This window comes from Bufo bufo, chromosome 2, assembly GCF_905171765.1.
Source record: "Bufo bufo chromosome 2, aBufBuf1.1, whole genome shotgun sequence".
Taxonomy (NCBI): Eukaryota; Metazoa; Chordata; class Amphibia; order Anura; family Bufonidae; genus Bufo; species Bufo bufo.
In genome coordinates, this window is record NC_053390.1 from 401,977,681 (window position 1) to 402,049,769 (window position 72,089).

Genomic DNA, 72,089 nt, shown 5'->3' on the forward strand with positions numbered 1-72,089 from the left:
AGTCAGGCAATGGCCGTGAGCATGAGGCTTTATGTTGTGCTTCCTAGTTTTCCCTACATGTGGCCCTAATATTTTACCTGGACGTACAGCAGGGTTCAGGAGTAAAAGAGCACCGTACGCTAGAGGCTCTGGGGTGAAATAATAATGCTACCCACAAGAAGTGACTTGGAGTGTGCATTTTGACCCCACAGGTGTTTTTCAGAAATTAAAAGAAACCTGTCACTAGTTTTGGACATAATGATCTACATGAAAAAAAAAGAAAATCAGTAATGCAGAATTAAATCTTGCTTACGATTTAACCCTTGTGGAACACAAGAGCCCACACAAAAAATCCAATAGTATTCCCTATTCAGTCACTTACGTTTGTAGTCACCACCCCTGCAGGAGGGGTTAACTCTTTCCAGGCCTTGTGAACAACAGCGTAATGAAGGCTAACTGCTGAGACATTCCTTTTTTTAGTGAAAGGTATGTCTGACAGCCCCAGGTGTCTGCGAATTCAGATTTTCAAGCTATTGGTAGTACAGCCCACATATTGGAGATGACAGATTGAGCACGTGACGCAATAAACAACATAACTGGTTTAGCTCATATGATGGTTGCATGGCAAAAGAGAAAATAGAAGAACCAGTCAGTATGTAATAGCAACATGTGCAGATACGATGTCCACATTTGTATGTGCCTTTATGTCTCATCCAAGTAGAAAAGCTTCGGTTATTTTCAATATATAAACTTGGATTGATCCTCTGTGCCAAGGTTGGTGCTCGTCGTGCAATGCATTTAATACCAGCTTGGGCTATATTTTTCCACTGTCCGTCAAGGTTCAGAACCGCGATATGCCTCTTTATGATCCTACCTATTTGGGGATATTCTGGACTGTAACTGGTGACAAAGGCCGGAGAGGACTCTGTTTTTCGGTCACCATATTTTTTCTTTCCTTTTTTAGATTGCAAGGTATCAGAAAGGACCAAATCGGCTCTGGACCTTGACGACACAAACTTTTTAGCCTGATCTAAAGTCCAAGGTGGATATTTTCGCAAGGATAACCTGGCAGCAACAACCCCACCTCTTTGTTGAAAGCTTGATCGCTAGAGCAGTTACATCTTGCTCTGATGAGTTCACCTTTTGGAACATTATGAATAACGTGAGGAGGATGGCAAGAAGTAGCTAGAAGGGTTGTGTTACCAGCCTTATCCTTGCGAAAAGTGGAGGTGGACACAGTATTATCCGTAGTGTTACCAGTGAGGATTAAGTCCAAAAATGGAATGGTGGAGACATTTCCAACAATCGAAAAATTAAGATGGCATTTATTGTTGAGGAAGTCCCCGAAAAGCGGGAAGGCCGCCACATCGCCCAACCAGACAAAAAGCAGGTCGTCGATGTAGCGACTGCACCACCTCATGGAAGTCCCCTCTATGGGTTGCCATCCGAAAATAAATGATGTTCCCACCATGCCATATATACTGTATATTTGCCATGGAGGGCGAAAATTTCGCCCCCCATGGACACTCCGGTTCGCTGTAGAAACCATACTACCTGACAGACATAATCCTGAAATTCCAAAGAGAAATCTGTATAGATATTTAGGAATCATTTCAAAGACACAAGAGCCAAATCATGAGGGATAACCCTGTAGAGTGACATGACATCTGCTGTAATCCAGGAATAACCCGGTTGTGTGGGCTCTTGTGTTCCACAAGGGTTAAATCGTAAGCAAGATTTAATTCTGCATTACTGATTTTTCTTTTTTCTCATGTAGATCATTATGTCCAAAACTAGTGACAGGTTTCTTTTAATTTCTGCAAAACACCTGTGGGGTCAAAATGCACAGTCCAAGTCTTAATAAAGTGAGGGGTGTAGTGTGTAATATAAGGTCACTTCTTGTGGGTAGCATTTATTATTTCACCCCAGAGCCTCTACAGTTGTCAGCACAAAATGCAGAAATCACCACATTGAGCCTCTCGTGTGTACGGTGCTCTTTTACTCCTGAACCCTGCTGTACGTCCAGGTAAAATATTAGGGCCACATGTAGGGAAAACTAGGAAGCACAACATAAAGGCTCATGCTCACGGCCATTGCCCGACTGTGTCCGTATTGCAGCCCGCAAACAACAGTTCCGCAATATGCGGGCACCAACTGTGTGCGCGCTGTAGAATATATGTCTATAATATATTAAACTTTTATAGATTTTTAGTCCTTTTTATCCAACTGAATGAATGTGTGGGCGTATTTTATGCTAATTCTGTCCACCTGGTAATTAGTAGCTACTTAAACCCGAGTATGAGTATCCACTTTTGTCATGAGGAAGGATCAGTATTAGTTGATCTGAAACGCGTAGATGTGATTGTACTGCACAAGAAGAACAAAGGCTGTCACTATTTGGAAGCTGGACGTCTGCACCTTTTCTTTGTTATAATAAAAATCATACTGCACTAGCTTTTACCCACACTGTTATATATCTGGTTTCGTTTGTAAAGTAGCCCACAATACTTTAGTAATCCTCCGTTATAGAATCGCGGTGCTTTATTGTAAATATGATGATGCCGTCATCCGTGTTCCATTTCATCCCTAAGCCAGCCTCTAAGTGTGACGGCTCCTGTAACCCAACCCCGCTCCCCAGGTCACTGCCAAAATCCCGCGCATTCTCCTAGTCTTTCCCTCACTGTTCATTTTCAGCGCCCTTGCTGAAGTCGTCATGTCTGGGGCGAGTTTTTGAAGAGCAAGGGAAGAGAGGGCGGACCGAGGAGGCTGTCAGCACGTTTACATATAGGGCGGGAACACTTCAGGTAGGATTTATACATTAAATGTGCATCAGACAGAGGAAATTTTGGGCTTATCAGATAGCTGTTGAGAAATTTTTATAGAAATGCTCTTTCTTTAAGGCTTCTTTCACACGACCGTATGTATTTTGCTGTATTTTGGGGTCGGTTTTTCACGGATCTGTTGCTCCTTTGTTTGTTTCCATTGTGTTTCTGTTCTGTATTTCCGCAGAAACATTTCCGTATGGTTTCCGTATGCGATCCGTTTTTTGCGGATCGCAAACGTAAATAGAAAATTTGTAATCATTACTGTAATGTACTGTAATGTTTGTAAACAGTAAACACATGGGCAAAGTGGGCATAGATCCGCAAAATACAGATAACATACAGATGTGTTCCGTATGCATTCCGTATTTTTTGCGGACCTATTGGCTTGAATGGAGCGACTGAACATTATTTGCGGACAATAATAGAACAAGTTCTATCTTTTAGCGGAACGGTTATACGGAAATAGGGAAACGGAATGCACACGGAGTACATTGCGGTTTTTTTGCGGAACCATTGAAATGAATGGCTCCGCATATGGACCGCAAATGGAAACCGCAAAAGCGGAATGGATAAAAAATACGTTCGTGTGAAAGAGGCCTAAAGGGGAGGAAAACTAATGACCGGTTTCCCTTAACCCCTTAAGGACATAGGACGTACCGGTACGCCCTATTTCCCGAGTCCTTAAGGACACAGGACGTACCGGTACGTCCTGACTTAAAATCTGTATTCCGGCGCCCGAGGGGTTAAACGGAACGGGATTTCAGCTGAAATCCTTCAGCCGGCATCCTGTGACAACGCCAGGGGGGGTCATGTGACCCCCCCCCCGTGTCGGCGATCGCAGCAAACCGCAGGTCAATTCAGACCTGCGGTTTGCTGCGCTTTTTGCAGTTTCTGATCCCCGCGGTCCCTGACCGCGGCGATCAGAAACATTAGAGTGGCTAAAATCTATATTTTTCACCCCCCCCCTGCACCCCTGCATGATTTGATGCCGGCGGGTGGTGCGGGGGGGGGTGTCGCATGCGGTGGGGGCGTTGCGGGAGGCGGGCGGTGCGGCAGGCGGGATCGCGATCCCCCGCCCGCCTCCCCATGAATGATCGTTGGCTTCTAGTGGGTATACCAGGGTGCCAGCACATTGCTGGCACCCTGGTATAAACGGCTGACATCTGTGCAGATGTCAGCCGTTTAACCCTTTCCATACCGCGGTCCGTACGGACCGCTGTATGGAAAAAGTTAACTGTCATCGGTCAGGGAGCTCCCTCCCTCTCCATCGGGGGGCTGCTGTGCCTTTGCAGCCCCCCGATGGAGAGGGAGAGAGCCCCCAGAGAGCCCCCCTCAGCCCTGTGCTTACCCTTCCCCGTCTGCGAAGTTCTGAGCAGACGGGGAGGGTTCCCATGGCAACAGGACGCCTGCTCAGGCGTCCTGCTGTCCATGGTGCTGAACAGATCTATGCTGAAAGCATAGATCTGTTCAGTGTAAGTAAAATACAGTACAGAACAATATATATTGTACTGTACTGTATTATACAGACATCAGACCCACTGGATCTTCAAGAACCAAGTGGGTCTGGGTCAAAAAAATGTAAAAAAAAGTGAAAAAAGTTAAGATAAAAAAAAATAACATTTATCACTGAATAAAAATTAAAAAAATAAAATAAACTACACATATTAGGTATCGCCGCGTCCGTAACGACCTGATCTATAAAATGGTCATGTTACTTTCCCCGCACGGTGAACGCCATAAAAATAAAAAAATAAAAACTATGAGAAAATTGAAATTTTGCCCACCTTACTTCCCAAAAAAGGTAATAAAAGTGATCAAAAAAGTCGCATGTACGCCAAAATAGTACCAATCAAACCGTCATCTCATCCCACAAAAAATGAGACCCTACTCAAGATAATCGCCCAAAAGCTGAAAAAACTATGGCTCTTAGACTATGGAAACACTAAAACATGATTTTTTTGTTTCAAAAATGAAATCATTGTGTAAAACTTACATAAATAAAAAAAAAAAAGTATACATATTAGATATCGCCGCGTCCGTATCGACCGGCTCTATAAAAATATCACATGACCTAACCCCTCAGATGACCACCGTAAAAAAATAAAAATAAAAACAGTGTAAAAAAAAGCCATTTTTTGCCATCTTATGTCACAAAAAGTGTAATAGCAAGCGATCAAAAAGTCATATGCACCCCAAAATAGTGCCAATCAAACCGTCATCTCATCCCGCAAAAAATGAGACCCTACTCAAGATAATCGCCCAAAAACTGAAAAAACTATGGCTCTTAGACTATGGAGACACTAAAACATTTTTTTGGTTTTAAAAATGAAGTTATTGTATAAAACTTACATAAATAAAAAAAATGTATACATATTAGGTACCGCCGCATCCGTGACAACCTGCTCTATAAAATTACCACATGATCTAACCTGTCAGATGAATGTTGTAAATAACAAAAAAAAAAAACGTGCCAAAAAAGCTATTTCTTGTTACCTTGCTGCACAAAAAGTGTAATATAGAGCAACCAAAAATCATATGTACCCTAAACTAGTACCAACAAAACTGCCACCCTATCCCGTAGTTTCTAAAATTGAGTCACTTTTTTGGAGTTTCCACTCTAGGGGTGCATCAGGGGGGCTTCAAATGGGACATGGTGTCAAAAAAACAGTCCAGCAAAACCTGCCTTCCAAAAACCGTATGGCATTCCTTTCCTTCTGCGCCCTGCCGTGTGCCCGTACAGCGGTTTACGAACACATATGGGGTGTTTCTGTAAACTACAGAATCAGGGCCATAAATAATGAGTTTTGTTTGGCTGTTAACCCTTGCTTTGTAACTGGAAAAAAAATATTAAAATGGAAAATCTGCCAAAAATTTGAAATTTTGAAATTGTGTCTCTATTTTCCATTAAATCTTGTGCAACACCTAAAGGGTTAACAACGTTTGTAAAATCAGTTTTGAATACCTTGAAGGGTGTAGTTTCTTAGATGGGGTCACTTTTATGGAGTTTCTACTCTAGGGGTGCATCAGGGGGGCTTCAAATGGGACATGGTGTCAAAAAAACAGTCCAGCAAAATCAGCCTTCCAAAAACCAAACGGCGCACCTTTCACTCTGCGCCCCGCTGTGTGGCCGTACAGTAGTTTACGGCCACATATGGGGTGTTTATGTAAACAGCAGAGTCAGGGCAATAAAGATACAGTCTTGTTTGGCTGTTAACCCTTGCTTTGTTAGTGGAAAAAATGGGTTAAAATTGAAAATTAGGCAAAAAAATGAAATTCTCAAATTTCATCCCCATTTGCCAATAACTCTTGTGCAACACCTAAAGGGTTAACGACGTATGTAAAATCAGTTTTGAATACCTTGAGGGGTGTAGTTTCTTAGATGGGGTCACTTTTAGGGAGTTTCTCCTCTAGGGGTGCATCAGGGGGCTTCAAATGGGACATGGTGTCAAAAAACCAGTCCATAAAAATCAGCCCTCCAAAAACAAAACGGCGCACCTTTCACTCTACGCCCTACTGTGTGCCCGTACAGTAGTTTACGGCCACATATGGGGTGTTTCTGTAAACGGCAGAGTCAGGGCAATAAAGATACAATCTTGTTTGGCTGTTAACCCTTGCTTTGTTAGTGGAAAAAATGTGTTAAAATGAAAAATTTGACAAAAAAATTAAATTCTCAAATTTCCTCCCCATTTGCCAATAACTCTTGTGCAACACCTAAAGGGTTAATAATGTATGCAAAATCAGTTTTGAATACCTTGAGGGGTGTAGTTTTTTGGGTGGTTTCTATTATGTAAGCCTCGCAAATCGACTTCAGACCTGAACTGGTCCCTAAAAATTGAGTTTTTGAAAATTTCTGAAAAATTTCAAGATTTGCTTCTAAACTTCTAAGCCTTATAACATCCCCAAAAAATAAAATATCATTCCCAAAACAATTCAAACATGAAGTAGACATATGGGGATTGTAAAGTCATCACAATTTTTTGGGGTATTACTATGTATTACAGAAGTAGAGAAACTGAAACTTTGAAATTTGCAAATTTTTCCAAATTTTTGGTAAATTAGGTATTTTTTTGTGCAAAAAAAAATAATTTTTTTGACTTCATTTTACCAGTGTCATGAAGTACAATATGTGACGAAAAAACAATCTCAGAACGGCCTGGATAAGTCAAAGCGTTTTAAAGTTATTAGCACTTAAAGTGACAATGGTCAGATTTCCAAAAAATGGCCTGGTCCTTAAGGTGAAAATGAGCCCGGTCCTTAAGGGGTTAATGAACAGAGGACGTTGTGAAATTAAAATTTTAAAGTCTTCCACAGAAATGGCAGTTTAGTTCTGAAAATGTTGTGGTCAGCTCATGCCATCCAAGATACACCCTATCCTTTAGGCTGGGTTCAGACCTGAGCGTCTTTGATATGCGCGTTTGACGCGCGTTTTTGACGCGCGTTTTGTGCAATAGTAAACGCGCGTTTGACGCGCGTTTGTGTGATTGACTGCAATGTCCTATGGCCACAAACGCGCGTCAAAACGCCCCAAAGAAGCTCAAGTACTTGTTTGAGCGTAGGGCGTTTTACAGCGCGTTTTTCAGCGCTGTAAAACACTCAAGTGAGAACCAGGGCCATAGGGAAGCATTGGTTTTCATGTGTTGAGCGTTTTACAGCGCGTTTGAACGCACTGTAAAACGCTCAAGTGTGAACCCAGCCTTAGGGCTCGCTCACACAAACGTTTTTGCGTTCCGTATACGGGCCGCTTTTTGAGTTCCGTATACGGTCCGTATATGGAACCATTCATTTCAATGGTTCTGCAAAAAAAAAAACGGAATGTACTCCATATGCATTCCATTTCAGTTCAAAGCTAGAACATGTCCTATTATTGTCCGCAAATCACGTTCCGTGGCCCCATTCAAGTCAATGGGTCCGCAAAAAAAACGGAACACATACGGAATGTACTCCGTATGTCTTCCGTATCCGTTCAGTTTTTGTGGAACCAGCTATTGAAAATTTTGTGCCCAGACCAATTTTTTATATGAAATAACTGTATATGCCATACAGAAAAACGGAACAGAAAAACGGAACCGGAATCACTACTGAAACAAAAAACAGATCCGTTACAAACGGCCCACAAAACACTGAAAAAGCCATACGGTCGTGGGAACAAGATCTTAAATTGTAAGGCGGGTTCTACCAGTTACTGCTGTTTGGGTACACTGCTGGGGTCAAAATTGACAGCCTACCTTTTGGCTTTTGCAGAGCAGTTTTGATGGATTTGTGTACCGACACCAAGCTGATATAGAACAGCTTCTGGGGACCAGTACAGCCATTTTCTGACAACCATACGTTTTTTTCTCAATGAAGTTGTATGAGGGCTTATATGTGCCTATGCCTATATTGCTTTTAGTCATATGCTCGTCTTTGACCGCGCTAATACAATGCGCTCCCTTTATTTACTGGAATATCGTATGTACTGTTTTTGTATTACACTTACACCACCCATCTATGACCTTGTATATGTGTCCCACTTTGTGTGGGCACTAGCAAGTGAATTATGTTTGCTTTAGTGCCTATATCTGTATTTGATTGCATCCGCATCAGTCACTGCTGTACGCATGTTTTTAATATATGTCATTTCATCCTAGGGGCGCACAGCTGTGGCTGACGGCGTCGGCCGTCCCCTGTCCGCCTCTATAAAATGCACACTTGCGTCATGACGTATTGAGCGGCCTGAGGAAGCGTGATCCCACGCGCGAAACGGCCGTCGCCGCTTGCAACATTGTGTCCGCCCCTGGATCCCTAATGTATCAACTTCCAAGGAAGCTTCAATAAAGATACTTATCTACATCCTGGTGAGTGCCGCAACCTTGTTACTTTCTTCTCTTCATATCGTGAACTTCTGTCTGATGTTTTTTGTTGCTGAGCACCACGCTTTGGATACTTTCACACCGCATGAACGCTGACCTAGATACCTAAGCGGTTTCATCAGTGGGGGCAGTGCCGCCGTGTTTCTTCCTCTCCCACTGTTATATGAGGGCTTATTTTTTTCATGATGATGTCTGTGACTTTTTGTTAGGACCAAAATGTTTTTGAGTTGCCATTTTCTGAAAGCCATATTTTTTTTATGTTTCTGGCGATGTTGTGTGGGGGCTCGTTTTTTGTGAGATGAGTTCATGTTTTCATTAGCATCATTTTGGGGTAAAGAGTACTTTTTGATCGCTCGATATTACACTTTTTGTGAGGCAAAGTGACCAAAAAATTGTAAATCATTGGGAGCAATTTCCATATACCTTAACCTCTTAAGGACATAGGGCGTACAGGTACGCCCTTGTGCCCTGGTACTTAAGGACACAGGGCGTACATGTACGCCCTGTGTATTTTCGATCACTGCCGTGCGGCTGGCAGTGATCGGGACCCGGTGCCTGCTCAAATCATTGAGCAGGCACCTAGGCTAAATGCGCGGGGGGGTCCCGTGACCGATGTCAGCCGTTTAACCCTTTCCATACAGCGGTCCGTACGGACCGCTGTATGGAAAAGGTTAACAGCGCAGGGTGCTCCCTCCCTCTCCCATCGGGGGGCTGCTGTGCCTTTGCAGCCCCCCGATGGAGAGGGAGAGAGCCCCCAGACAGCCCCCCGAGAGATCCTCTCCTTACCCTTCCCCGTCTGCGAAGTTCTGAGCAGACGGGGAAGGTTCCCATGGCAACAGGACGCCTCTCAGGCGTCCTGCTGTCCATGGTGCTGAACAGATCTGTGCTGAAAGGCATAGATCTGTTCCCTACACATGTTTGGTATCGCCGCGTCCGTAACGACCTGATCTATAAAACGGTCATGTTACTTTACCCGAACGGTGAACACCATAAAAATAAAAAATAAAAAACTATGATGAAATTGAAATTTTGCCCACCTTACTTCCCAAAAAAGGTAATAAAAGTGATCAAAAAAGTCGCATGTACGCCAAAATTGTAACAATCAAACCGTCATCTCATCCCGCAAAAATCATACCCTACCCAAGATAATCGCCCAAAAACTGAAAAAACTATGGCTCTTAGACTATGGAAACACTAAAACATGATTTTTTTTGTTTCAAAAATGAAATCAGTGTGTAAAACTTACATAAATAAATAAAAAGTATACATATTAGGTATCGCCGCGTCCGTATCGCCCGGCTCTATAAAAATATCACATGATCTAACCCCTCAGATGACCACCGTAAAAAAATAAAAGCAATCAAAAAGTCATATGCACCCCAAAATAGATGCCAATCAAACCGTCATCTCATCCCGCAAAAAATGAGACCCTACTTAAGATAATCGCCCAAAAACTGAAAAAACTATGGCTCTTAGACTATGGAGACACTAAAACATTTTTTTGGTTTTAAAAATGAAATCATTGTGTAAAACTTACATAAATAAAAAAAATTGTATACATATTAGGTATCTCCGCGTCCGTGACAACCTGCTCTATAAAATTACCACATGATCTAACCTGTCAGATGAATGTTGTAGATAACAAAAAAAAAAACGGTGCCAAAAAAGCTATTTCTTGTTACCTTGCCGCACAAAAAGTGTAATATAGAGCAACCAAAAATCATATGTACCCTAAACTAGTACCAACAAAACTGCCACCCTATCCCGTAGTTTCTAAAATGGGGTCACTTTTTTGGAGTTTCTACTCTAGGGGTGCATCAGGGGGGCTTCAAATGGGACATGGTGTAAAAAAAAAAACAGTCCAGCAAAACCTGCCTTCCAAAAACCGTATGGCGTTCCTTTCCTTCTGCGCCCTGCCGTGTGCCCGTACAGCGGTTTACGACCACATATGGGGTGTTTCTGTAAACTACAAAATTAGGGCCATAAATAATGAGTTTTGTTTGGCTGTTAACCCTTGCTTTGTAACTGGAAAAAAAATATTAAAATGGAAAATCTGCCAAAAAAGTGAAATTTTGAAATTGTATCTCTATTTTCCATTAAATCTTGTGCAACACCTAAAGGGTTAACAAAGTTTGTAAAATCAGTTTTGAATACCTTGAGGGGTGTAGTTTCTTAGATGGGGTCACTTTTATGGAGTTTATAATCTAGGGGTGCATCAGGGGGGCTTCAAATGGGACATGGTGCCAAAAAAACAGTCCAGCAAAATCAGCCCTCCAAAAACCAAACTGCGCACCTTTCACTCTACGCCCCGCTGTGTGCCCGTACAGTAGTTTACGGCCACATATGGGGTGTTTCTGTAAACAGCAGAGTCAGGGCAATAAAGATACAGTCTTGTTTGGCTGTTAACCCTTGCTTTGTTAATGGAAAAAATGGGTTAAAATGGAAAATTAGGCAAAAAAATGAAATTCTCAAATTTCATCGCCATTTGCCAATAACTCTTGTGCAACACCTAAAGGGTTAACGACGTATGTAAAATCAGTTTTGAATACCTTGAGGGGTGTAGTTTCTTAGATGGGGTCACTTTTAGGGAGTTTCTCCTCTAGGGGTGCATCAGGGGGCTTCAAATGGGACATGGTGTAAATAAACCAGTCCATAAAAATCAGCCTTCCAAAAACCATACGGCGCACCTTTCCCTCTACGCCTCGCTGTGTGGCCGTACAGTAGTTTACGGCCACATATTGGGTGTTTCTGTAAACGGCAGAGTCAGGGCAATAAAGATACAGTCTTGTTTGGCTGTTAACCCTTGGTTTGTTAGTGGAAAAAATGGGTTAAAATGAAAAATTTGACAAAAAAATGAAATTCTCAAATTTCCTCCCCATTTGCCAATAACTCTTGTGCAACACCTAAAGGGTTAACAACATATGCAAAATCAGTTTTGAATACCTTGAGGGGTGTAGTTTCTTAGATGGGGTCATTTTTGGGTGGTTTCTATTATGTAAGCCTCGCAAAGTGACTTGAGACCTGAACTGGTCCCTAAAATTTGAGTTTTTGTAAATTTCTGAAAAATTTCAAGATTTGCTTCTAAACTTCTAAGCCTTATAACATCCCCAAAAAATAAAATATCATTCCCAAAACAATTCAAACATGAAGTAGACATATGGGGAATGTAAAGTCATCACAATTTTTGGGGGTATTACTATGTATTACAGAAGTAGAGAAACTGAAACTTTGAAATTTGCAAATTTTTCCAAATTTTTGTTAAATTAGGTATTTTTTGGTGCAAAAAAAATTATTTTTTTGACTCCATTTTACCAGTGTCATGAAGTACAATATGTGACGAAAAAACAATCTCAGAACGGCCTGGATAAGTCAAAGCGTTTTAAAGTTATCAGCACTTAAAGGGACTCTGGTCAGATTTTCAAAAAATGGCCTGGTCCTAAGGTGTAAAAAGGCTGTGTCCTTAAGGGGTTAAGGGGTTAATGTACCATGTTCATCTGTTCAAATGATAAAATGCAAGTTTAAACACCATGGAACCAATACCATTCAGGACGAAGACACACCTTGTCTCCTAGAGATGAACATACAAATCAATCTAAGAGCAACAGCAAACAACTTTGTGTAGATATGGCAACAATGGCTGTTCAACAAGAAAGAAGCTATTGTCCAAAAACCGTAAAGAAACCAATAGAACCAGCCACTCAAATATGGGGTAAAATGAGAAGACTATTTAATAGGGAATTCACTCCCAAAGTGGCAGTAAATACAATAAAAAACACCACAATATTTCAATACAATAAAATCACATATACTCAACAGCACATTGGTAACAGCAGCAATCAGACCGAGATAATGTTCATCAGCAGTGTGAATCGCTAAAGTCCTGGCAGCCATGGTAAAGTGTAGTGGGGAGCGGGGGAGCAGTGTACTTACCGTCCGTGCGGCTCCCCGGCCGCTCCAGAGTGACGTCAGGGCGCCCCAAGCGCATGGATCATGTGATCACATGGACACGTCATCCATGCGCATGGGGCGCTCTGACGTCATTCTGGAGCGCCCCGAGAGCCGCACGGACTGTAAGTATACTGCTCCCCCGCTCCCCACTACTACTATGGCAGCCAGGACTTTAATAGCGTCCTGGGTGCCATAGTAACACTGAACGCATTTTGAAGACGGATCCGTCTTCAAATGCTTTCAGTTCACTTGCGTTTTTCCGGATCCGGCGGGCACCTCCGGCAAATGGAGTGCACGCCGGATCCGGACAACGCAAGTGTGAAAGAGGCCTTAAATAGTCTTCTCATTTTACCCCATATTTGAGTGCCTGGTTCTATTGGTTTCTTTACAATTTTCTTTTGTGACTGGGTGGGTCACACAGACCAAGAGAAAATTACCCAGCTGTAGTGATCCACAGACACTTTGTTTTGTATTGTCCAAAAACCACCATAAAAAAGCCAGGTTACAGTTTGCAACTGCACATGGGGACAAAGATCTTACTTTTTGGAGAAATGTCCTGTGGGCTGATGAAATAAAAATGGAACTATTTGGTCATAATGACCATCGTTATTTGTATAAAGGAAAAGGCTTAAAAGCTAAAGAACACCATCCCAACTGTAGATCACAGGGGTGGCAGCATCATGTTGTGGGGCCGCCGCCGGTCAGCTGTGAGGCGAGGAGGCGGCGCTCCACTTCCTTGTCATCACCCTACACCTAGTCTCCAATGGAGCAGTGTAATGGTCAGTTCGCAGTGTTCGCCAGTGAACACATGCGGGCTGCCATCTTTAGTAAGGTAGACTCACCCGTCCGGCGATGCACAGGTAAGCCTTTACCTGTGCCGCGAGCCGGTCTGAAATCAAATGCGGTAACCGGGAGCAGGCAGTTCCGAGAACAGCCGCCGGGGGCCTTCATCGGGCTGTTCTCGGAACTGCCTGCTCCCGGTGACTGCATTTGATTTCAGACCGGCTCGCGGCACAGGTAAAGGCTTACCTGTGCATCGCCGGACGGGTGAGTCTACCTTACTAAAGATGGCAGCTCGCATGATTTCGCTGGCGAACACTGCGAACTGACCATCACTGATTACAGGCACCCGCTCTATTCACTTGAATGAAGTGGGTGCCTGCTTTACACCACACTTCTGAGACATAGTGCGGTGTAATGAAGAGGAAGCATGGCGCTGACGGTGTGAACGCAAGGCCCTGCAGTGCAGTGCAGAGTCGGGAGGCTACGGAGCAGTGAGCGAGAAGCTTCTTCAATTCACTACCTCTCCGTGGTCATCTATTGCAATATGGCGATATAACTAAAAATCTATATTGCTGCCCGAATTGATGACGATATTATCGTATATATAGTTTATATCGCCCACCCCTAACGCGTTGAATACTTCATCATAAATTAAGTGCATCCTCAGGCAGTCCGTGCCCCTAACCTGAAATCTGTATCGGCTCACGGCTGCCATAGACTTCAATCATCATTTACGTCTGACAAATGGCGTAAACGATGATAAATATGACGGGGATGATGGTCACACCAACACTCTGCCCCCTTTTAGCAAAATGGTGAGGGAAAAGTACAAACGCCACTTGTGCGTAGATTTATGTGTCACTGGCATAAGGGCTTTCATAAACTCTACACTATATTCAATTCCACATGACTGGAATCCTGCCATTACACTGCCAGTGTCCTGAATCACTCCCTTCCCCAGCACAGGGTGTGTTACTGGCAGCACCGGCCCCAGCTTGCCCTCAAATATTTCCTGGCAGCGCCCTGGAAATGCCCACTCTCCATGTTAGAGAGCCATAGAGGCACTTTATCCTCTTCTATGGAAATCTGTTCATAGGAATAGTGGAAAGATAAGCTGAGCCCCGAGCAGCTGCATGACACTCCCAGCCGCACCGCAGCTCTCTCACAAGGGGCCGGTCCACGGCCTCATTTTCCCGCCCACACTCCTGTGTATATGTAGACAGCAGCAGGTCGGGGGAGTACTGGCTGCATAACACAGACGTGTCCTGACGAGCCTGACATCATGGTGCAGTACGTGGAGAGCTTGGTAAGTCAGGGCGTTAGAGGGTGGTATACTAGTGGTCAGCACTGATCGCCATGATCACATGCATGTTTAACTCCTTCCCTGCTGACTGGGAGCGGACCGGAGTGATGAGGCTGCCTATGTGCCGCAGTGTGTGGCGATTCCATAGGCCTTGTTCACACCTCACGACCCCTGGTCTGTATGGATGCAGACGCGATAGTTATCTGGTGCTGTTGGATGGGGTTCAGGCTCATCTATGTCCACATACTTGTGACTGGCACTGTGATGCCTGAGGGGCAGCGGATGACTCAGGGATTCTCAGGTGCGTTTCCATGCAGCTTTTGCGAAAGCAAGTAGTGGAATTAAAAAATGAGTAATGCAATTATTATTTTATTTTTTTAACTATCCAGCATTGACACTGGCTTCAAAAGGCGGCACATTTAATCCGTGAGGTGTTTCCCACCCCTTACATACCTCACCACTTTTGAAAAGGCAAAGGAGGATAATCTCAGCGATGCGCCAAAAGAGCCGTAACCCTGCCCGTCTATACGTGCCCCACAAGCTGGTTATGACCCCCTTCATAATAGAATGCACACATAGTGCCCTTATACAGCGGTGATTAGGGCTGCAGGAAATGATTATTTTAGTAATCGAGTATTCTATCGATTTTGTTTTTTATGATTTGAGTAATTTAATTTAAAAAAAATGAATTAATAGACAGTTTTTTTTTTTTCTTTATAAAAACTCATCAGAACCCTGGCATCAGTCCCCAACACCCTTCGTTCCCCCCTGTGCGATCAGCCCAAGTGCATCAGTTCCCCCCAGTGCCATCAGCTCTTCCCCCCCCCCCAGTGCCATCAGCTCTCCCCCCCCCCGCCCCCCCCCAGTGCCATCAGCTCTTCCCCACCCATTGTGCCATAGTCTCTGCTGCCCTGCTCCTCCTAACACCTGGATTGCACAGCGTCATTGGTTGCTATGACGCTGTGCACTCCGGGCGCCCGGCCTTAGTCACGCCCCCACCCCCTCGGTTTCACCAACTTACCTTTCCAGCCGGGGGTGCCGCCGACACTCCATTGTTCCGCGCTGCTCTGCGCCTGACATCACACAGCACATCAGGTCACGGCGTGCGTACGTCAGGAGGTCAGTGCAGCGCGAGACCATGGACGTGCTGTGAAGTGTCCGGAGGCCCCCTGCTGGAAAGGTGAGTATTCCAAGCGCAGTGGGAGACTCCCGCTTCAGTGGTCACATGACACAAACGAATCTTTGATGCAAAAAAATGTTTTGTGTCAAATTACTCGATTTAATCGAGTAATCGTTTCAGCCCTAGTGGTGATGCCCCCATATAGTAATATTGTGCTCCAAAAAGTAGTTATGCTCATACCTCCCAACTTTTGAAAAGAAGGAAGAGGGACACTATGTGTGGTGCACCACAGCAAATTCTTTTCTGCACTAGGCCATGCCTCCAACCTCGCCCAAAACATAACTAAACACCAAATTCCACCCAGTCCCCTAAATGCCCTCACATAGTAATTATTCCCCTTTATGCCACCACACAGTAGCTATGCCAGCATTGTGTCCCCTTAACAGTAGTTATGACAAGCTATGTGCCCCCTCTCTGCAGCTATGGCCAGATGGGTTCCCCCTCTCTGCAGCTATGGCCAGATGGGTGCCCCCTGACAGTAAGGTGCCACCTGTGGAGAGCCGGCAGGGGGGAGAAATGATGAAGCAGTGAGCGGATGGACGGCTCTTGCTTCATCATTACAGGCAGCTGCCTATGGAAGCAATGACAGCCGCAAGAAGCAGGTCATACCTCCCCTGTACCGGGACAGTGGGACAGCCACTGAAATCCTGGATCCGGGACAGTTGGGATGTATGGTTTGCTCCCTTAGTGCCCCATCTACAGTTGCATGTTCCCTCAGTGCCCCACAAAGTAGTTATGGCCACTTAGTGCCCTTATACAGTAGTCATGCCTCTTACTGCGCCCCATATCGTTATGTTTCATTAGTGCGCCACAAAGTAGTTATGCCCACTAGGGTTGTTGCGAGTATCGAAAATTTCGATACCCAATCTATACTCTTCCATTTTTTCGATACTGGGCTGCGCTGCTGCGCAGTCTAGTATCTCTGAACATGAGCGCGCTGCTGTCAGCGCGCTCATGTTCCGTCAGCAGCACAGGGGAGAAGGAAGCTGTCCTCCCTCCCCCTGTGCTGCCACCAATGAGAAGAGAGGGGCGGAGGAGGGGTGGGCGCACTGCGCCACCAATGATACAACTTTTTACTACAAAGAGCGGCACCCAGCGATGTCCCAGCACTTACTATTAGTCCTGGGCGCTGCTCCGTTCTCCCGCAGTGCCCCATTACTGTCTCCTCTCCTGCTCCATATTCTAATTATTATCGGAGCAATGGGGAGGAGACATTAGCTTCTCTCCTGGGCGTTCCTTCTCCCTGCGCTGCAATTGGACAGCGCTAAAGCCAGGGAGAAGGAACGCCCACTAGAGAAGCTGATGTCTCCTCCCCATTGCTCCGATAATAATTAGCATATGGGGCACTGCGGGCGAACGGAGCGGCGCCCAGGACTAATAGTAAGTGCTGGGACATCGCTGGGCGCCGCTCTGTGTATCCTAATACTTAAAATCTGGACCCAGGAAAAGTAGTCTTTAACACATAATACAGGAGGCGGGTGCCGGCAGCAGAATCGCATTGCCAACACCCTGCCCCTGACAGGGAGCTGCGATCAGCGGCAGTTAAACCCTCAGGTGCGGCACCTGAGGGGTTAACTGCTACTGATCTGCCAGTACCCGTCTCCTGTATTAAGGGGTAATTATCATTGGTGGTGCAGTGCGCCCTCCCCTCAACCCCCCACCCCATTAAAATCATTGGTGGCACAGTCCGCCGGCCCCTCTCAACCCCCCCAGTATTAAAATCATTGGTGGCAGTGGCCACAGGGTCCCCTCCCCCTCATTGGTGGTGCAGTGGCAGCTTCTGATCGGAGCCTCAGCAGTGTAATCCTGGGGCTCCGATCGGTTACCATGGCAGTCAGGACGCTACTGAAGCCCTGGCTGGCATGGTAACATCTCTGATGCTGTGTGCACAGAGCAGCAGGGACAGTGTGAGGTCCTGTTCACCCTAATAGAGCTCTATCAGGGTGAATAGGACAAGGGATGAAAAAAATCCCAGGTTCTATCCCCTAAGGCCTCTTTCACACTTGCGTTGTTGGGATCCGGCATGCACTTCCGTTGCCGGAGGTGCCCGCCGGATCCGGAAAAACGCAAGTGTACTGAAAGCATTTGAAGACGGAACCGTCTTCCAAATGCTTTCAGTGTTACTATAGCACCCAGGACGCTATTAAAGTCCTGGTTGCCATAGTAGGAGCAGGGGAGCGGTATACTTACAGTCCGTGCGGCTCCCGGGGCGCTCCAGAATGACGTCAGAGCGCCCCATGCGCATGGATGACGTGATCCATGCGACACGTCATCCATGAGCGTGGGGCGCCCTGACGTCACTCTGGAGCGCCCGGGGAGCCGCACGGATGGTAAGTATACTGCTCCCCCGCTCCCCGCTACACTTTACCATGGCTGCCAGGACTTTAGCGTCCCGGCAGCCATGGTAACCACTCTGAAAAAGCTAAATGTCGGCTCCGGCAATGCGCCGAAACGACGTTTAGCTTAAGGCCGGATCCGGATCAATGCCTTCCAATGGGCATTAATTCCGGATCCGGCCTTGCGGCAAGTGTTCAGGATTTTTGGCCAAAAAACGTTCCGTTCCGGAACTGAAGACATCCTGATGCATCCTGAACGGATTTCACTCCATTCAGAATGCATGGGGATAATCCTGATCAGGATTCTTCCGGCATAGAGCCCCGACGACGGAACTCTATGCCGGAAGACAATAACGCAGGTGTGAAAGAGCCCTAAGGGGGGAAATGGTTATTAAATAAAAAGTGTAAAAAAACAAACAAACCCCCACCAAAATATTAAGTACGAATCACCCCCTTTCCCAATTTCACATATAAAATGTATAAATAATAAACAAACATCGCATATCGCCACGTCAGAAAAGTCCAAACTATTAAAATATTTAAAAAATCTATGCGGTGAACGCCGGAACAGAAAAAAATAAATAAAAACTGCGTGATTCGCCATTTTTTAAAATGCGGAATGCACGTGGCTTTTTTGGTTTATTTTTTTCGCATGGTATCGAGTATCGCAATACTTTTTCATGGTATAAAAACCGAATGAAAAATTTGGTATCGCAACAACTCTAATGCCCACTTAGTGTCCCCTACATAATAGAATGCTGACTTGGTGCCCTTATACAGTAGGCATGCCTCTTACTGCCCCCCATATCGTTATGTTTCATTAGTGCGTCACACAGTAGTTACAGCCATTTAGTGTCCCCTACACAATAGAATATGTCCTTGGGCCCCAAGGGACCCCCACACGGTAGTGTTGCCCCTCTCACAGTAGTGCTGTCCCCATACTTTAAATAAAGTACGGTAATAACTCCTCACCTAGCCCTGTTCCCCTGATGACCGGAGCACATCACTGCATCGTACCTTTTGGGGGGCACACAGGCTGGCGCATGGTGAACGGAGAGCTGACCGCTCCCTGCTTCACCACTGTGTCCAACGGTATCTCCTGATGGGGCAGATACGGTTGAAATCAGGAAATACCGCAGCCTTCCCTTCACTGCTTATTGCCACCAGGGATTAAAGGGTTTCTGTCATGAGAAAAATGGTTATGTAGCTGGCTGACATTAGCGATATGCTAATGTCAGCAGAACATAACTGAGGCTCCGTCCTCTCGCCGTTTGGCACGCCCTTGTAAAGGCGATTGACATCCTCGGTCTCCTCCGTGCCCCGCAAATCCCGCACCGTCCATTTTATTATTGGGCGCAGTGAAAGGACGCTCGCCTGCTGCCGTCCTTCACTCACTGCACCTGTGCCTAATACTAAAATGGACGGTGCAGGATTTGCGGGGCACGGAGGAGACCGAGGATGTCAATCGCCTTTACAAGGGCGTGCCAAACGGTGAGAGGACAGAGCCTCTAGGTGCTACAGCAACGCCCCACTAGCACATAGAGGCTCATTCGCATATTATAAAAGTCATTATTTAGAGCGAACGGCAGCAGGCAGGGAGATATAAGTCATACAGTTACGTACTGCTGACTTTAGCACCTCGCTAATGTCAGCCAGCTACATAACCATTTTTCTCATGACAGAAACCCTTTAAAATTGTCAAGTGGGGGTCCCTGATTTTCTTGGCGTTTAATTGGTACAGCACAATGCACAGCTCCAAGGGAAAGGTGATTTTGGAATCTGACTTTTATACTGATGTTTAAATGAATAAAAATGCTTAAAGGGGTTTTCTGTTGAACAGTGATCATCCCCTATCCTGTCAGTAAGGCCTCTTTCACACGGCCGTTTTTTTTTCCCGTTTACTGGCCGTTTTTTGCGGTCCGTATACGGAGCCATTGATTTCAATGGGTCCGCAAAAAAAAAACGGAATGTACTCCGTATGCATTCCGTTTCCGTTTTTCCGTTCCGTTTTAACATAGAACATGTCCTATATTTGGCCGCAAATCACGTTCCGTGGCTCCATTAAAGTCTATGGGTCCGCAAAAAAACGGAATGCATACGGAAGTGCATCCGTATGTCTTCCGTATCCGTTCCGTTTTTTGCGGATCCATCTATTGAAAATGTTATGCCCAGCCCAATTTTTTCTATGAAATAACTGTATACTGTATTTGCCATACGGAAAAACGGAACGGAAAAACGAAACGGAAACAAAACGGAAACAAAAAACGGAACAACGGATCCGTTTAAAACGGATCGCAAAACACTGAAAAAGCCATACGGTCGTGTGCAATAGGCCTAAGTGTTTTATCAGGGGGGTTCAGCCACTGCTCACGAGGACGGGGTAATCTGTTCCTGGTTTAAATTGAGCGGTGGTTGCGTGTGTCTGCTCAGGACTGTGGGAGGTAGCTGTACACAGCGCTCCGCTATGTCCAGCAGGGCCATAGACTTGTGGAACCCCTGTTCTTGTGAGATCATGCCACTGTCTGACTACAGGTGTCTTTTAACAGGATGAATTTAGGACCATTATTGACAGTGGCGGAAATAAACTTATAGTGGTGGATTTCACCGCCACCTGGTGTGGACCCTGCCAGCATATAGCTCCTTTCTATGAGGTAAGTGGAAACCATACACTATTAGGCATTGAGAGTGGCTGCAAAGAGCATTGGTTGGAGGACCCAGCATTGGGGGCGTTATATGGACAGTCCATTGATTTCAGTGAGCGTTGTGTAATGATCCACTCCTCCTATGGTGGCGGGCAATCGCAGGGATTACGGAAACAAGTCTGCCCTGTGTGAATGTACCCCAAGAGACGGAGTTCAGACAGAAGAGAGAACATGCAAGTAGTCTAAGTTCTGAGAAACGGTGGATTGGTGCTGCTATCATGGCTTGGCCTGCGTCAGCAAACCTGGGCTGAGCCAACAGGGCCCATGATTATCTGGGTAAACCTGCTGAGAGCGGGGGGCACCACCGGGTCTGTAGCTGGCCTTGTGCATGTGTCCAGCCAGAACTGGTCCCTAAAGCCCACGCCATTGTAGACTTGGGCTTTAACTAACTACCTTAGTGATTGGGTAGCTGAGTAACAGGTCCATCGAGGTGAAGTACAAAATAGAAGCAGGTCCTCTATTGGTCTTCTGGGTCACCTGCCTACCTGTGACAGGCCTTCCAGTGACAATTGTCACTTTGCGGGGCACACACTTAATAAATTTGTATACTCCAGCCAGGAGATTTCTTATGTAATGTGCACCAGTTTCATCAGCAAATAACAAAAAGCTATAGTGGTAATAAACTGATACACGTGAAAAATGTCTCACTAGTGGCTGGTCCTGAAGACTAAAGTGGTCCATATATATACTCTGCAACAAAGTAATGACAGTGGCTAGAAAGGAATTTTCTTCTAACTCAATGCTGTGTCATTCCTCTATAGCTCCTACTAGATATTTATGAATGAATTGCCTGCAGTAAAGATCTAGATGGGTGTTAACAGTTGGGGGGGGTGTCCCTGCGCAGTCTGACATTGCCAGCACCGATTAAATAGTGTCAGAGTGCAGGGACCCTCCTGAAGACTGCTGGCAATTCATTAATACACTTCTAGTAGGAATAATAAATGAATAACAGTCACAACATTTGTAATTACATGGGGAATGTGAGTTAAGGCACGTGCTTTAGTTATGTTTTTACCTACAGTTAAAAAAAACTGTACCAGTTCAGCTGTTGGGCATCCATTCCTCATATAGGCAGTATTAAATTGCTGGTTTCTAGCTATCTGTCGTCTTCAGGTTATTTCTATCTAAGAGCAGAGATGCAGCATTCCTTTATCATTTGTGACTGTAATAGTTATATTATTTATAAAAGGGCTTGTTCGGTTTCCGTGACCTGTTCTTCACTCAATCAGCCCCTCTGAGTGAATCTGTATGGAGCAGGGTAAGGGTTTTTTCTGCAGATCCGGTGACATACCGGGCAATGCTAGGTGGAGGTTTCCGCCTAGCAGTGTTCCCGGTGACCTCATCGGCACTAATGGGCAGTCTTTAGCGCTGCCCTAGCCTGTAAAACAACCTAGGGCAGCACTTAAGACAGCCCATTAGTGCAGGTAATGTCACCGGGAACATTGCCTCCGTCTACCAGTGTAATAATGTAAACCAAGCAGTCCTTGCCCTGCGATATGCAGGGCAAGGGGGAGCATGAAATGAATGAGTGACCCTTTCATCCTTTTAGTTTACTGTGCAAATGTTATTAGCCAACAATTGGGGAAACACTATTGCAAAAATATACGCCAGCAGCCATGTGGTTTTACCAGCGTTAGACTTTTTGTAGGGCGTTTGAGTGACAGCTGTAGTCCAAAACAGTAAACTAATGGTCCTTTTACATCACCTTACAATCTATCCTGTTATTGGGGATAAATGCTTGTAGAACTACTCATTCCCTATACTTGACCTGTATGGAAGCTGTTGGCGAATGCACGATGAGCAAATGCTCTTTCATTGGGTGATTGTCTTTCATCCAGCATCTAACACAATTGTTTCTGACAGCCAGTTGGGCACTACACGTGGGAATCTGCTGCCCAGAAACAATGAAACTGTATGGGGACAAGCAGTCACTGTAGCAATCATCCCCTTACAAAGGAGATAATTGCTGCATGTTAATGTAGCTGTCATTGCCCTGAAGTTGAGCCGTTTATTGGGAACATTTTGTTCATTCCTGATAATTGTCCAGCTAAATCAGTCCATGCCATGTTGTGCACTGCATCTGTTATTCTCTGACCTCTTAGAAAGGTACATGATGTAAACTGTAGTTAATATAATCTTCTTACCAGTGACTGTATTTGTGAGATATATCCTCCCTCCTGATTCCCAGCTGTGTCATATGACTAACACTGGACTCTGCCTTCTAATGAGGAAGCCAGTTTCTCTGAATGAATAGAGAAGTAACTGACTTCCTGTCCTGTGTCAGTTGGAGATCAGAGAGTTGGTCACATGACACAGCTGAGGATCAGAAGGGAGGAGATGACTCCCAAATACAGTCACTGGTAAGAAGATTATCTTCACTACCGTTTACATCATCTACCCTTCTAACAGGTCAGAGAATACAAATTTTGTGGGAATGCTTCTTTAAAATCAATCAAAAGAGCTACAAAAAGTCTGGCTGTAGCCCCAGCCTTAGAGCTACTTCTAACCATTGAACGAGTGGTAAAGGGTCATTGTGCTAACAGTTTAGTCCATGTTGTTCAAACTGGCCAGCAGGCAAAAGTTTCAAGAATGGCCTACTTCTTTCCAAATGTTAAATTTCACCTGACAGATGTTCATTATCTCAACTTTAATATGTATGGCTGTCTTTTATAGTAGTGTATTCATGTTATTTAGTTTTTTCATCATTGCCCAAACCATTTGTTTGTTTTCCAGTCACTTGCCATTAAGTACCCAGGAATTGTCTTGTACAAGGTTGATGTGGACGAGGCGGGGGTAAGTTACAGCATACACATACAGTAGTTGTCATAGATATTTCAGTGCACCAGAAACGGCAGATCTGTTTCCATCTATGCCCAGCTTTGCATTGCACCTACCTGTACACAAGCCTGGTGGAGCTACAGTATTTGACTGTTTTGGACCTTCTAGAAATGAAGGAGGAATGCTAGTTGTAGAGTCATCTTGGAAGTGTTTATCGATATACTGTGCTGATCAGCATTATTTTCACAATGACCTTTTGGCCTTTTGTATACAGCAATGTTTTGTGCACGTGGCTGTATGTCTGGAAGGGACTAAAGCTCCTAAGCTACAGATCTGATAAAAATATGGCTATCCTTTGTGCATTAATCCACTTTTTTTTCATAGATTCTGTGACTAAAGCTTCCATGTGCCTTAGTTTAAAGTCTGAGATGCACAGAGGCTCAGAATGAGATTGTTGGCAGAAGACCTTAGGCTACCTGCACACTTCATGGATTACATGTGGTTACTCTTCACAGATGTTCATGCGGATTTCTCTGTGTTTCACCAGCAAAATCTGCTTGTGTTACTTATAGATTTCGATGCGGTTTTGCCCCAATCACACCCTTTGCAACGCAAATCTGCACCAAAAATTCAGAAAAAAAATTGACATGCTGCCGATATCTAAATCTGCATGGCCAGGCCAATTCTGGGCTGAAAAAATCTGCAGGGTGTACATAAAACTTGTAGAATCTCATTCACTTTGCTGTTACCTTCTAAGAGCTCATTCACACGACCATATAAATTTTTGCTGATCCGCAAAACACTGATACATGCCGTGTGCGTTCCGCCATGATAGAAATGCTTATTCTTGTCAGCAACGGGAAGTACGGGGCAACAGAAGTACGGATGCGGACAGCACATGGCGTGCTGTCTGCATCTTTTGTGGCCCCATTGAAATGAATGGGTCTGCATCCCACCCATCCACAAAATTGCAGTACAGATGCAGACAGAAAAATAGTCGTGTGAATGGGCCCTTACGCTGAGGTGGAAAGAAACATATAATTCACAATGTTTGCGGTAGCCTTAGGCCTCGTTCACACTTCAGTGTTTGGTCAGTGATTTCCATCAGTGATTTGTGAGCCAAAACCAGGTACTGCTCTAAACACAGAACAGGAGCAGATCTTTCACTTCTACCTCATGTCTGTGGAGGCTCCACTTCTGGTTTTGGCTCACAAATCACTGATGGAAATCACTGACCAAACACTGAAGTGTGATCAAGGCCTTAGAGTTTATGCACATGGCTGTATTACGGATACGTGCATATATTTAGTGCCTAGAATGAAATTTGATCCCATGCTTTTGAGATAACCAATGCCTTACCAGGCAGAATCTTATTCCGCCCCTGACAGCCCATGCATAATGGGCAATGATCAATTTGAATTCCCTACAGCTCTGCATTTTCCTACCATATACTTTAAAAGGGGTTGTTCATGACTTAAAGTAGCACTCCCACAAAAAATGTTAGAAAGGTACATGATGTAATCTGTAGTGAATGTAATTTCTCAGTTATAACCTCTTCTGCTTCTCAGTTGTGTCATGTAACACAGCATCTTATGTGTGGACAGGAAGTCTATGTATTCCTATGGGAGTCTCAATGTCCGTCTCTTAGGAATGAATAGAGAAGTAACTGACTTCCTGTCCTGTGTCAGTTGGAGATCAGAGAGTTGGTCACATGACACAGCTGAGGATCAGAAAGGAGGTTATAACTCATAAATACAGTCTCCGGTAAGATAACCTTAAAGGGAACCTGTCATCAACTTTATTCTGACCTCGCTGAGGGCAGTGTAAATTTGTGACAGAAATGCTGATTTCAGTGGTGTGTCACTCATGAGCTAAAAGTAAGTGGTTGCTGAGAACCAGCATCATAATCATTGCAGCACAGGCCTTCAAAAGAGTCAGATCTACTTGAGAAGAGTCATGGTTATTAATAATCTCCTGCTCTCTCACCCATCTGCTGATGATTGGCAGTTCTCTCCTAGAGAGAAAGGGAGAAAACTAGGTAGAAGACTGTCAGTCATCAGCAGGTGGGCAGGAGAGCAGGAATTCATGAATAACCAGGACTCTTCTCAGGTGGCCGGGACTCTTTTCCAGGCCCAGTCTGCAACCACTTACTTTTACCTTATAAATGACAGACCACTGAAATCAACTGACCTGTCTCTACTTTATTCTGCCGTTAGTATGGGCAGCATAAAGGTGATGACAGGTTCCATTTTAACTACAATTTACATCATGTACCTTTCTAATGGGCCAGAGACTAACCATTTTTGTGGGAACTTTAATGATGATCCATCCTTAGGATAGGTTATGACTCCCAGCACCTAGGAGTAGGCAGGGCACTTTGGCGAGCACTGTGGCTTTTTCCTCCGTCTTTGACACCACATCTGTTGGTCGTATGGCCTTTGTTCATCGCCCGTTCATATCAGTGGGAGTGAGCTGCAGCTATACAGTGTACGGTGCTCTCCTTGGTATAATATGAGAGATTGAAACTTTTGTCCAAGTACTGTAGTCTAGTCAAACAGATGAAGGGGTTCGGACCTCCCTCCCTGAAGGCTTATCGGTGATGAAATGCTGTGTCTTTCTTAAAACTAAAGTCTATCTTCTGTTTACATGGTCACTTTTTTTTTTTTTCTTCTCTCAATTGTTTTATGTTTTGCAGGACATATCATCTGCATATGGAATAAGGGCCATGCCAACGTTTCACTTTTACAAGAATGGACAGAAGGTATGGCCTAACTGTATTGTAAGGATAGAGTTGGTTACACCTTTATAATGGTGGTGTTATTATTTAGGCAATTAAAGCTGATGCACAGTATTATGAAAAGTTATACAGTTTCTATTGATTCCGTGTCAGTTTCCTAGAGTTTTCAAGGTGCCCCTCCTTCAGGATATATCCGTGTCTGTGCATCAATGATGAAGGCAGTAGCTGTTGTGTTGTCTTTACTGTTCTCAGTCCTCTAAATGCACATGGCGTAACACTGATAAAGCTCTAGCCAGCACAAATTACACAGAACTTCTTCAATTGCGGACAAGAATAGGCAGTTCTATGGGGGTGCCGGCCGGCTGTATTGCGGATCCGCAATACACTACAGGTGTGTGAATGGACCCTAATAGTGGGTATGTAAAAAGCATATCTCCTTTTGAAGGAAGGGAACATTTACGTATATGATTTTAAATGGTCACTAGCTTCTCAGATTTTAGAATCTCCTGTCTCCATGTGCACTCTATGGGGAGTTTTCATAACTATAGCTAGTTACCAGCCAACAGCTCAGGGACAGTCGGAGCCTGCAGAGGGGAAAATCGCAAAAAATTCCAGATACAAGTTATGTAAGGGCCAGTTACAGTATTATTTCTCATGTATACACTGCAGCCTATTTTCCACAATTATTTGTAGGGGCGCTTTATGCACATTTTTCCCACCCCTATAGCATACACATTTAAAGTTTTATATCCTAGAAGTGTCCATCACATGATCAGGACAGATTTTGATGTCATTGACGGATCCTACTGAATGACTGCGAGGTGATCCTCTGTCATGTTCTAAATTGTGGTGTATTTTGCTTATACCAAAATAATCTTTGTTTCATGATTTAGTGTGCTGCATCAACTATGATTTTACCCCATCAAAAAGCTATTTGCTCATTCATCGGGTGATCTGCGCGACCTTTACCCGGGTAGATTATCAGGAATGAGTGTTCGTACGAACATTCGCTCCTGATAATTGCCTCATGTAAATCTGGCATAAGATATGTGTGTGACATTGTGGCATTTTTGATAGGGATGTCCCGATACCATTTTTTTAAGAACGAGTACCAATGCTTTTATTTAAGTACTCACAGATACCAATTGTAGTGTGGTAATGTTTTTACAGCAAATTTTAATTTAATTTAGTCATAGGGGAGATTTATCAAACCTTGTACAAAGAAACAGCGGCGCAGTTGCTGATAGCAATGAAAAAAATGAAAGCTGGAATTTGGTTGCTATGAACAACTGCTTTACTTTTCCTTTGTACAAGGGTTAATAAATGGGCATATAACAGTGCAAAACTACAACTCCCAGCATGCCCGGACAGCCCATTTCCCCACACACCTTATTTTATATTCCCTGTTTGAACTGAATTTCTCCTCCATTTAATGCACCATACCCACCTGGCCTGCTGTAATCCTTCTCATGCGGATACACCAGAGTACTGGGAGGAAGTGGCTTTAACTTCCTCCCAGTGCCAGGCAACCGCATGGGATTTGGGAGCCGCCGCACAGAAGTCCCTCCCCCACGCCGATCAGCTGGGACACGCTGCCGTCCCCATGCTGATCGGCTGGGAGCACCGCGGCCAACACTGGACCCGCCGCCGCCCCCACCGCTGATCATCTGGGACACGGGACCCGCTGCACGGCCATCGGGTATCTGCAGTGGTATCGGTGACATTTGCACAAGTACTTGTGCCGATGTCCGGTATCGGTATCAGGACATGCCTAATTTGTGAAGTCTAGCCTTGAACCATCACTGGTTATGAGAATAAAAGGCTATATGGAGGGCTCAAAGGCTGGGAGCACTCTGAGGGGGCAATTTTTTAAATGACTGATTTAACCCAAAATGAGAAATACATTTTGTTAATTGGTCTTGACTCTTTATTAAAAATGTTCAATACTTTTTTTTTATAAAAGGTTAAGTTTCATCCTAGCTGCAGTAATCTTAGTTTCAGTTTTACTCTGAACCTTCATCTGATGGCTATGTATAGCGCTTATCCCTGAACTTCTAACAGCTCAAACGCTTATTTAAGCGATTGTCTTGGGCTTCGTTCACATCTCCTTTTGTAGATCCAGCAGGCTGTTCAACAGAGCTGCCTGCTGGATCTCACAGATCCAACGTTGTCTGATCCCCATTGACTGCAATGTGATCTGACAGCCTGTATTTGCCTGGCCGGCGACCGTGAGGAGGGCTCAGGTGGCCCTCAGTCAACGGCCAGTCCACCCCTGTATGTATTGTAGCCTCTGCGAATAGTCTGTTCTGGCAGCAGAAAATAACCTATGGGTCCCACTCAGTTTCAATGTCTCTTATCATTCCTTGGTAAAGGACTGCAACTAATACAATTCTCAGGAACCATCAAAACAGCTTTTTTGTTTTTCTGAGGATCACTAAGATTGATGACTAGCTGTCTACCGGAATAGTCATTAACCTGCTCGCCCCAATGATCATTCTGATGGCACTGGTGTCATGTCTCCCCTTCATCTACGATTACACACCCTGGGAACCCCTTATTCTAAAGTAGGGCTGCACGATATGGGAATTTTGTGCGATTGCGATTAGGGCCCTAAAAATTGCGATAACGATGTGCGATGCGATATTTTAAGGGAATTGTGCTAGAGGTCTATTTGCTTGGATTTTCCCATATGAGCCGCTGACGCGGCTGGGTATGACAGTTATGGGGGATCTGTGGATGGCGCCGTTATGTGGGGGATCTGTGGATGGCGCCGTTATGTGGGGGATCTGTGGATGGCGCCGTTATGTGGGGGATCTGTGGATGGCGCCGTTATGTGGGGATCTGTGGATGGCGCCGTTATGTGGGGGATCTGTGGATGGCGCCGTTATGTGGGGGATCTGTGGATGGCGCAGTTATGTGGGGGATCTGTGGATGGCGCAGTTATGTGGGGGATCTGTGGATGGCGCCGTTATGTGGGGGATCTGTGGATGGCGCCGTTATGTGGGGGATCTGTGGATGGCGCCGTTATGTGGGGGATCTGTGGATGGCGCAGTTATGTGGGGGATCTGTGGATGGCGCAGTTATGTGGGGGATCTGTGGATGGCGCCGTTATGTGGGGGATCTGTGGATGGCGCCGTTATGTGGGGATCTGTGGATGGCGCCGTTATGTGGGGGACCTGCGGATGGCGCCGTTATGTGGGGGACCTGCGGATGGCGCCGTTATGTGGGGGACCTGCGGATGGCGCCGTTATGTGGGGGACCTGCGGAGGGCACTGTTATGTGGGGGACCTGCGGAGGGCACTGTTATGGGGGACCTGCGGAGGGCACTGTTATGGGGGATGTGTGCTATGACACATGGGGCCACGAGGGGGGCCAGCATAAGACACACATATAGCATCTTATGCTGGTCCCCCTCATGGCCCCATGTGTCCCTTCATGTGTTAACTCTCCTATTCATAAAATGGCCAGCCTCTGTACTTTCACAGTTTCACTATGAATGCACTCACACTGCAGAGAGCGGCAGAGAGCGAGCCGGCCGGCGCGTGACTGACGTCACTGTCACGCTCCTCCCACTTAATTCAGGAAGCAGGAGTGTGACTAAGTGACGTCAGTCACGCGCTGGCCGGCTGCCTCGCTCGCTCCCGCTCGTCGCTGCAGTGCATTCATTGTGAAAGTAAGTACAGAGGCTGGGCCGACCTGTTATCAATAGAAAAGAGGACTTTATCAATAGGGGCCCCTTCATATATAATAATCGCGGCATTTTCGGTTCGGCCGAATCGCCAAACCGCATTTGCCGATTATCGCGATTCGATTACTTTTGCAATATATCGTGCAGCCCTATTCTAAAGAGTAATTTTGAAGGGGCTGTAGGAGAAACCTTTTCATCGTTCTGGTCATGAAGAAAAGCTAGAGCAAACAGACGTCCATCACTTTGCTATTGACTAGGTATAGCATTAAATTGCTGTGAAATTCTACCAGCTGGATCCAGTTGGATTAAAGTGCCAAATGTTTGTATTGATATTATTGCCTTTGTACTACTGGAGTCTAATGCTGGACCTACACAACCCGATCATTTATGAAGTACAGATCCTTGTTCCCAATAATTGGCGTGTGTAAAGGTGCCGCATGTTCATCAGTGATCTTTCATGTGGACACCACAAAACATCTTCTGCCCAGAAATGAGGATTGAGAACATTGATCTGCTGCCCAGAAACAATGAATCTGTACGAGGACAAGCGATGAAAGTAGCCATTCCTCATCCCCATACACTAACAAGCAGGCAGTTGTCGGGAAGGAACAGTCGGGACTTCTAAATCCACCTTAACCACCTCAGCTCCCCTAGCTTAAACCCCCTTAATGACCAGACCACTTTTTACAATTCTGCACTACACTACTTTCACGGTTTATTGCGCGGTCATGCAACTTACCACCCAAATGAATTTTACCTCCTTTTCTTCTCACGAATAGAGCTTTCATTTGGTGGTATTTCATTGATGCTGACATTTTAACTTTTTTTTGATATTAATCAAAATTGACCGCAATTTTTGCAAAAAAATTTCATTTTTCACTTTCTGTTGTAAATTTTTTCAAATATAACTACATTTCTATATACATTTTTCTCTAAATTTATTGTTCTACATGTCTTTTGATAAAAAAAAAAATGCAATAAGTGTATATTTATTGGTTTGGGTAAAAGTTATAGCGTTTACAAACTATGATGCAAAAATGTGAATTTACGCACTTTGACTTTCTGAGCACCTGTCATGTTTCCTGAGGTTCTACAATGCCCAGACAGTAGAAACACCCCACAAATGACCCCATTTCAGGAAAGTAGACACCCTAAGGTATTCGCTGATGGGCATAGTGAGTTCATGGAAGTTTTTTATTTTTTTGTCACAAGTTAGCGGAAAATGATTTTATTTTCTCTTACAAAGTCTCATATTCCACTAACGTGACAAAAAATAAAAAATTTCCTGAACTCTCCATGCCCCTCACGAAATACCTTGGGGTGTCTTTTTTTCCAAAATGGGGTCACATGTGGGGTATTTATACTGCCTTGGCATTTTAGGGGCCCTAAAGCGTGAGAAGAAGTCTGGAATATAAATGTCTAAAAAATTTTACGCATTTGGATTCCGTGAGGGGTATGGTGAGTTCATGTGAGATTTAATTTTTTTGTCGCAAGTTAGTGGAATATGAGACTTTGTAAGAAAATAAAAATTATTTCCGCTAACTTGTGCAAAAAAAAAAATCTTCTATGAACTCTCCATGCCCCTCATTTTGTCACTGCGGTGGGGCGGACTGAACGTGCGCACAAGATCAGGCCTAATCGGGCGAACACTGCGTTTTTTGTAGAGCCTATAGAACATGTCCTATTCTTGTCAGCAATTGCGGACAAGAAAAGGCATTTTCTATATAGTTCTGGCAATGTGCGGATCCGCAAAATGCGGAAAGCACATTGCCGGTGTCCGTGTTTTGCAGATCCGCAAAACACATACGGACGTCTGAATGGAGCTTTACAGGGGGGGTGATCAGGGGTTAATAAGTGACGGGGGGGGGGGCGTGTAGTGTGGTGATTGGTACTACTTTACAGAGCTGCCTGTGTCCTCTGGTGGTCGATCCAAGCAAAAGAGACCACCAGAGGACCAGGTAGCAGGTATATCAGACGCTGTTAACAAAACAGCGTCTTATATACCCTTCAGGGGTTAAAAAATAATCGCATCTACAGCCTGCCAGCGAATGATCGCCGCTGGCAGGCTGTAGATCAGTTTGTTTACCTTCTGATCCTGTGTGCGCGCATTCACAGGAAATCTCGCGTCTTGCGAGATGACGCACTGAAGCGTCAAGGAGGAACAAACCGACCGCCCGCAGGACACATCCCTGCGTTAGGCGGTCGGGAGATGGTTAAGTAAATTCAGTGTTTCCATTTTTGTTTGGCATTTAAGCAATTGTTTGTTCTTAAATCCTACAGGTAGATGAACTATGTGGTGCTGATAAGGATAAGCTTGAATCTCTGGTCCAAAAGTGGTCGGGACATGGCTCCTCATGAAGAAATTGTCTAAAGTCTTTCATGTGCAGACACTATCATTTGCCTTAAGATTTGGAACAACCCCATCCTCTCCTGTCTTCCTGCAGTCATCTCAGACATCCATATACTAGGACCATGTAAAAGTGATGGAGGCGGTGTGTTTTTATGAAATGGTGCTTGGCTATGATCACTGTACAGGAGGGTGCATGTAAATAGTGACTCATGGCGCTTTGTCTCTACCATTCCTAGTCTATCACGCATGCACATACATCTTAAAGGTGTTGTTTCACTTCAGCAAGTGGCATTTATCTTATAGAGAAAGTTAATACAAGGCACGTACTAATGTATTATTATTATCCATGTTGCTTCCTTTCCTGGCTGGATTCATTTTTTCATCACGTTATACACTGCTTGTTTCCATGGTTACAGACCACCCTGCAATCCATCAGTGGTGGTCGTGCTTGTACACTATAGGAAAAAGCGCTAGCCTGTGTGCGCTCCCGGCCACCAGAAAGGCTGACACTTTTTCCTATAGTTTGCAAGCACGACCACTACTGATGGATTACAGGGTGGTCTGTAACCATGGAAACAGTGTATAATGTAATAGAAAAATGAATCCAGCCAGTAAAGGAGGCAATATGGGCAATCGTAATAAATTAGTACGTGCCTTGTATTAACTTCCTCTACATGATAAATGGCACTTACAGAAATGAGACAACCCTTTAAGGGCTTGGCCAAACTAATATTCCAAAGCGCTTCATTGTGTAATCTATACAAACATGGTATCTTTAAGTGATGGCATACATTATAATTTCATAGCAGTTGAGCACCATTTATTGAAAACAGACAAACCCCTTTACTTTTTTGGCCAAATGCCTTGCCATCCATTTGTGAGCTTTAACACCTAAAGAGTTTTCAAATAGCTGTCTACATTTTACATTTTTTAGACTATCTTCATAAAGGTTCCGTTACTCCTTGGCATGATGTTCATTTCCAGGATAAATTAATGAACATGCACTATAATGCATTGCTTATAAAAGAAAAATGGAAATAAAGCTGATTAAGATTTCTGTCAGTAAAACCGGGACCACTTTACTGATGGTAGGTGTGTGTGTGTGTGTGTGTGTGTGTGTGTGTGGCCTAGTTCAATGCAGCAACACTCTAGTGTTTCCTAAAGAGTAAAGCCCCACCCCCGTTTATTTCATTAAAAATTTGAATGAACTAAATAGTTTAAAGCGTTGTGATTTCTAAGTACATATTACATTGGTAGAAATAAGAATTTTGCTCTGACGCACCTAATTTACAAAAATAAACGACAGTTTACAAATTATGAAGCGAGATATATGTTCCCTAAAGGATCGGTCGGGTCATACTGGCAGCTGGTGGATGAGCAGGAGGAGCTGAGCAGACAGACCTATAGAAAGGGGAAAAGATTCAGTAAGTATTTCCTTAGGCTCCATTCACACGTCCGTGGTGTGTTGCGGACCCGCAACACACCCCTATAGAAATGCCTATTCTTGTCCGCAAGCTGCGGACAAGAATAGGACATGTTCTATCTTTTGCGGACCGGAAGATCAGGGCCGCGCTCCGCAAATGGGGATAGCATACTGTGTGCTGTCCGCATCCATTCCGTCCCCATAGAAAATGAATGGGTCCGCACCCGTTCTGCAAAATTGCGGACCCATTTGCGGACGTGTGAATGGAGCCTTACTGTGGGCTAAGGGTTCTAGGCGGAGGTCCTACTCGGTGACTGAGGGTTGGTCAAACAGCACACTCTTGCAAGGAAGGTTGTTATTCCGACCACAGTGAAAATAAATACATGTGCTGACTTTACATATCTATTTGATCAGTTCCTGCTTAACATTACACTCAGATTACACAATATGTTTGGTGTCACTGGTTCCCTTTTAAGCGCCAAGGATCTAGCAACTTCCTTGCTTTCAAATGATTTTAGGACCTTTTCAAGTGTTCTTGGAAAATAAATTGTGTCACACGGTTGACAATAAAACCAGGTATTTAAAAAAAAAAAAAATTAAACCTGTGACCCGATCTGTCTTCCATGTTCTAGGATTGCTTGATCTGCTGAGAAGCTCAAGCAGTTCCCACAGCTTCCTTATCCACATTCAGACACAGTTGATACCTTCATTACACACCTGTCTCTGCCCATACCATTTCTAGGCGTTTAGCATAGGCATCCTCAAACTGCGGCCCTCCAGCTGTTGTAAAACTACAACTTCCACAATGCCCTGCTGTAGGCTGATACCTGTAGGCTGTTCGGGCATGCTGGGAGTTGTAGTTTTTCAACAGCTGGAGGGCCGCAGTTTGAGGATGCCTGGTTTAGCAGAAGGAAATTTGGTGTCATGTTACCTGCCATTGGCACCATGACCTTTTGTTTGCAGTGGAATTGTAAGGGAGAAACCTGGACTGCTATGGACTGGAACCATATCATCTTTATCCATGTTCTGGGTCGGATTTGAATATGGAGGCTTGGTGGTGAGCAGTTCAATCCTGCCTTTGTCCTGGAGCGACACACTGCTCCAGCTGCTGGCGTGATGATCTGAGTGCCATTAAGTATGTACAGTGTTCATTTTAGGACATCCTCAGATCTCATAGTCAAATATCAGAATAATGTTGGCTTGACACAAAATACTCTCCCTGACACTGACTACTCAATACCCAATGTATGTTTACTGTTTATATATTCAAGCAGTAATGTAGAATAGGCAATCAAATAAGCGATAGTTGCATTCAGTTATAGTGTGTTGCTTTGAGATCATGCAGCTTCTGACAGTCTCCTAATACAGACACCTTCAGTAATCTCTTATGCTTGCCCTCGGAGCAAAAAAAATAAAAATAATAATAAAATGTACTCGTACATGTCATTTCTTAACTATTGGTGCTCAAGGATGGTGTTCTTAACTAAGGATGCTATTTCTGACTTTTAGTTGGTTTCAGACTTCTGTGGTACTCTGCCAAACCTGCACCACACTCACTGTACAATCAGAATGGAAGATATCCCGTTTTCTGTTTCCACAGATGTGATTATATTATCTGCAGTCCATGCTACTTGCATAAGGGATTATAAAGACAATGGCCCTGATTTATCTTACTTTCACTCCAGAAAAAGTCGCAAAACTAGGGCTTTTGCAAATTTTTGCACGCACACAAAATTTTGCAACTTTTTGCATTTCTACATGACACTTCAGTTTTGTAATGTGGGTGTGGTTAGCTATGTTACTGAGTTTCACTCCACATTTATCATTGAAACTTTTTGAAAAAGTCACACTCTCACTCCAGCAGTATGGTGGAGTAGAAAAACGGTAGTAGCTTAGGTTGGAATCGTTAGGTTTAAGTATGAGACAAATTTTTCAAACCACCATGACATTTGATAAATGTGGCATAAGGTAAACCAATGTAGACTAAAGCAAAACTGACTTCAAATATATCCCTTATAATAAATTCACCCCCTTCCCCCCATGTCTGACTTTTTTAGTTGACATGGGTAATAGTTAGGGCTCATGTACACGGCCGTGTGCACCCCTCATCACGGATGCGGACCCATTCACTTGAATGGGTCCGCAAACCGTGCGGTGCGGAACGGAGTCACGGATCGGAAGCACTACAAAGTGCTTCCGTGGGTTTTCTGTGCATGCCTCTGCACCGCAAAAAAGTAGCGCATGCTCTACTTTTTTGTGGTGCGGACAGTCGGATGTAGATCGCGAGCCCCGTTCAAGTAAATGGGTCCGGGATCCGCATGCGTGCCCGGCCAGCACATGTTCGTGTGCATGAAGCCTTATACTGAAAGTATTAGCCAGGTTTCACACCACTAATATATAAATATATATGTATATCTGTCACAGTAACGGATTCTGCATTTGCTAACTAGGTACATACATACCTGTTGCTAGTAGTTGAGCATGTGACTCAATTGCTAAGGTATCTGCCTCACATAAAGTTGGTCTTGGTTTCAAGACCTGCAGCAGAACAGCTGAAAAAATACTTTTAAATATGCTGGCTAGATTACAAATATAAATGATGTTTGACTTTGATATCTTCCTTCACTGGTCAAGGTCAAAGTCGCATTAAGTTTTAGATACTGTATTTGCTAACTAGATCAAATACTCCCATTGACATCAGTTGAGCCAATTGCTAAGGCATCTGCCTCACCTACAGCAAGTCTTGTGTTCAGACAAACAGGAATATATATATTTTTAAATATGCTAGCTAGATCACAAATTCAAATGATGTTTAATTTGACATCTGACTTTCCTCACTGGTCAGCGTCACAGTGAGTATTAAATATACTATTTTCTTCCTAACTATCTGGCCGCTCCTTTAGTGTATCATTTGCTGGCCCCACTTCTTCTCCTCTTGCTGTTGGGGTTCCTCAGGGTTCAGTCCTAGGCCCCCCTACTCTTATCTCTCTACACGGCCCCAATTGGACAGACCATCGGCAGATTTGTTTTCCACTGCCATCTGACACCCAACTATACACTTCATCCCCCAACATCACCCCTGATGGATTGCAGAACACCAGTGACTGTCTCTGCCGTCTTTAACACCATGTCCTCTGTCTATCTGAAACTGAATCTTTTAAAAACTGAACTTCTTCAATATCTCCTCAGTATGACACCATCATCACTCCTAGGCAGCACACCCGCTGTCTTGGTGTTAGGTTTGACACTGATCTTTCCTTCACCCCTTATATTCAGTCTCTCATCTTATTTCTCCTGCACCTCAAAATATCTCTAGAATCCACCCCTTTCTCACTATGGAAACAACAAAAACTCTCATTATTGCCCTGATCCATTCCCGCCTCAATGACTGTAACTCGCTATTAATTGGCCTCCCCCTCACCAGACTCTCCCCTCCATTCTATCCTTAATGCAGCAGTCAGGATCATCTATGTGTCTAACCGTTACTCCGATGCCTCCACTCTGTGCCAGTCATTGCACTGGTTGCCCATACAGTACAGGATTCAATTTAAAGTCTTCATTCTCACCCACAAAGCTCTCCACAGTGCTCCCCCCTACATCTCTTCCCTCCTTTCTGTCTACCACCCTACCCCTGTTCTACGCTCTGCAAATGATTTACGACTGACATGCACCATAATCCAAACCTCTCACTCCAGGCTCCAAGACTTCTCCCGAGCTGCACCAATTCTCTGGAATAGCCTACCCCAAGAAATTGGGTTAAATCACAATATACAGAGTTTTTGGTGCTCCCTAATAACATATTTTTAGGGTATCCTATTACACCCCCTGACCTAACTTCTCTCCATATGTAGCCCATTTATCATCATTTCCTGAACCTGATCCTCCAGCAATCTGTCCACTGCACCCATGAACTGTTGACTGGCTCATGCAGCTTTATATCTGCTCCTATATTTTCCAAAGATGTCTGGACCATTGTACAAAACAAGCACTGTAAACCTTTTGTGTCACCCCTTTCCCCTGTTCAAAATAATAGCAGTCAGACATCACTAACCTGATCAATCACTGTTTTTGGTAGAAATAGTATTTCTACATGGCAAATAATTTACTAGCAGGTGGGGTAGAGTAATAAAAACTCAACAGTCATGACATGCATGCTGCTGATTCTCTGTAATTCAATCACTTATTGAAAGGGGCATGTTCAAAATAATAGCAGTGTGGAGTTCAATGAGTGAGGTCATTCATTCTTTGAAAAACAGATGGCAATTATTGCCCTTATTTAAAGGGAACCTGTCACCTCTACTATGCTACCCTCACTGAGCGTTTCTAAATGTTCATTGTGTTACCCTAAACATATAAATTACACTTTTAATTTAATTTGCCGACAAATTCAATAAGTATTATGCATTTTTGTACTTCCCGCCTTTTATGCAAATTAACATAAGAGTCTTACTTGTGTGACCAGAGAAGAGTCATATTTTCAAGCTCTGACTTATCTCAGGTTATAAGGGGAAAACATATAAAGAAGTGCAGAAAATGATAGGCTGCTCAGATAAAATGATCGCAAATGCTTTAAAATGGCAGCCAAAGCCTGAAAGACGTGAAAGAAAGCGAAAAACTACCATTCGAATGGATAGAAGAATAGCCAAAATGGCAAGGACTCAGCCAACAATCAGCTCCAGGAAGATCAAGGAAGGTCTAAAGTTACCTGTGAGTACTGTTACAATTAGAAGACGCCTATGTGAAGCCAAGCTATCTGCAAGAAGCCCCCGCAAAGTCCCACTGTTGAAAAAAAGAGACATCTGCTGAAGAGGTTATAATTGACTGGCCTAAAGAGAAATGGCGCAACATTTTGTAGACTGATGAAAGTAAGATTGTTCTTTTTGTGTCTAGTGTCAGATGACCCCCAAACACTGAATTCAAGCCACATTACACTGTGAAGACATACTACGGTGTTGGGCCTATTTATCGCATACCAGGGATCATGGATCAGTTTGAATACATCAGAATACTTGAAGAGGTCATGCTGCCTTAGGCCTCCTGCACACTAACGTTTTTTTTTCCATTTCAATGGTTCCGTTTTTCCGTTCCGTTGAAAGATAGAACATGTCTTATTATTGCCCGCAAATCACGTTCCGTGGCTCCATTCAAGTCAATGGGTCCGCAAAAAAAACGGAACACATATGGAAATACACCCGTATGTCTTCCATATCCATTCCGTTTTTGCGGAACCATCTATTAAAAATTTGATGCCCAGACCAATTTTTTATATGTAATTACTGTATACTGTATATGCCATACGGAAAAACGAAACGGAAACACAACGGAAACAAAAAACGGATCCGTGAAAAACTGACCTCAAAACACTGAAAAAGCCATACGGTCGTGTGCAGAAGGCCTTATGCTGAAGAGGAAATGCCCTTGAAATGGGTGTTCCAACAAGACAACGACCCCAAACACACTAGTAAACGTACAACATCTTGGTCCCAGACCAACAAGATTGACGTTATGGAGTGGCCAGCCCAATCCCCGGATCTTAATCCAATAGAAAACTTGTGGGGTGACATAAAAAAATGCAGTTTCTGAGGCAAAACCAAGAAATAGAGAAGAACTGTGGAATGTAGTCCAATCATCCTGGGCTGGAATACCTGTTCACAGGTGCTAGAAGTTGGTTGACTCCATGCAACACAGATGTACAGCAGTTCTCAGAAACAGTGGTTATTCAACTAAATATTAGTTAAGTGGTTCAAAGGAAAGAAAAATCTTCAAACATTTTTCAGTTTATATAGTAAATGTAAAGAAGAATACAAACACTGCTATTTTTTTGAACAGTCTAATATTCACTTTTCTCCAATTTGTTTAGAGGAACAACACAAATTTGATATATTTTTCTTCATGTTTTGATTTGGAATAGAATATGTAGTGTTCCCAATGCATTTCTGTGTATGGAAATAAAAGCTATTTTGAGCTTTATTCACTTTTTTTAAACACACTGCTATTATTTTGAACACATCTGTATATCTGCATGTGTTTCTGAACGTCCATGTAGAGATGGCAACTGCAAGCTAATTGTCAGTGACAACAGGACACATCGCCGCCCACACTGCAGGTTGTAGCCCCATATAACCATAACCCATAATCCCCTATATCAAAACATCCAGTATGGAAAGGGGCCAACATTTTAAAAAAGTATTTTAGTTGCACTTAGTGCTGAAAAAATTTGAAAAAATATTTTTCTCTATTTCTTTTTCTTTACTTTTAAACGGGTATAAAAATTGACATACAAATAAAGCCCCATGTATCACAGAAAAAATACGCAAAAATTATATACATAACCAAATGAAAAAAAAAAGTTATGGCTTTTTTAGATAATAAAAAAACGGAAAATGCATCTGGTTAGAAAGGGGGACAAATGGTCCGACCTTGAATTTTGTTTAGAAAGGAATGGGGAAAAAAAAGGAAATCCACCATAGTTTTTTTTTTTTGCTTTTTTTACGGCATTGTGCAGTATTGTATAGTATTTGGCTCTTTTTAGCTCCATATTGCATGTAAAATAAAGTTTGATTTTTATTTATTTATTTTAAGTGTGTTTTTCCGAAATACTACCGGTACCACGGGCCACACAAGAAAGGCAGCGGGAGATTAGGGAAATTAACAAGTGGCTCAAGAACTGGTGTAGGATGGAGGGGTTTGGGTTCCTGGAGAACTGGGCCGACTTCGCTGTCGGCTACAGCCTCTATCGTAGGGACGGGCTGCACCTCAATGGGGAAGGAGCAGCTGTGTTGGGGAAGAAGATGGCTAGAAGGTTGGAGGAGTGTTTAAACTAGGGACTGGGGGGGAGGGTAATTACACTATAGAAGGGGAAGATAGTGCAGATAGAGACCGGGGGCAAGGTAGTGGGACTGGGGGAGAAATGGAAGGAGGGACAAGAACAGTTCAGAAGGAAAGGTGTAGGGTAAAAAATATACATAAACCTCTCATATGTATGTATACTAATGCCAGAAGTCTGACTAATAAAACTGGTGAACTGGAATTAGTGATGTGTGAGGAGGACTATGACATAGTGGGAATAACTGAGACATGGCTGGATGATAGCTATGACTGGGCAGTTAATGTACAAGGTTACAGTCTGTTCAGAAAGGATCGTCAAAACCGGAGAGGTGGAGGGGTCTGCCTTTATGTAAAATCTTGTCTAAAGCCCACACTCCGTGAAGATATAAGTGAGGGACATGAACATGTGGAGTCACTGTGGGTAGAGATACATGGAGCTAAAAACAACAATAAATTACTAATAGGAGTCTACTATAAACCACCTAATATACCAGAGTCCACAGAAAATCTACTACTAAACGAGATAGACAAGGCGGCAAATCATAATGAGGTGGTTATTATGGGGGACTTCAACTACCCAGATATAGACTGGGAAACTGAAACTTGTATATCTCATAAAGGAAACAGATTCTTGGCAATAACCAAAGACCATTATCTCTCCCAACTGGTTCAGGACCCGACTAGAGGGACGGCCATACTGGACTTAATATTAACCAATAGACCTGACAGAACAACAGACGTGCAGGTTGGGGGACACCTGGGAAATAGTGACCATAAAGTAATAACCTTCCAATTATCATTCAAAAGAGCGTTTCTACAGGGAGAAACAAAAATACCAAACTTCAAAAAAGCTAAATTTAGCCAACTAAGAGAGGCCATAGGCCTAACTAACTGGGACAAAGTCCTCAAAAATAAAAATACAGCCAAAAAATGGGATATCTTTAAAAACATCCTAAAATCTCATTGTGAGAGGTACATACCGTATGGGAATAAAAGGTTAAGGAACAAAAAGAAACCAATGTGGATAAACAGAACAGTAAAGAAAGCAATAAATGACAAAAAGAAAGCATATAAAACCCTAAAACAGGAGGGTAGCACGGAAGCACTGAAAAACTATAAGGAAAAAAACAGAACATGTAAAAAACAAATAAAAGCGGCCAAACTAGAGACCGAGAGATTAATTGCCAAACAGAGTAAAACTAACCCTAAAATGTTCTTCAATTATATAAATGTTAAAAAGTATAAATCTGAAGGTGTCGGCCCTTTAAAGAGTAATGAGGGGGGAGTCGCAGAGAGCGACGAGGAGAAAGCAAAGCTGTTAAATATTTTTTTCTCCAATGTATTCACTGAGGAAAATAAACTGTCAGATGAAATGCTGAATGCTGAAATAAATTCGCCATTAAAAGTGTCCTGTCTGACCCAGGAAGAAGTACAACAGCGACTTAAAAAAATCAAAATAGACAAATCGCCAGGACCGGATGGCATACACCCCCGTATCCTAAGGGAATTAAGTAATGTCATAGCCAGACCCTTATTTCTGATATTTGCGGACTCTGTACTGACAGGGAATGTCCCACAGGATTGGCGCATGGCAAATGTGGTGCCAATATTCAAAAAGGGTCCAAAAACAGAGCCTGGAAACTATAGGCCGGTAAGTTTAACATCTGTTGTGGGTAAACTGTTTGAAGGTTTTCTGAGAGATGCTATCTTAGAGCATCTTATGGGAAATAAGCAAATAACGCCATATCAGCATGGCTTCGTGAGGGATCGGTCATGTCAAACTAATTTAATCAGTTTCTATGAGGAGGTAAGTACTAGACTTGACAGCGGCGAATCAATGGATGTCGTGTATCTGGACTTCTCCAAAGCATTTGACACTGTACCTCATAAAAGGTTAGTATATAAAATGAGAATGCACGGACTTGGAGAAAACGTCTGTAAGTGGGTAAGTAACTGGCTCAATGATAGAAAACAGAGGGTGGTTATTAACGGTACATACTCAGATTGGGTCACTGTCACTAGTGGAGTACCTCAGGGGTCAGTATTGGGCCCTATTCTCTTCAATATATTTATTAATGATCTTGTAGAAGGCTTGCATAGTAAAATATCAATTTTCGCAGATGACACTAAACTGTGTAAAGTAATTAACACTGAAGAGGACAGTATACTACTACAGAGGGATCTGGATAGATTGGAGGCCTGGGCAGATAAGTGGCAGATGAGGTTTAACACTGAGAAATGTAAAGTTATGCACATGGGAAGGAATAATGCAAGTCACCCGTACATACTAAATGGTAAAACACTCGGTAACACTGACATGGAAAAGGATCTAGGAATTTTAATAAACAGCAAACTAAGCTGCAAAAAACAGTGTCAGGCAGCGGCTGCCAAGGCCAATAAGATAATGGGTTGCATCAAAAGGGGCATAGATGCCCGTGATGAGAACATATTCCTACTACTTTACAAATCACTGGTCAGACCACACATGGAGTACTGTGTACAGTTCTGGGCTCCTGTAAACAAGGCAGACATAGCAGAGCTGGAGAGGGTCCAGAGGAGGGCAACTAAAGTAATAACTGGAATGGGGCAACTACAGTACCCTGAAAGATTATCAAAATTAGGGTTATTCACGTTAGAAAAAAGACGACTGAGGGGAGATCTAATTACTATGTATAAATATATCAGGGGGCAGTACAGAGATCTATCCCATCATCTATTTATCCCCAGGACTGTGACTGTGACGAGGGGACATCCTCTGCGTTTGGAGGAAAGACGGTTTGTACACAAACATAGAAAAGGGTTCTTTACGGTAAGAGCAGTGAGACTATGGAACTCTCTGCCTGAGGAGGTGGCGATGGTGAGTACAATAAAGGAATTCAAGAGGGGCCTGGATGTATTTCTGGAGTGTAATAATATTACAGGCTATAGCTACTAGAGAGGGGTCGTTGATCCAGGGAGTTATTCTGATTACCTGATTGGAGTCGGGAAGGAATTTTTTATTCCCCTAAAGTGAGGAAAATTGGCTTCTACCTCACAGGGTTTTTTTGCCTTCCTCTGGATCAACTTGTAGGATGACAGGCCGAACTGGATGGACAAATGTCTTTTTTCGGCCTTATGTACTATGTTACTATGTTACTTCATGCACTGTGCCCATGCATTGTAAATGCAATACTATCTATATAACACTGAGGTGCCATGGTCGGTACTGACTGTAGCAGTTTAGGGGTTAAACGGTGGGGATCATAGTTATTTCTGATCCCAGCCATAAGGGTATTGTCCCACATAGTGGCTGCCACATGTCCAAACTGCAGCCAAAAACCTAAAGTCTGTGCAGTCTTCAAACAAATTGTTTACTTACTACTTGCTATTTGTTAATGGCTGGGCGATTCTAGGCAAATTCTTAATTTATTTGTATACTGTACAGACATGATTTTTGGCCATGGCAGCTACACGGGACACCACTGTTCAGAATGTCAGCTGTATAGAACAGCTTGCAACAGATACAACACCTGTGTCCACATCATCATTGCGACATAAGAGTACAGCATTTTGCAGTACAACTACAAATGTTGTAATTTCCAGCAAAAATGTGTAAGACTCTTTATTTCAAACAATATGTCTGTCTACCTATCAGACTATAGCCAGGGGCGTGGGTACAGAGGTAGCAGTCGCTACCGGGCCAAGGGGCCTGAGGGGGCCCAAAGACCCTTGTGCCACATAAGAAGACACCAGTATTACAGAAAGTGCATGCTGGGAGGGCTCTGTTATAGATTTTGCACTAGGGCCCAGAATATTCAAGTTAGTCCTCTGGCAGGAGGGAAGGGGTTAGGTCAACAATTTGGCATTGTGGCGGGAGGGTGACATTTACATTTTTGCATCAGGCAGCAGGAAGGCTATGTGCTCCCATGCCCCACTTTTGCACCCGGGCCCATGAGCCTTTAGCTATGCCCCATAACTGTGTCTGTTTCTGATCTTGAGGCTTCTGTTCTGCAGCTCACAGTGGTCTGCTAAGACTTCAGAATATGGACAGGTGGCAGGGATGCAGCCTATAACTGTGTGCATCATTAGCTTGACACACAGTTTACAGGAAGTGAGTCTCATCTCCTTCCACTGTGAGTCTTGCCTCTTGATCTGTGAACTACGCTACTACAGGACCAAAGTGGCGACATGTCATATTATCTCACCACAGTGCAATTTGCCATACTCTCCCCCAAAATCGAATTCTTTTGCCATTTAAAAAATGGCGTTCGGTGCAGGTTTGGGGCCACTAGAGAACTCACTGGCTCCCCAGTGGGCCAGTCTGAGTCCGGGCGTGGTTTGACAGTATAATAGACTTTGCAACACATTTATGAAATGTTTGCAACATTTTTATTGTGATTTGCACCATACCTGTAACTCTGTATTTACTAATGGGTCTACAGATGTTTTGTGGGCGGGGTTACATTTTTAACCAGATCTATCACGTGGAATGTCACATAAAAGCCACAATTCCAGACCCCTGGTGGTGTCCAGGGATTCCTATATTGATGACATCTTCAGGATAGGTCATCAATATCAGATCAGTGGGGTCCAACACCTGGCACCCCCACCGATCAGCTGTTGGACAAGGCTATGGCCACAGTGCTTTACAATGGCTAGCGGCTGTGCTGGGTGTAGCAGCTCAGGCCCATTCACTTGAATGGGACTAAGCTGCATATAGGCCATGTGACCGATGAACATGATGTCATTGGTCTAGGAATAGTGGTGAGCGGTGCAGCCTTTTCATACAGCTGATCGTGGGGTTGCTCAGACTCCACTGATCATATATTGATGACACCACCAGGGGGACTGGAATCATGGTCTTTATACAACATTCCAAACTGTCACACATGGTAAATCTAGTTAAAATTGTGAGTGAAGTCCAGATCCCCTTACAGGGGTGAATACCTGGTAACTACCATGACATTGCCTTTAGTCAAATGTGTTCAGTGGCACACTTGATCCCCATCCACTGCGTTACAGGTTGCTTAAGCCATGGACCCTCATCTACAAGAGGCTGACTAGTCAGCAAAGTCCACAGGATCAATTGCTCCAGTGTATGAATACCATATTTGCACATCTGGACACCATGGCTGCTTCTGCCCCATCTCCACTTCCACTACATCCAACCATGCCGGATTATACCTGTCATTATCGTCTTGTCATGAGGGAGACCGCAGGGTTTGGGGTGGTTGTCTTAAATCGGTGTACAATAAACATTGAACTCCAAGCCCACCAGTTGTCGAAGGATTGGGCCAAGTTGGCTTCTCTGTGTTCTCTTCTATCTGGTGACGCATTGGCTTGGGCCATACCTCTATGGTAATGTGGAGATCCCCTGACTACCTATCATGTGTAGGGAGCCTGGTTGGATTTCTTCAGCTGCATCTTCCCTGCTATGTTTTCACAAGGGCAACTAGATTATGGGCCAGTATACCATCCAATTCCACACTATCTTCTTAGTTATCCTGGTAGCACCAGTCTGGGAGTGTCTGACAGCTAGAATTAAAGATTAATTTGCAGAGAGTTACCACCTACACGGGATAAGTTAATTACTCTAGCTACTCATTACACTTTAAAGAGTCTTCTCGTGAGAGAACTCCAAACCTGGTGTTGTCGTTCCAAAAGCCATTATTCTTCTCCTCATCTGTCCCTCAAGAGGAACCTATACAATTTGAACAAATCAAGCTGTGTGAGGAGGAGCTTCTGCACAGACACAACAATAATTAGTGTATATAAACAAGGATGGGCACCACAAAGATACCTAAATTCTTAAAGAGGACCTTTCACTTGTAAAAACAATGTGAACTAAGTATGCTGACATATAGAGCGGCGCCCGGGGATCTCACTGCACTTACTATTATCCCCGGGCGCCGCTCCGTTCTCCCGTTATGCCCTCCGGTACCTTTGCTCTGTAAGTTATAGTAGGCAGTGTCTTCCCTTGTCCTGTGGGCGTCTCCTTCTCCTAGGCTGCAGCGCTGGCCAATCTCAGCGCACAGCTCACAGCCTGGGAGAAAAAAAACTCCCAGGCTGTGAGCTGTGTGCTGCGATTGGCCAGCGCTGCAGCCTAGGAGAAGGAGACGCCCACAGGACAAGAGAAGACACTGCCTACTATAACTTACAGAGCAAAGGTACCAGAGGGCATAACGGGAGAACGGAGCGGCGCCCGGGGATAATAGTAAGTGCAGTGAGATCCCCGGGCGCCGCTCTATATGTCAGCATACTTAGTTCAAATTGTTTTTACAAGTGAAAGGTCCTCTTTAAGTATGAAAACTCAAGCAACCCGCAAAGCAAACATGTGGACAATGAAGCACAACTGCAGTATAAAAATTTTGTATACAATTTTATTGCTATAAATCCTCCAGACACAAGCTCACATAAAAGTTGAAAACATATAAAATAAAGCACAACAGAGTGTTACCAGCATGATCACAAATAAGACATCCTTCTTGCTAACATAGCACTGGCCAAAAATAGAGTTAAAACCTCTTTACACTGCCTGAACATTGGGAAGACTATAGCTAACAAGCGTTTGTACAATCCCTCATTAGCAATAATCTGCCTGTGTAAAGGTACCACCTATTACCCGATGAACAAGCCTCAAGATTGATGTTTTTGACAAAAAGGAGGTTGAAACTCTGCCACCTCATAGGCCACATGACTGCTTCACTGACTGGCACCACTTCTCCTTGTGGTTGTGTTTACCCATTGTCCCTTTCTGAGACGAATTCCATTTATGACTACATAAAAAAAAAATGTAATGAGGATTTATCTGCAAGTCTACCTCATCTGCTGGAGCTGGCTTCTTTGTTAAGAAAAAAACATGGTTCTCTATGACCCTGCTTGTGGTCTGAACAAGATCACCATCAAAAACAAATATCCCCTGCTGTTAATATCAGATCTCTTTGACACGATTTACTGAGCAAATGTCTTCACCAAATTAGATCTCAAAGTTACTTTTAACCTAATCTGCATTTCAGTGCGTGATAAATGGAAGATAGTCTGTAAAACCTGTGATGGCCAATTTTAATATCATGGCTTTTGGTAGCGGTGCCCTGGCTGTTTTCCAGGAGATTGTTGATGCCATATTCCAAGACCTGCTTTACATTTGCTTTGTGGTTTATCTAATTGACAACAGGATCTACTCGTATGTGTTGATGTCTCATCCGAAATATGTTTGCGCTGTCTTGCAACAGTTATGTTAGAAAAGGCTTTATGCCAAATTTTTGCCTTTTTGAGATTGTCTTTTCACTTCTTAAGTGATCATAGACCACTGCTTACAGATGGCTCCTAAAGAAAACTGGCCTTGCCCTCAGGCCCTGAAAGCCTTCAAGCAATATTTGGGTTTTGCCAACTATTATTGATAATTTATTCCACATTTTTCCATCATCACTGCATCCACCTCTGCTGTCACCCAAAAATGGGTCTCTATTCATCCTCTTCATCAAATATTCTTGAGGACAGAAGTACATATAAAGCAGAAATTGAGGTAATTACAATTTCAAGCTTGGGATCACAACAGCACTCAGGATATTCACCAAAATATTGTTAGAGGTGGTTAGAGGTAGTCCTCCTGATCTGTTATTGATTACAACGTCAAAATATATGCTGAAAACTCATATCTCTCAGACTTGTCATCTGTTGACCTGGATAGGGTGGATTAGAAAGTAGGAAAAATGCTACATTATTCCAGCTCAGAACGTGACTTTCTTGGGAATTATGATTGAATCTGTTCGTCAGATGTGCATTCTGCCACGAGAAAAAGTTCAGAAAGTACAAAACAGGGTAAGAGACTTAAAAAAGAGGAACTCTTTTTCGGTCTGACAAGCAATGGCTTTTTCTGGGCGACTTTCGCAATATACATTTCAACTGTTCCGCAACTGGCCGCAATTTCACTTGCAAACACTTCAAACATATATTTTACAACATTGGAAAGTTCTACTTAGCTAAATCATCCTTCTAATGGTGGGAGTCTAGGGGCAACCTGTAATTAGCACTGTTTTTCCAGAACAAAAATTCCTAAATTCTAACAAGACATGTAAATTTTTAGTGATGGGGAGCACAAGACTCCCATGTGTTCTGTGGGGGACATTGAGAGACTTTAACCCAAATCTATCTGGCCACAATGTTCACAATTAGTGTTGAGCAAATCCAAGCATCCGAAGCGGAATTCAAACTGAACTTTAGAAAAACATTTGATTCACTGCAAGGCTGAATCTTCTTGCACTTTGTGGTAATGAATCCGATTTTTTCTAAAATGGCTGCTACACGTGTTACAAAGTGAAAGTAGGAAGCCCAGGGATGCGATATTACCCAAAATGGCGCACAGCAAGCCAATGAGCAGACAACCATCCCCTGTGATGTCACAGCCCTATAAAAAGCCTTATCCCTTGCGGTCTCCGCCATTTCACTGTGAGCTGAGCTTAGGGAAAAAAGCTTACAGTATATGCTAGGGACAGTGTTTCAGAAAGCTTTTAGTTGTAGACTATTGGATAGGGAGAGTGCAGGGAGATCTTAGGGAGAGTTTTTAGACACTGTAGGGAGAGTATTGACACTGCCGGGACAGTGCAGGTTGAGTGTAATCACTGCGTGCATCTTGTTGAAGTGCTGCCACAAACCCCATTAATTTGTTAGTTTATATATATAATTACTTTGCCTCAGTATTAAAGGTTGGTCTAATATATCACCATCTGCATCTTGTTGAACTGCTGGCAGATTCGCAGTTAATCTGTTAGTTTATATGTAGAATTACCATGCCTCAGTATTAAAGGGCAGTCTAATATATTGCTGTCTGCATCTTGTTGAACTGCTGGCACATTCACAGTTAATCTGTTAGTTTATATAAAGAATTACTGTGCCTCAGTATTAAAGGGTGGTCTAATATATTGCCGTCTGCATCTTGTTGAAATGCTGTCACATTCCCAGTTAATACAGTATGTTAGTTTAGACAAAGAACTACTGTGTCTCAATATTAGGCTACATGCACACGAGCGTAAGTGTTTTGCGTTCTGCAAATTGCCGGATCCGCAAAAAAAAGGATGACGTTCCGTATGGCATCCGTTTTTTTGGCGGATCCATTTTTTTTGCGGATCCTTTCTTTTTGCAGGTCCATTGTAATAATGCCTATCCTTGTCTGCAAACTAGAAAAAAATAGGACATGCACTATTGTTTTTGCGGGGAACGGACATACTGATGCGGACAGCACACGGTGTCCTGTCCGCGTTTTTTGCGGACCTATTGAAATAAATGGGTCCGCATCCTATCCGCAAAAAAACGGAACGGACACAGAAACAAAATACGGTTGTGTGCATAAGGCCTTAACGGGCAGTCTAATTTATCACTACGTTTATCTTGTTCAACTGCTGCGACATAGTGAGGGCTCCTGCACACCACCGTATGTATTTTGCAGTCTGCAAAACACGGATCTGCAAAAAATATGGATGATGTCCGTGAGACATCCTTATTGCATCTGTGGACAAGAATAGGACATGTTCTATCTATTTGAAGAACGGCCATGCGGACATACGGAAACAAAATGCACACATTTCAGTCATTTCAGTTTTTTGGCGGACCCTTTAAAGTAAATGGTTCCACATATGGGCCGCAAAAAAAAACTAAATGGACACAGAAAGAAAATACATTTGTGTGCATGAGCCCTTAATCTGTTACATTACTGATACAGTTATTGTACACTACGGCCAACAGACAGTTGCCTAGGCCCTCCAAAGGAATGGCCAGTGGCAAAAATCTCGCTGTAGCCAGCACAGTTTTTTTTTTTGTTTTGACGTCACAGCATTCACTGTGTGCTAAAAATGACATAACATATTTATACTGTGGCCCAATACGAATATGGCAATACCAAATGTGTATATTATTTTTCTAAAAATTTTATTAGCATCATTTTCTGACAGTCATAACTTTTTTATATTTCGGTCTACAGAGCCGTATCAGGTTTTGTTTTTTTTTGGGACAAAATTTAGATTTTATTGGTACCATTTTTGCGGTATGTATGACTTTTTGATAACTGTTATTCAGTTGTTTACAAAATTGACAAAAAAATTGCGAATTATGTTTTTTTTTTTTTTTTTCCATAACAGCGATCAGCGCACATAACATTTTAATTTGTGCTCGGATCAGCTCATGCTGAGAGGGTACCCTACCTAAGCCTATACTCCACCCCCCCCAACCTAGAAGCAGCAGAGTTATGCTGGAACTGCTTATCGAAGGGTAGCCTAAAGGGGGCTACCCCAATGATGAGACCTGAAAGAAGGGAGGGCTCCTGGGTGGGTTGAAATCGTTCGAACCGACAAGTGGGGGGAGGAGGGCCAGGTTTAAATAGTGAACGCCCCGCCTCCCCTCACACAAATGCGGCACTCTTAATTGCCTACCACTTGTGCTCGGATCGGCTCATGCTGAGAGGGTACCCTACCTAAGCCTATACTCCACCCCCCCAACCTAGAAGCAGCAGAGTTATGCCGGAACTGCTTATCGAAGGGTAGCCTAAAGGGGCCAAAAGAACCATGCATAGGAGTTAGAAAACTTGATAACAGAAACTACAGACCAAAACTCGAAAGCCAATGATATTTCGTATAAGGATCCGGGATATTACGCATGGAACACGCGGAACTGCGACGACCCAACCGTTTGATGACATGTACTGGCACCTAATGCATGGACGCCGTTGCTGCCGCGCCCATGCGGAAGGAATGTCCTGTGATCCAGCGAGGACCGACCCCTGAACCTGTCAACTAACCTGAATGTACGTAAGAAAGGCCGCGGTGGTTAGCCGGGCATTGCCTAGTTCGAGTACGGGAGAACATGCCGCTTGGACTAAATACTACGCAGCCAAGCCTCCAAGGCCTGCACCGGACACCATCTGCTGTCCGTGGGAAAGTATCTGACCGCCACTGGTTGCCCCGGCCGTGACGTCTTGGACGAGGCCAAGGTGAGGACATAGATGGACCCGCGCCGGATGAGCTGACCTTTCCGCAGGCACCCAGCCAGCGTATTGGTGCCCATGAGCTCGCCTGACCTGAGGAATCCATGGAAGGCCAGGTACAAGGCTGTTTCTACCAGAGCGCTAACCTGTGGCCCGAACGGTTTGCCCCTGCAGTTTGCCTGTCACGGCCTGAACAAGCTACCGGTAAATGGCTGACGCCCATGTCGTTTCACAACAGACATCTTGCGCAAACCCTTCAAAGCCGCTTTGATCGGGTGGGCGGAGAAGAGTGACGGTAGGTCCGGATGTAGCCTGTACCAATGGTGCTGAATACCTGCCATGTATAGTTAACAATGCTATAGGACAAGTTTAATTGAGAGTGGCAAAAACCCTGACAAAGCCCAATAGGTGAGTGATAGGCCCCCTTTTTTTTTTTTTTTTTTTAATCTCCATGCGTGAGAGACTCTAATGGCGGAGTCCTGTGTGTAAACCTAAAGCGGAGAAGCCATGCGTGAGAGACTAATGGCGGAGCCATGCGTGAGAGACTAATGGCGGAGTCATATGTGTAAAACTAAAACGGAGAAGCTCTGCGTGAGGGACTCTAATGGCGGAGTCATATGTGTAAACCTAAAACGGAGAAGCCATGCGTGAGACTCAGAGTCATATGTGTGAACCTAAACGGAGAAGCCATGTGTGAGAGACTCTAATGGCGGAGTCATATGTGTAAACCTAAAACGGAGCAGCCATGCGTGAGAGATTCTAATGGCGGAGTCATATGTGCCAACCTAAAACGGAGAAGCCAGGCGTGAGAGACTAATGTCGGAGTCGTATGTGTAAAACTCACATGGAGAAGCCATGCGTGAGAGACTCTAATGGCGGAGTCATATGTGTAACCTAAAACGGGGAAGCCATGCGTGAGAGACTCTAATGGCGGAGTCATATGTGTAAACCTAAAACGGAGAAGCCATGCGTGAGAGACTCTAATGGCGGAGTCATATGTGTAACCTAAAACGGAGAAGCCAGGCGTGAGAGACTAATGGCGGAGTCGTATGTGTAAAACTCACATGGAGAAGCCATGCGTGAGAGACTCAGATGGCGGAGTCATATGTGTAAACCTAAAACGGAGAAGCCATGCGTGAGAGACTCAAAAATGTATTTTTTTTTTTTTTTTTTCACTATCAACCACTTAAGCAGCTCTCGTATGGGCACAGCTCTGAGTACGAGCATGAAGAGCATGGTATAACGCAGATCACCTGCACGGACTAACTAACATCCTGTGCCTAAATAAACCCCTTGGAACCTAATGTACGGCCGGCAGCAGGAAGCCAGCCACCGCCTATGATCTGCTCCCCCTGACCGAGCCTAATACTCCTTCCCCTGATCCCTGCCTACCTAACGGCACGGCGGGGCGTGCCAGACTTTATTGAAGATGAGGAGCCTTACCCCCCAGCCGCGTGGGGAGCTCACGCTGCTCCCTGGCAGAATGCACCAGTGCGGGGGAGCCCCCCTCCTCAGCTAGGGCCAACCCACCGCCGGCTGGACACTCGTACCGCGTGGGGAGCAGCGCCACTCCCTGGCAATGTGCACCGGATCAGAGGGAGCCCTTCCTTTACCGTGGGCCCCGGCCCCCGCTGGTTTGAACCGTGTGCCGCGTGAGGAGCCGCACAGCTCCCTGGCATTGTGCGCCGGTGCGGGAGTGCCCCCCCTCACCTAGGGGCTGGTTATTGTGACTGGAACCCGCTGGGAGACTGAAGCCTAACTGGACCTACCTGTGACCGTGAAGGCTGACCTCCCAGGCCGTGGCTGACCCACGTGCGTAGTCGTGACGCAACTACCCGTAGATGCCCACCCAGTGCCTGTAGTTAACGAGAGTGCGACCGAGTCTGTGGATGTGACCGACTAGCCCCTGTAGTCGTGAGGGGACCCTACATCGAGAGTAGCGGTAACGGACCATCGCCTGTAGACGTGGTAGTATTACCTCATGAGTCTGTTGACATGAGACTAATGCCTGCAGTCGTGGCCGGTCTTAATAATGAGTCTGTAGTCGTAACGGATTTGTGCCTGCAGTCGTGGCAGGGCTTTAGAGCGGGTCTGTAGTCGTGACAGACTGATGCCTGCAGTCGTGGCAGGACTTTATAACGAGTCTGTAGTCGTGACAGACTGATGCCTGCAGTCGTGGCAGGACTTTATAACGGTTCTGTAGTCGTGACAGACTGATGCCTGCAGTCGTGGCAGGACTTTATAACGGGTCTGTAGTCGTGACAGACTGTTGCCTGCAGTCGTGGCAGGGCTTTAGAGCGGGTCTGTAGTCGTGACAGACTGATGCCTGCAGTCGTGGCAGGGCTTTATAAGGAGTCTGTAGTCGTGACAGACCTGGCAAAGCAACATTCCTATCTATACCATTATTATTATTTTTTATTTCCCCCCCCCCCCCCCCCACCAAAGGCCACGACTGTAGGCGCCACCCTGTAAGAGATGCGCCAGAGGCCTGGACATAATAGTCCACCATCCCCCGTCCCCCAAGCCTATGCAGGAGAAAAGAGGGGGTTGGCCCCCGCATGCACCACCCCTGACTCACCTGGCGGCCATGACAGCCACGAACCCCACAGTATCGCAAGTTAGCCCACCACCTGTGGACCTGAACAACCAAGAACAGACGTGTGAGTGAGCGCACGCCAGCTGGGCGACACTTCACTCATGCCACCGCTCCCTAGCTAACCACCAGATTATTGTGACTGCGCCCGAACCAACCCCCTGACTGACCGTATGGGCTTACGGGCGGCCCGGCTGCGTGCGCAAAGTGACGTGGCCAGCCCCCCTCCTTGAAGCCCTCTTTATATTTGATCCTTGAACATATTCAAAATTTTATTTAAATATTTTTTTTTTTTTTTTTTTTTTTTTTTTAATACTCCTGCCTTAGTACCTAGCCACTGTGCCTGAGCAGAGGAGCCCTGCACCTGGACTGCAGTACCAGTATGGGCCTGTAGGTGTCGACCATCCCCCGCCCTCTCTCAAGCCAGGACCTGCTGGAGCGCAGCAAGCCAGTGATTCCCTTCTAGGTTAGAATTAACCATTGAAATCCTAACTTGTTATACAGTGCACATGTCTGAGTATCTGCTTATCTCGTCTTGCCTGAGTTTGGCGCAGTAAAGAAGACGAGTTTATTCTGCAGCGGATTCCTAGACATGACTGAAAGTCACATAAGCATGTCCACCTTCACAGCCTCGCTAATTGTAATTACCAGGAGAACGTGCATCAGGATCGGCTGCGAGGGATTTGCGCTCCGCCATGTGGAACATTGCATCCCGTGCCCACCGCTATCGACTATTTGTACAGGGAAAGCCGCGGCGTATTAATCGCCTATAGGTTTCGGCTCCTGTCCCTTGATCCTGCAGCTGGACCTCCGCTTACTGATTGCAGCTAATGAATAGATCCCTGTGTGAGCGGACGGCGTTTTCCTCTACGGCGGAACGTTCTGATACGGGAGTGAGTGATATATAACGCTGCGTCGTGGAGCCGACGGCCGGCGTGACCGATGCTCAGGGTATGCGAGCGGACGTCGTGACCCGTCGCTGCTGAGCCACAGGTGAGGGGTGCCTGCCTGGGGGACGCTGCATGTGGGAGCGGGGGTGCTTAGCGCAGGGCCTGGAGCGGATCGGGGTGCCTGTCTCGGAGTGCCGGAAGCGATCGGGAGTGCGGGCAGTCTCCAGCGCAGCTGGGGACCGGCGGCACGCTCGGCAGCCCCACATGTTATACATAGCGAGACGGGTGAGCAAGCCACCCTGCCTACCTAATCACCGTAGCGACGAGCTCGACGCAGCCGATCCCCCGATCCTCCAGTGACGCATGCCCTTCTCTGGCACCAACCCACAAGCCGATTCGAAATCGTTCGAACGGACAAGTGGGGGGAGGAGGGCCAGGTTTAAATAGTGAACGCCCCGCCTCCCCTCACACAAATGCGGCACTCTTAATTGCCTACCACTTATATTTTACTAGTTCAGACATTTTCCAATGAGGCAATACCTAATATGTTTTATTATTATTTTTTTATATTTTTATATGTGTAAGTGGGAAAGGGGGGTGATTTAAACTTAAATATATATTTTTTTAAAACTTTTACAGTGATAGCTTTTAACCCCCTAAGGCCCCCTGCACACGAACGTGTGCTTCCCGTTGCCGTATTGCGGACCGCATTTGCGGATCCGCAATACACAGGTGCCGTTCCGTGGGCATTCCGCATCACGGATGCGGACCCATTCACTTGCACACTCATGCACACGACCGTGCCGTTTTTTGCGGTCCGCAAACCGCGGATCCGCAAAAAACGGAAGGCGCCCGTGTTGACTTCCGCAATTTGCGGAACGGGCACCGGCAATATAAATGCCTATTCTTGTTCGCAGAGCGCGGACAAGAATAGGACATGTTATATTTTTTTAGCGGGGCCGCGGAACGGAGCCACGGATGCGGACAACACACGGAGTGCTGTCTGCATCTTTTGCGGCCCCATTGAAATGAATGGGTCCACATCCGAGCCGCTAAAACTGCGGCTCGGATGCGGACCCAAACAACGGTCGTGTGCATGAGGCCTAAGGAGAATAGCAGAAACTCCTAATGCTGGCCATACATGTAATGATTGCGGAGACCCTCAAATGCCAGGGCAGTACAAACACCCCACAAACGACCCATTTTGGAAAGAAGACACCCCAAGGTATTCGCTGAGGGGCATATTGAGTCCATGAAAGATTGAACTTTTTGTCACAAGTTAGCGGAAAGGGAGACTTTGTGAGAAAAAAACAACAAAAAAATCAATTTCCGCTAACTTGTGCCAAAAAAAAAATCTTCTGTGAACTCGCAATGCCCCTTGCAGAATACCTTGGGATGTCTTCTTTCCAAAATGGGGTCACATGTGGGGTATTTATACTGCCCTGGCATTTTAGGGGCCCTCGTGAGAAGAAGTCTGGAATCCAAATGCCTAAAAATGCCCTCCTGAGGCCTCATGCACACAACAGTATTTTTTCAAGGTCCGCAAAACGGGGTTCCGTTGTTCCGTGATCCGTGTCCGTTTTTTCTTCCGTTATGTTTCCGTGTGTCCGTTTTTTTTGCGGACCGTCAGAAAACAAGGAATGGTGCAAAAAAATTTTTTTTAATAACTCCACCTAGGATACTGGTATATATGCTGGTCACCTGAGTTTGGTTTGGTGGCCATTTTCTGTAGTCTTTACAGGGTACAGAGGTTCTTTTGGTTGCTTGTCTTTGCTGTTTCACCATGGCGGATGACTCCGAGGAAGAGGTCTTACTGCATTGGCTAGTAGAACCTAGTAGAAGGCAGCGATTTTGGGTCCATCCCATTGTTTCTCAACGCTACCGGAAAGGACACTTTCATACCCTCTACAAAGATCTGCGCCTGCATCCTGACAAGTTTTTTTCCTTCTGTCGGATGTCAGTGACTACATTTGATCGCTTGCTGTCGTCTCTACGTACAGTCCTTACCTTCATGGACACCAATATGAGGCGCAGCATTTCTCCAGAGGAAAGGCTCATCGTCACGTTGAGGTAAGCAATATTTTGCGTTTCTAGTTTCAACAGTAATGTGCACGGCTTCTGTCAGGAGGAACATGTGTTGTTGCTGCTGTTAGACATGCGCTACTGTTTGCTGAAGTAACCTTTCTTTGCCCATAATGTTTTGTGAACATTTTTATGTCCTTTTTTAAGGCCTCCTGCACACGACCGTTGTGTGCACCCGTGGCCGTTGTGCCGTTTTCCGTTTTTTTTCGCGGACCCATTGACTTTCAATGGGTCCGTGGAAAAATCGGAAAATGCACCGTTTTGCAGCCGAGACCGTGATCCGTGTATCCTGTCCGTCAAAAAAATAAGACCTGTCCTATTTTTTTGACGGACAACGGTTCACGGACCCATTCAAGTCAATGGGTCTGTGAAAGAACACGGATGCACACAAGATTGGCATCCGCGTCCGTGATCTGTGGCCGTAGGTTACTTTCATACAGATGGATCCGTCTGCATAAAAGCTTTTTCATTGAAAACTCAGCTCCGACAGTATATTCTAACACAGAGGCGTTCCCATGGTGATGGGGATGCTTCAGGTTAGAATATACTAAAAGAACTGTGTACATGACTGCCCCCTGCTGCCTGGCAGGTGCTGCCAGGCAGCAGGGGGCAGCAGGGGGCAGGGCCCCCCCCTGTAGTTAACACATTGGTGGCCAGTGGGTCCCCCTCCCTCCCCTGTAGTTAACTCTTTGTTGTCCAGTGCGGCCGCCCCCCCCTCCCTCCCCTGTAGTTAACTCGTTGGTGGCCAGTGGGCCCCCCCTCCCTCCCCTGTAGTTAACTCTTTGTTGTCCAGTGCGGCTGGCCCCCCCTCCCTCCCCTGTAGTTAACTCGTTGGTGGCCAGTGGGCCCCCCTCCCTCCCCTGTAGTTAACTCTTTGTTGTCCAGTGCGGCCGGCCCCCCTCCCTCCCCTGTAGTTAACTCGTTGGTGGCCAGTGGGCCCTCCCTCCCCCTCCTAATTAAAATCTCCCCCCCTATCATTGGTGGCAGCGGAGAGTACCGATCGAAGTCCCAGTTTAATTGCTGGGGCTCCGATCGATAACCATGGCAACCAGGACACTACATGGTTACTTAGCAATTTGTGGAAGCATTATACTTACCTGCGAGCTGCGATGTCTGTGTCCGGCCGGGAGCTCCTCCTACTGGTAAGTGACAGATCATTAAGCAATGCGCCGGATTTGAGTTTCACGATCTAACTCATATCCGACAGTATATTCTAACATAGAGGCGTTCCCATGGTGATGGGGATGCTTCAAGTTAAAATATACCATCGGATTGGAGAAAACTCTGATGGTATAAAAGGGACTCCTGACTTTACATTGAAAGTCAATGGGGGACGGATCCGTTTGCAATTGCACCATATTGTGTCAACGTCAAACGGATCCGTCCCATTGACTTGCATTGTAATTCAGGACGGATCCGTTTGACTCCGCACGGCCTGGCGGACACCAAAACGACTTTTTTTTCATGTTCGTGGATCCTCCAAAGATCAAGGAAGACCCACGGACGAAAAAATGGTCAGGATCACGGACCTACGGACCCCGTTTTTGCGGATCGTAAAAAAAAACGGTTGTGTGCATGAGGCCTAAAAAAAACTTGAATCCCTGACACATAACATGGCAATATTAAAGGTCGTCAATTCTTTTTAGCAGGTTTGCTATTTGTGTTCAGCTAACGTCATAATCATGCATAATGTTCACATCAATCTTAAGGCGCCCATAACCTTCAGCATGTCAAGGGTCTAAACACAGTTGTTGTAACTTAGTTGTGGTAGTACTGCCCACACCCCAATAGCTGGTAGTGTTTGGTTCATACACACAAACTAACTTTTTAAAATGATGTTTAGTCGACAATGGACATAGATAGTTTAAAATCATGTCTTGTATACAACATTATAGGCAAATCATGTATCTGATGTTAAAAATTAAATAAGATGTCGCACTCGAATAAATGGACCCCAAATCGGTGCACCTGTGTATTGAGACCACTCACTCAATGCAATAGGTAAATATTAAACAGGAAGGGACAATAACTTGGATCCCGAAACGCGTCTGGTGCTACACCCCCCATCTGTACATTGAAGGAACAAAGTACTCCAAACTGACCGACTTACAAACTACACTTGGAAGCCTCCTTTGACGGAATATCTCTGCTACAAACATCACTGCAGTTTTTCCACCAACAGATTGAGATCTGGTGGACTTGGCAGTTAAATTCAACAGAAACACAGAGTCGTCTAGGTAAACCTCTTGATACATTGTGTCACAGACACTTCTGAGGAGAAGAGAGGACCCAAAGTTTAAAGTCTGGAGAACCTTCGGTTGATATAAGGTAAATCTTACTTGCAAGTAATTTTATAGCGGGACGCCGCTATCTACTTCATGTTCAGCGGGACGCTGCTGTAATGAGAAGTGGGACATAATAATATTCGATTGGACTGCACCAATACCCAGATGTTTATACCAAATTTGGACTGAACAATTGAATTTGAGATTTTATTTTATGATTGTCGATATTTGTTCTGAGCCCTTGTGTAAATCGATTATTTTTATTCAATATTATCAAATATTTTATTCAATGATATCAAATATTTTATTGATTAATCCATTGATTATTACAATTAACTGGTTTGAGCAACATTATTCACAATAGTAATAAAGATATTAAATTGTACCACATGGTCAGGATTTCTTGAGTGCCCTGTTACACTGTTTAACATGTATCTGATGTTCCCTTTGATTTGATGCTTACTGTTTTTTTTTTCTTTTTCCTACAGATTCCTTGCAACTGGGAACTCTTTTGCATCCCTGCATTTTGAGTTTCTTTTAGGAACCTCAACGATATCTCGGATTGTACGTCACACTTGCCATGTCATCTGGCAGCAACTCCGAGAGACGGTGATGCCACAGCCCAAGACGGACGATTGGATTCGCATCGCTGAGGGCTTCAATATTTCTGCGCAGTTTCCAAACTGCATCGGGGCAATCGATGGCAAACACATCCGTGTGAAGATGCCTCCTCACTCAGTGTCACGATTCTTCAATTATAAACATTATTTTTCGGTAGTGCTGATGGCTGTTGCTGACAGTAACTACCGGTTTATAATGGTTGATATCGGGGCCTATGGAAGCACTGCTTATGCTCGCATCTTTAGTGCTTCTAGAATGGGTGAGCGGCTTCGTGCCAACCAGCTTGCCCTGCCCGAGTCCAGAAGACTGCCCGGATATTCTGGTCCGCCGGCTCCATTTGTCATCGTGGCGGATGAAGGGTTTGCATTGACTCCCCACGTTATGCGGCCCTTTCCAAAGCGTGGTTTGGATGTCAGGAGGCGTATTTTCAACTACCGGTTGACTCGTGCCCGTCGGTATGTTGAGTGCGCTTTCGGGATACTCTCTAGCAAGTGGAGGGTGTTTTTGTCATCCATACAAATGGATCCAGAGAATGCTACCCTGGTGATTCAAGCTTTTGTTGTTCTACACAACTTCACCAGGATTCACGAGGCTTCCTCTTCTGTTGACATGGAAGATCTTCCTACGTCATCAGATTTGGGTTTGGAAAGGACCCTGCATAGACGACCTGGGATCGGGAACTCTATGCAGACTACTTTTACAGCCCAGAGGGGTCCTTGCCATGGCAGAGAGACGCTATTCGTGGCAGTGTTTGATATCTTCTGGCCTCGTTAGTTTTTTTTAGATAGCTAATCAAAATTTATTGTGGTAGTTGAGTGTAGGGACTTGCAAGAGAATGAGGACCCTTGACGTGGGCTTGCGGGCTGAGATTTTTTGGACATCACATATTTTAAACTGCATATAAATAAATATTAAAGATGTTTTCTTCAAAATGTTAATTGACATTAACATCTTTAGTATTTTGCTTATATGGTCCAAAATTTTTTCTAATACCTCATGATCACATTATCCCAAAAAATACAGATGTTATTCTTCAAAATAAAGTGTTGCTTTATGAGCTATAGTGCGTGTCGATGTGTTTTTGCAATGTGTTGAACTCTAAATGTTTTGTGTATTTAGAAAATAAACACAAGTCAAATTGTCTTTTTACAAACAAACTTTAAATAAAATATGTGGATCACAAATCCAAAAACCATACCAATGTACATAAGTACTAAACATATACATAAAAAGTGCTTTGAAAACATTTGTAAACATATTTCACAGTTCAAACAGGTCTTGGGTAAACGACCCAGGACCAAATGAAGACCGTGGCCGTACATGGGCCTGTTGTGTGGCCCGAGTTTGCAAAGTGCCCGGGTAATGCGGCTGACCCACATGCTGTGTTGGGTCTTGTGAATGGTGGTATGGTGGTTGGGGGGGGAAAGATGGCCCTTGAGTTGGTTGGGGAGGCTGCTGATAGCTGCGTGTTTGCTGCTGCTGAGCTGCATTTAGAATTTCATTTTTCAATTAATTTATTTTTGAATGTATGTCTCCCTGGTAAGGGGAGGAATACATCTTTATGACTAGGGCCAATGAAGCCAGGCACTCATGGTATTTTTCAGGAGTGACCTGCTTCATTAATGGCCCTAGTCCCCGTAGCATTGCCTCCTCCAAGCCATCACTCCTCCTCTGGGCAAGGAATTCTATGACTCGTGTGTCAATCATTTCACGAGTCGGTTGCCCAGAGGAAGAGGGAGGGACATGGCGGCGACGCCTGGGCTGCGGCTGATGGCCTCTTTCTGGGCTCGCCAGTGGTAGGGTGGGCTGGGGCAGTGACAACTCTTCCGGCTCCTCCGCTGGCGTTGGGGCTGGACTTGTGGCCGGCGAGAAAACAGCCGGGGTTTCACTTCCCGCCGTCTCTGAGTCATCTGAGGCATCCAGACTGTCCACAGTACTGTATTTGAAAGAAACCCAAAAAAATATATTACATCATTTGACTACCTCATTGCAAAAGTACATCATTTTTACTAAGTTAAAACAGCTGTGTGTATACAATATATATACGGTGTGGCTGCATACATCACATATTTTTTTTTAAACAAGGAATAACACCTTCAATGTGAATTAGTTCCAAAAAATTTAATTTCAATTTTTAAAAAACATTGGGATATTTCACATAAAGGCCTAATGTGAAACTATTTGGAATACATTGTTTGGCGTTTGGAGCTGTCCAGCCTCAAAAGAGGTTTACTCATTCAAGGACCAAAACCAGTGCTGATATTCAGTCGTTCTCGTGTGTATGTGGCCTGCTTCCACCATCCAAACATCCTTGATGTAATGTAAACCTAATAGAACATCATTCCCAGAGAAACAACATATACCAGGCAACACTTGCCCATGGTGGGAGTAGTAGTTTAAAATCTGCTGGTCGGATGTAGTTGGAGCATCATTATACTCCATTTTCATAGGATTATGTTATTGGCATTTTATATGAGAACTTTTATGAATCCATGTTGTGGTGTGTAGTATACCATTTAACCTATGTAAATGACAATGACAGTACAGAATGGGTATCAAATTCAAAAACAGACAAAAGTAAGATAGCAGGTATGTAGGAAAAATATATAACCAACCAAAACATACACAAATGGCTACACTATTCAGGGCCCAAAAAAGAAAGGAGGGTTTCTCCGACCTTTTAAGATTTGAGACCTATCCATAGGTACACAAGATTATACTGGTGTATGACCAACAGCCGTCAAACACGATGATCAACTGTATGATGAGAGAATGCGTGAAGTGAGCATGTGCCATCTCCCTTCTCTATTCCTGATCTGATTGCAATCTTCTATGTTCCTTGACCATGAAAATATTGCCACACAGGAACAAAAGAGAGAGGGGAGGCACCATGTGCTCTGCACGTGTCGTCTCATCATACAGCTCATCAGCGGTGGTGCCTGGTGTGACTCCCCCACAAAAGTGATGGAGACCACCTACACCAGGCATGTCCAAACTGTGGCCCGCCAGCTGTTACACAACTACAACTCCCAGCAGGACTGGATAGCTTACAGCTATTATGACATGCTGGGAGTTGTAGTTTTGAAACAGCTGGAGGGCCTCAGTTTTGACATGCCTGACCTACTCAAAGGATAGGTCATCAATAGTACAACGCAACACAACCCATTACTTTCTTTTCCACTATTGCTCACCAAGATTAGAAACAAATTTTAACGCACATTTTTATAGAGAAAAAAAATCTAAAATACTTACGGCCTCAAATCCATAACTGCCCGCAAAAACTGCAACTGGGCAGTGTACAGATATGGCCTTTTTTTTGAGGTTCCCTCACCACTCCGGCCTTTGTTTGTCACCTCCCGTCTAAATTGATCCCGGCAACTTGACCAGCGGGTTTTAGTCTGTTTGACTGTAAAGAAATGACATAATATACAAATTACAAAAAATGAAATCGAATCAAAAACTAACAAAAAAAAGTAGACAAATAAACAAAGTGCAAATGTTAACCTAGATCAAGGAGACAAATCTCATAAATGTCTGAATTGGCCAGATTATCCAGCACATGGTACAGTACTGCAGGCGTGTGGATACTAATGTACAAGTTCCGGAAGGAGGAGACTAGTAGTGCAAGCCATTTGGACTAAAATACTTTAGAATATGTGAGGGTGACAACCATAAGATGCTCAATTACAACAGGGACACCTGTCACCAAATAAAGCGTGCCCATACATGTTATTATACATGAGTACTGTATGCTGTAGCAAAGGGAGGGACAGCCATTTAAAGTTAGAAATGGTGGGGTATGGTATTTAGTGCACGACTCATTAAAAAACCATGTACAGGCCTTTATGCAAAATGAAGCTGGGCCACAAAATAAACAGTATTCTGACCTCATGGAATTCATAGCTACATCATTTTGGCACACAGAGAACAAGGACAGCACAACTACATTGCTATCACTTACCTAAATCTGCCCGCCCTCGGCTATCTGCTTTGGCCCATTCGGCCCGTCTCATACTACGGGCCACTTGTTCCCATGCAACCTCCTTACGGACTCGGTCCTGATACGAATTGCATCGGGTGTCCCATAGTTCGGGCCTCTCCTGTACCGAAAATGTATTAATTTTTCCACATTCCAGTGAGGCATTGTGGAAGAAATCAGATGAGCAATGACTGCCACACCACAGTACTGATTTTCGGGACAGGTGGCTTGCAATTAGCATAACCTGTGACCTTGAACTTCCTGTATATATATATTTTTTCATTTTATTGGCACAAGTTTTGGCAGACAGTTTTGCCATGGCAAAAGATAGAAATAAAACGGATGCGGGCGCGGATGTCAATCGAGTGTGCCTCCGCGCTTTTTCACGGTCCCATTGACTTGAATGGGTTCGCGAACCGTTTTCAGTGAAAAAAATAGGACAAGGTTATATTTTTTTGACGGACTGGAACCACGGATCACGGACGTGGTTGACAAACGGTGCATTAGCCGAGTTTTCAATGGACCCATTGAAAGTCAATGGGTCCGCTGAAAATCACGGAAAATGGAACAACGGACACGGTACTCAACAACGGTCGTGTGCATGAGGCCTAAAAGGTACTCGTTGGACTTTCAGCCCCTTTGCGCATGCTGACCTGCATTCCCTGGACTTTATGTGGCTGTCATGGCCCATAAACAGGTAGGAACAAGTGTTAGGGACCACTCAAATGAGACGACCTTGACGCGGTGAGTGGCTTATTACGCTTTGGCCAAAATGTACACCAATGTCTCATCCAGCATGGAGGCAGGGCCGAATGCTGGATGTAGTGTGCGATCACATTTGCATTTTCTCTTTGCGCATCTTGGCTGCAAAAAAGTGTCACTCATGTGGTATCGCCGTACTCAGGAGAAGTAGGGCAATGTGTTTTGGGGTGTATTTTTACATATACCCATACTGTGTGTGAGAAATATCTCTGTAAATGACAACTTGTAAAAAATTTTTATACAAAGTTGTCAATTTACAGAGATATTTATCTCACCCAGCATGGGTATATGTAAAAATACACCACAAAACACATTGCCCTACTTCTCCTGAGTACGGCGATACCACATGTGTGACACTTTTTTGCAGCCTAGGTGCATAAAGGGGCCAAAAGTCCAACGAGTACCTTTAGGCTTTACAGGGTTGCTCACAATTTAGCCCCGCCCAAAATGCCAGAACAGTAAACACACCCCATAAATGACCCCATTTCGGAAAGTAGACACCCCAAGGTATTCACTGAGGGCCATAGTAAGTCCGTGGGAGATTTTATTTTTTTTGGCCAGAAGTTAGCAGAAATGGAAACTTTATTATTTATTTATTTTCCTCAGAAAGTGTCATTTTCCGCTAACTTGTGAATTTTTTTTTAATCATACATGAACTCGCCATGTCCCTACGCGAATACTTTGGGGTGTCTTCTTTCTAAAATGGGGTCATTTGGGTGGTATTTATACTATCCTGGCATTCTAGCACCTCAAGAAACATGACAGGTGCTCAAAAAGTCAGAGCTGCTTTAAAATGCGGAAATTCACATTTTTGTACCATAGTTTGTAAACGCTATAACTTTTGCGCAAACCAATAAATATACACTTATTGGATTTTTTTTTATCAAAGACATGTAGCACAATAAATTCTGACACAAACTTTTTACCAGAAAAAGTTAAAAATACACTTTTTTTTGATTAATATCAGAAAAAAACGAAAAATGTCAGCAGCAATCAAATACCACCAAAAGAAAGCTGTATTTGTGAGAAGAAAAGGAGGTAAAATTAATTTGGGTGCCAAGTTGCATGACAGAGCAATAAACCGTTAAAGTTGTGAAGTGCCGATTTGTAAAAAAGGGCCTGGTCACTAGGGGGATATAAACCTGTGGTCCTTAAGTGGTTAATCTCTTATCTAGTTAATCCCTAAACTGTTCAATGTGGTTGAGGTTAAGGCTCTTTGTGGGCCAGTCAGTTTCATCCAGACCAAACCCATCCAACCATGACAAACAGAAAAGGGCCTTCCTCAAACTGTTCCTACAAAGTTGAAAGCATACAATTGTCAAATATGTTGTGAAGCATTTTCCCCTTCACTGGAACTAACGGGCCTAAGCCAACCCCTGAAAAACTGTCCCACTGCATTATCCCTCCTCCACCAAACTTTACAGTTGGAACAATGCTTAGGCAGGCAACCTGGACTCGTCCATTAGACTGCCAGAACATGTTTCCAGTGCTCTCAAGTCCAGTAATGGCATGCTATATACCACTCTATTCGATGCTTGGCATTGTGCTTGGTTATGTAAGGCTTGCATACAGATTAATGTCCATGGACACCCATGCCATGAAGCTCCCACTGCACAGTTTTTATGTTGATATTAATGCCAGAGGAGGTATGGAACTCTGCAGTTATGGAGTCAGCAGAGCACTGGTGACTTCTATGCACTGTGGGGATTTGCTTTGGTAGGCAGCTTAGTGGACGCAGTATAGAGGCAATCACAAAGTCTTTAACATGAATAGTTCAGTGTTTATTCACACAAAAGGCAAAACAAAATAACAGTTTGCAGTATTGGTGTATGTTCACACCATGGAAAGTCCACAGAACACAAACGTTCACCTGGTTAGCAGTTTTTCATCAGCCATCCACTACAGGCTTTAGGGGGCCTTTTTCCAGCATCCGACTCTTATCCCTTTAGCCCGGCACACCTCATGCAGATCCCAAAACCACAGCGTCTCCACAGCTCCACTGTGAAGTGAATGATAATGCACCCAGCTGAGACTGCTGGCCTGGAACGTGGGGAGAAGCCACCCACCCTGCACTTTGACTGCTCCCAGTAAGAGCCGGTCCGGATCGTTTCTACAGCTATACGAAATAACAAATAGTGTCAGTCAGCACTAACTGCCGCTGACACTTAAAATTACCGGCTCTTACCTCACCGAGGCCAGGAATCTCGGTGACACATACCTTCCGGACCATACGGACCCTTGCGCCTTCCTACAGCACTATGCACCTCAGCAACCGGTGACCCCACTCTGTAACTTTACTTGGGCTGCCACTTCCTGGCTGAGTTGCTGGGGTCCCTAAATGCTTAGCAATTATACAACTTACAGTTGATAATGGGGCAGTGGTGGCATCCTATTACAGTACCACACTTGAATTCAGTGAGCTCTTCAGAATGACAGATTCTTTCACAAATGTTTGTAAAGACAGATTGCATGGCTAGGGGCTTGATTTTATACAGTTATGCAATGAGGATATGTGAAATATCTGAATTTAATGACTAAGCAGTGTGTCCCAATAGTTTTCTCTGTAAGGGTACAGCCACGTGGTCAGGTTTCTGCATGCAGTTTTGGAAGCCAAAGCCAGAAGTGAATAAAAAAAAAGAGACGTTGTAGCTGTCTTTTATAATTTGTCTGCTTTTATGATCCACTCCTAATTTGGCTTCCAAAACAGCATGCAGAAAGCTGATTGTGTGGCCTAACGCTAAGGGCTCATGCACACCGTATGTATTTTGCGGTCCGTAAAAAACGGATCCGAAAAAAATATGGATGACATCCGTGTGCATTCCATATTTTGCGGAACGGAACAGCCCTGCCCCTAATAGAACAGTACTATCCTTGTCCGTAATGCGGACAATAATAGAACATGTTCTATTTTTTTGCGGAACGGAAATACGGACATAAGGAAACAGAATGCACACCGAGTAACTTGAGTTTTTTGCGGACCCATTGAAATGAATGGTTCCGCATACCGTCTGAAAAAAAAAACGGAATGGACACGGAAAGAAAATACGTTTGTGTGCATGAGCCCTAATAGTGTATCTCAGTCTATCTTTGAAATTTCAATCTGGTGCTTTCCAGTTTAACTTGTATACTTGTAAGACTGTCTTTTTAGTGGCAATTATGTCAGCCCTCAGAGTAAGGCCTCATGCACACGACCGTTGTGTGCATCCGTGGCCGTTGTGCCGTTTTCCGTTTTTTTTCGCGGACCCATTGACTTTCAATGGGTCTGTGGAAAAATCGGAAAATGCACCGTTTTGCAGCCGCATCCGTGATCCGTGTTTCCTTTCCGTCAAAAAAATATTTTTTTGACGGACAACGGTTCACGGACCCATTCAAGTCAATGGGTCCGTGAAAGAACACGGATGCACACAAGATTGGCATCCGCGTCCGTGATCTGTGGCCGTAGGCTACTTTCATACAGACGGATCCGAAGATCCGTCTGCATAAAAGCTTTTTCAGAGATGAGTTTTCACTGGCCACCAATGATAATACAATAGAGGGAGGGAGGGGGGGCCGCAACACTGGCCATCAATGATATTACAATAAAGGGAGGGAGGGGGGGCCGGGGGAGGCCGCACACTGGCCACCAATGATGGGGGAGGGAGGGGGGTCTGCCCCCTGCTGCCTGGCAGCCCCTGATCTCTTACAGGGGGCTATGATATGCACAATTAACCCCTCAGGTGCAGCAATTAACCTGAGGGGTTAATTGTGCGGATCACAGCCCCCTGTAAGAGATCGGGTGCTGCCAGGCAGCAGGGGGCAGTCATGTACACAGTTCATAGTATATTCTAACTAGAAGCGTCCCCATCACTATGGGAACGCCTCTGTGTTAGAATATACTGTCGGATTTGAGTTTCACGATCTAACTCATATCCGACAGTATATTCTAACATAGAGGTGTTCCCATGGTGATGGGGATGCTTCAAGTTAAAATATACCATCGGATTGGAGAAAACTATGGTATATTAACTCCTGACTTTACATTGAAAGTCAATGGGGGACGGATCCGTTTGCAATTGCACCATATTGTGTCAATGTCAAACGGATCCGTCCACATTGACTTGCATTGTAAGTCAGGACGGATCCGTTTGGCTCCGCACGGCCAGGCGGACACCAAAACGACTTTTTTTTCATGTCCGTGGATCCTCCAAAAATCAAGGAAGACCCACGGACCAAAAAACGATCACGGATCACGGACCAACGGAACCCCGTTTTGCGGACCGCAAAAAAATACTGTCGTGTGCATGAGGCCTAAGGATTGCATCCGTTTTTCATGCATTTCTCTGACTCATTTACTTGAATGGACCAGTCCGGGATTAAAAAAAACGGATAAAGATAGAACATGCTGCGATTTTTCCTGCGATGTGCACATAGCTATTGAAACAAATGGGTCAGGGTTCAGTCCGGATACTGTTCATTCATAAAAGGGAGTGCATCAGGATGGAAAACTTGCTTGTGTGAAATTATCCTCTTAGTGTCTGCTACTCGCCTGGGGATACGGTTAATTGTCACTGAAGCAAGCTTTATGAGCTTTGCACACAAACCTGAAAAACCAGGCTTGCATCAAGAAAGCCAGAGGATAGTTGTGCACACTGCAGGACGCTGTTCACATAGTGAGAAAAGTTAACAATGCAGCAATTTCCTTTGTTGTCTTTACTGAGTTTATGTGGGAATCCTAGAAACAAATGGCTTGTTCCAGTAGTTGTGCAGTTATTAGTAACAAAAGATTCCTTGAGTCATAGAGATCACATGGTGATTACACAACGTGTCTGTTTTAATCGCCTCTTTTACGACATGCCCTGGAGACTGACTCCTCTATAGAAATGATGGGTGCGGAGAAAAAAATGCAACTGTCAAAGTTATGTTCTACATAGGCGTGTCGTAGATGTGTCTTGTCATGATTGTTTAGCTCTTTTTTTTTCTAAAGGAAAAACACAAGATGCTGCATGTAAGGCCACCTGCACATGCTGCAGAATACATGCAGTTTTCCCACACAGAAAAACCGCAGTAGTACAGTACCAGCAAAGTCACAAGAAAACGTAAGGCAGCTGAGCTCGGATGACGCACCTGGATGCGGTAATTACATAGCAGAAAAATGAAGGAATCCAGCTCCAGAACAGCGGAAAATCGTAGCTTTATTTGCGGTATTTTTAAAATCTTCTACATACAGGACAAGTTCAGTTTACGCGTTTCAGACCATAAACATAAACACCGTCATGAGAAAGGATCGCAAATTGTTTATGGTCTGAAACGTGTAACTGAACTTGTCCTGTATGTAGAAGATTTTAAAAATACTGCAAATAAAGCTTACGATTTTCCGCTATTCTGGAGCTGGATTCCTTCATTTTTCTGCTAAGTACCAGCAAAGTGTATGAGATTACAATTCTGTACGAGAGTCGAAATCTGCAGTATGTCAATTATGTTTGCGGATTTAGCTGCGGATATCACCCTTTTCAATGGAAGAGATCTGCAGCAAAACCGCAGCAAATCCGCAATATAAAAAACGCAATTAGACATTGCGGAATCTGGTGCAGATATGCTGCATACACCCACATAAATCCGCAAGGAAATTCGTGTGGATCTTATGTGAGTTCACCCATACCCATGTGCAGGACTAAGGAGGTCAGACCTTACAGAAGATCTTGTGGCTTGTGAGTGGTATACATGGCTCCCCACTTAAAGGGATTGTCCAGATTTTTTTTTTAAATGTTTTAACTTTCACTAGCAGCCTTTTATATAAAGTATATTCACTGCTGCTCCATTCAGGCTCCTACTGTGGTCACTGTCTTGTAAACTCATGGACAGACGGGGCCATGTGCATTGCTACAGTCAATGACTGGCCTCAGTAGTGACATCACTGCTTGCCCATGTGCCACTTCAGAATGGCTAAGGCCAGTCATTGGTTACAGTGGTGCACGTGACCCCCATCCATCCAGAAGTTTACAGGACACGGACAGAAAGATTTTCTGAAGGGAGCAGGACCGCATCTGCCATGATGCCAGATAAGAATATATCCTCAGGCAGCAGTTAACCCATGGGCGGACTGGCCATGGACCCTACAGGGAAATTTCCTGGTGGGTCGATACCCAGAGGGTCGGCCAAGACCTCCTCTTGGAGGAGGCCAGCTAGGTGCATAAAGATCTTAAGCTCACAGTATTGATTAATGAAGGAGGATGAGGCACTTGTACACTTGGCCAGTGGCTATAGGTGCCCTCCTGAATTCAGTTGCAGTGCTGTCCTTAGGATTGGGTAGTATTTGATGCTTCACTGTGGTATTTGGCTCTGCTGGGGTAGTATATTGTGCTGCATTGTGATATTTGGTTCTTCTGCGGCAGTATATTGTTCTGCACCAGTGGTCGGCAAAGCGTGGCTCGCGAGCCACAAGTGGCTCTTTAGACCCTTCAATGCGGCTCTTTGGTGCGGGCTCCCACCGCGAAACCAACCCATCCTGCACTACAGAGTATTTGCCTGTGGGACGCATTTGCGTTCCACAAAGCAAGAGATCGCTAACTAGTATTAGCGCACGCGCATCATGACAGTAAGCGCCTTCACTTGTAGTACGGTATGCAGTACGCACCTCCTTCCAGACGTCGGAACGTGCTGCATCACAGGAGGAAGTGACGAGGGGTAGTGAAAAGTTCCCGGGCAGTGAAATCTGCCAGAGCCAGAACACCGCTGCAGTGCAGGCGCTTTCTTTGAACGTGACTACAGGCATAGAGTCAGAGTCAGTGTACCTCCTTCTACCTCCTTCTACAGGTGACTCAATTATTTGGCATCAGCATTTACTTGGCATGTGTTTAAACAGCAAAAGTAATGTCTGCAGACAAGTTTAATAAAAGAAAAAAATGATAAAGATAAAATGAAATAATAATCAAGATCCAAATAAAAGAAAGTACATATAAAAGTATGTAAAAACACACTCTGGGGCAGCTCATGCCCACGAACGTAAAGGCGCCGTGCCTGTGCTGCGGACCGCAAATAGCGGTCCGCAATGCACGGACACACATCGTGGGGCAGCTGCATGAGGATCGCGGACCCATTTACTTGAATGGGGTTCGCGATCCGCATCCGACTGCCCGCACCGCAAAAAAGTAGCGCATGCACTACTTTTTTGCGGTGCGGAGGCACAGCCAGAAGCACCACGGAAGCACTCTGTAGCACTACAATCCCGGATCCTG

General features: G+C 44.5%; 1 protein-coding gene across 1 annotated transcript; it reads left to right on the forward strand.

Annotated features, from left to right (window-relative positions):
• Nucleotides 1-14,461: 14,461 nt before the first annotated feature.
• LOC120989271 (thioredoxin-like) lies at nt 14,462-32,849 on the forward strand. Its single transcript, XM_040417263.1, has 5 exons — nt 14,462-14,690; nt 20,750-20,854; nt 23,639-23,698; nt 26,379-26,444; nt 32,389-32,849. Exons 1-5 carry the CDS (start codon nt 14,667-14,669, stop codon nt 32,464-32,466), a joined length of 333 nt encoding a protein of 110 aa, XP_040273197.1. The 5' UTR covers nt 14,462-14,666; the 3' UTR covers nt 32,467-32,849.
• The last annotated feature ends 39,240 nt before the right edge of the window (nt 32,850-72,089 follow it).

Bases quoted from the DNA above. Each gene is read 5' to 3' on its own strand.
- LOC120989271 (XM_040417263.1), top strand. From the start codon at position 14,667: ATGGTGCAGTACGTGGAGAGCTTG. The intron at 14,691-20,749 runs GTAAGTCAGGGC...GTCTTTTAACAG, and splicing joins TGCAGTACGTGGAGAGCTTG to GATGAATTTAGGACCATTAT. The intron at 20,855-23,638 runs GTAAGTGGAAAC...TTTGTTTTCCAG, and splicing joins ATATAGCTCCTTTCTATGAG to TCACTTGCCATTAAGTACCC.